The following is a 71,895-nucleotide window of genomic DNA, read 5'->3' as shown; positions in this document are numbered from 1 at the left end:
GGGGCCTGGACACAACACCCACTGAAGAAAATTTACTGCCTATGGAGAACCAGGGCCTGACTTGGGGTCTTGAATGCATCTTTTTCCCCTTTGCCTTTGCTTTATTAGGTTAGTCATTGCTTGAATTGGTTGCCATGGTTTGGGCAAACCCATGGCGACTCTATAATGAAGCCTGAAAGACTTGGACCCCATTTATCATCCTCAGTGTTTGGGAGGCCCAGAGCCTCATTTGCCTGCCCTGGGGTCTGGACACCACTCTTGTGCCTGCTCCCCCAACTCTTGGGCCCCTTTTGAATGAGGAATGAACAGGTGGCGACTCTGAGGAAGAGAGGCAGAGACCCACACAGGTGGAATGAGAAATACACTGTGAAGTTACACACAGATGCATGTATAGAGCACACAAGCACACACGCATGAGCACACACACACACACACACACACACACACACACACACACTAGAAGTTTGAACACAGACAGAACACATAGGTGGCCTGTAGCATGAATAATAAAAACCCAGAGACAGATATTGGGGTTAAAACTGAAGACCAGAGAAGCAAAGTGGCCAGCCACTAGAGCGCTCTCACCTCCACCAATGCTCAGACGGAAGCGGCAATCGTGTCCTCTGATCGAATCTCCAAACTGCACTGCTCCTCAGACTGCCTGAGACTGCAATGTGTCCCTGTCTCTTCCCGCCTTATATTCCTCTCTCTGCCCAGCCATATCACTCCGGTCTCCACCTCACTAGTGCTGGGATTAAAGGTGTGAGTTCTGTTTTTCTTTTAGACTGATTCATTCTCATGTAGCCCAGGGTGGCCTCTGTCTCCTGAGTGCTGGGATGAAAGGTGTGTGCCACCACAACCTGGCCTCTATGGCTAACTGGTGTGGCTGTTGGGATTAAAGGTGTGTGCCACCACTGCCTGGCCTCTATATCTGTGGCTAGCTTTGCACTCTGATCTTCAGGCAAGCTTTATTAGATCACCATAGCAGCCAGACTTTTTCTTCCTAGGGAGTAGGAAACAAAAGTATGCTCTCCAGGTAAAAGGAGTTTGCAAACTCTCTCAGAAGTATGGATACCTGCATCCGGGCAGATCCAGGTGTTGTTACACTTTCTATATACCTCAGGAATGGCCTGGGAAATACTGCAATCCCACAATGATTTGGGGGAGATGGGACATGGACCAGGGTAGAAGTGAAGACTCAGGGAGGTTTGGTAACATATTCACAATCATCCAGTGATGGGCAGCTAGAACAAGGAACGGAGCCCACCAGATTTATCCTGGAAAAAGTGTCCAGGATCCAGGAACCACACAGTTTCAGTGGTGCATCCTTCGTGGCAGTCCTTTTTTTTTTTTTTTCTCAGTGTGAATTGAATAAGACAGTATAGTAGTTGATAGTCTTGACTGTGAAGACAAAAGCCTAGGGTTCTAATTCAAGCTCCTCTTCTCCCCAGTGTGGCATTGGACCCACCCAAGGGTCTGACCAGGTCAATCAGTGATGAAAGGAAACCATGTTGGCCTCTTGCAGCATAATTGTCAGAATTAAATGACAGTAACAGCATCCAACATGCATCCGTACCTGTGTAGGAACACAAGGCTTCTGTGGTTTCCATTCTAGTGACCACTACACACACACACACACACACACACACACACACACACACACACACACACACACCCCAGGAGCTGTTGTCCTGGCAAGGGGTCACCTTTATAGCGATTCCTCTATTAAAAAAAAAGATTGTGTGTGTGAGTGAGTGTGTGTGTGTGTGTGTGTGTGTGTGTGTGTGTGTGTGAGTGAGTGTGTGTGTAAGTGTGTAAGTGTGTGCCGTGTCAGTGCAGGGCAGAGGACAGAATAAGGTCTTGGATCCTTGGAGCTGGAGTTACAGAGAATTGTGAGCTGTCCTATGTGGATGCTGGCACCCAAACTCTTGTATTTTTAGTGAATTTTTAACAGAAGAGTTTGTAATGGCAGAGCCATTTCTCCAGCCCCAGAAGGGCAGCTCTTGGCTTTGTGTCCAGGTGATCTGATGTAGGTCCCTAGAATGGCAGCAAGTATCCTCTTGATACTTCATCTGGCACTAGGTTTTCAGCAGTGAGCTTGGTTCCAAGTGCTGACATGCCCCTGCCTCAGCTCTCACAACTGTGCTTAACTCTGCTTCACAAAGCCCCCAATCATCTAACCAGGTCCCCGTCTCTTCTTTTTGCATCTAGGGTTTTGTAGCCTCTTCTCTCGACCTCATGTGAGAGTACCTTTATGTGTGCATACTCACTCCTCTGTGGGTGCACCACCCCATTCTTGAGCTTGTGCTCAGCATTCAGAGAGATGCCAGGACACCGTGACCTATCCCCCTGTGCCTCCTGATTGACTGACAGAAGCAGGAAGGAAACTGATCCATGAGGAGAATATTGAGGTGCTGAGCTTTCCTGGAGGAGACAGGCAAGCAGTCTCCAACATGAGGAAGACATGCTGGCAGGGGCTTTATGCAGGCTGCAGCTCAGGGAAGGCACGTAGCCCACCTAGGTCTCTTATGTGGGTGAGGCCTCATCTTAGTAGCTGGCCTATTCTACAGGGTTTTTTATTTATTCCAGGATTCTGGAAGTAGAGTTCAGAAGGGAGCCTATGGGCATGGTTTCCCTCCAAAAATGCACATCTAAAAGTTTTTAGTGTCAACTCACTGTTACTGAGGTATACTATGTCTGACTTACTGTTATTGGGTTATACTGTATATGACTCACTGGGGTGTACTGTGTCTGACTCACTGTTACCCGGGTGTACCGTGCCTGACTCACTGTTAGTGGGGTGTACCGTGTCTGACTCACTGTTACTGGGGTGTACTGTGTCTGACTCACTGTTACTGGGGTGTACTGTGCCTGACTCACTGTTACCTGGGTGTACCGTGCCTGACTCACTGTTACTGGGGTGTACCATGTCTGACTCACTGTTACTGGGGTGTATTGTGTCTGACTCACTATTACTGGGGTGTACTGTGCCTGATTCACTGTTACTGGGGTGTACTGTGTCTGACTCACTGTTACTGGGGTGTACTGTGTCTGACTCACTGTTACTGGGGTATGCTATATTTAAGGTACTCCTAGTGCTTTCTGTTTATTAGTCTATGAGTGAGAATTGCCTTTTCTCTTCTGCAAACGAAATGGAGACAGGGAGCACTCAAGCGACATGCCACCCAGTGAGAGATGGCATGAGACTCATCCCCTGACCTTCTGGACCCAGAGACACTGCCCTCTCCACAATAACCCAATTTTCCTCTCCTTTTTGTGAGTTTTGACTTTGGACCCTTTCAAGTGGATACAAGTACACAGAGAATAGACTACTGTGTCTTCATGTATGATCACTAAGTCTCTACTCTCTAAAAGCAGTGAGTGAGGAGAGGCAGGGAAGGGCTGGAGGCCATGGGAGTGTAAAAACGTTTACCCTGTGGACACTAATTTGAAGCCAACCTTGGTTCATCTGTTTGCAGCCACCCTTCAGCCTTTTTGACAGCCCAGTCATCTGTCACCCCACATATACATTAGTGCCTATTTTCAGATTAAAACTTTTTTTGAGATGCTACCTCATGTAGCCCATGCTAGCCTCACAACTCATTAAGTAGTTGAGGATGACCTTGAACTTCTGATTCTCCCACCCCTACCTCCGAGATGCTGGGATTACAGGAGCATACCACCACGCCTGGGGATAGAACCTAGGGCTTCATGCATGCTGGGTAATCACTCTATTACCTGAGCTACAATTCCTAGCCCCATAATGACATAAAAATAAAAACACAAACACCAAGCCATTTTCATACCTAATGACTTGGCAATAAATTCCTTCTTATCCCTACTATATATACCACCTGAGACTGACTAACCATTCTGATTTTTCTGGGATTTCTGACATTGGCACCATAAGTCCCCTGTGCCAGGCAAACATGGATGGTTGGTCACCCCACAAGGAGCCGGAAACCCAGAGCCCACCCCATCCTTCCCTGCCCCTCCTAGCTCCAGTGTGGGGTCCACTGAGAGAAGAGGGAGTCTACCATTGAATTTCAAGGACCCTTGAAATGCCAAATAATTTACCGAAACCTTTGAGGGGCCCTGGTGTGCCCAGCTCAGCAAAGAGAGCCTGGAGCATCCCCCCCACCCCCCACACCTCCGCCAGCCGCCAACACCAGTGGCATATCAGGGCCTTTTCACACCCAGGAGGCCAGATTCAGTGGACTCCTCCCTCTGGCTTTGGCCGTGCCCAGATCTAATGACAATCCAAAGAGTTCCTGATAGGGTTTTAAAAGATGCTCCCCCATTCACCGTCCACCAAGCATGAAAATCCAGCTCATTTGTGTCCATTCTTCATTCCCAAAGGCCTAGCCGGCCCAGGGCCTGCAGCCCCAAGCTTGTCACTCAACTTTCTACTTGCTTTTGTTGGATTCGCCTTTATTTCTTTCTTCTGTCTCCTCAGCACACCCTCTTCTCCCCCCTCCTAATTCCATCCCTGCCCCTCCCAGCCCAGGACTTCTCCAGTCTCTCTTTGCACACACAAAGCAGGAAGGCCAGTCTGGGAATTTCTTTACAGACCTAGTGCCCCCGCCCCCACCTCTTCTCACCCCTCGCTCCTTAGACCGTTGGTAGCAAAAAGTCAGCAGTGGCTAAAAAGGACTCAGGACCTAGTCACAAAACAGACTCATGGCCTGGCTGGAAATGGCCTTGGGGGGGGGTCTTAGAGTCCCCACTGTTGACTTCAGGGCTGTGCAAAATGAAAGCCAGGAAGGGGAAGGGACTGGTCCAAGGTGACAACAGACTTAGTGGCATAGCAGGGTCCATTGCTAATAATGCAATTTCTTAGCCTGGACCCCACCATTGGAAGTTGATGGCTACTCCTTGGTCCCACTGCAGAGGATTCCTCAGTCTGTCCTCTGTGGCCAATGTGGTGGAAGCATAAGCTAGTCATCCTCCTAAACTAGACTGGTGTTGTCTTCACTAGACCTGGTAGACTCTGCCTTGAAGTTCCTGTGGAGCCTGCCTTCACCTCTCCCACAGTCTCCTCCACTGACTCTTGACTGCAAATGGTTCCCATAGGAAGCTCTGCCTAGAGCCCCCTGCTACCTCTCCTTTCAGTATAGCATACACAAGAGAGCCTAACCTGTAAGCTCATGTCTTGACCTCTGTACAGATGGTTCCAAAGCCACTTCCTTTAATAGACTGTGATGGTCAAGGGTAGGGAATTTGGGGTGAGGGGACCGATCTGTCCTCTACCCTCTTGGTGGTCTCAGGCAACTTCTTTTTTAGCAAAATGCTATTGTAAAACATGAGCAGTTCTCTCATACAATGAAGACTGCATGAGGAATGTATAATAAAAATAATGAACAATCATTCTCCAGGATGCTCAGGGGACTGATTCCAGAAACCCCATGGATATCAAAATCCAAAGACACCCAAGTCCCTCATGGAAAGTACACAGTGACGATCTTGAGAAATGGGGCTTAGTCCATAAAGTGTTTGCTGGGCAACCATGGGGACCTGAGTTCAGATCCCTAACACCCATGTGAAGGCATGTGCATGTAACCTTAGGGCTAGGAGTGTGGGGTGGGCAGAGACAGGAGGAGCCCTGAAGCTTGAGAGCAGCTGTCCTGCTAATTGGAGAGCTCAAGGTAGATAAGAAACCCTGCCTCAAAAACCAAGGTGAGGAGTGACAGAGGAAAATATAAGACATCGATCTCTGACCTCAACACACATGTGAACACACACACACACACACACACACACACACACACACCCCACAGACCCCCACCCCCTCCTTAGGGTTGGGGAAATATCTCGGTATATAAAGAGTTTGCTGCAGAAGCATAAGAACCTGAATTTAAATCCCCAGAAACCATAGAAAGGCAGTACTTGGAAGTGTGTACTTGCAAACTCAGCACCTGGGGACCAGAGACAGGCAGATCTTGGGGTTCACCAACCAGCTAGTCTAGCTAGCCCAAGTGATGAGACTCTGTCTCTAAAATTAAATTGAAGAACAACAGAGACAGATACCAAAGCTGACCTGTGGCCTCCACACATGCAGAAACAAGACAGTGTACCACACACACACACACACACACACACACACACACACACACACACACACACACACAAATTTATTAAGTCAGTTTACATTAAAGTAGCAACAGCAGCTGAATCACACCTGAGAGGCTAAGAACCCAGTAATTTCTAAGTCCTTAAGGCTGGGAGCCTCAGCAGTCAGAGTCATCACACAGCTGTCTCTCACTGTGGATGTTGGCAACTTGGTAGTTGTAGGTAAAAAGGGTCCAGCCAAAGAAACACACTTTGGCCCTACAACCAGAACCAAAGAAATGCACCCTGACCCTGAAACCAGAGCCAAATCTGACCCCAAGACTGTGCAGAAAACTAATCAATCCCTGAGCAGGAGATCTAGCCAATCTGAATCCAGGGATTGAAATCTGACCAATCCCCACCCCCTGGAAAAACTCCACCCCCTAAGAATCCCTATATAAACCCTGTGTCTGTTCAGCTTGTGGCTGTTTGGGCTTCCCGGCTGCCCACAGTGGCAGAGGGCAGCCACTCCTCCTTGATTCTTCCCTCCCAATAAACCCCTTGGACGAGGGTGAAGACTTTCTTTTGCAGTGGAGCAGAGATGACCCTGGGCAGAGAAGAGTGAGAAGGGCTGTAACTTTTGCCAGGGAAACCCTTTCCTGCGGGAGCAGAGCTGATACACTGGGGAAGCCTCCCCTGAAACAGGGCTGTAAGCTGCTGTGCTTACTGTGACCTGTGGTATTCCTTGGCTTCCAAGCTCCGGGAATCTTTTCCATCTGAGCTGTGTAAGACTGAGTGTTCTGTGACTCCGAGTGCCAGAATACCTGTTCCATCCGATCCGCTCGAAATGCTTACAGTAGTTAGTCCCCAAGGCTGGTACCTCAGCAATCCTAATTTGGCACTGGAAGCCTGGAAGTTTCCTGGAGAGCTGTTTGTTTTGACACCAGCTGCTTTGGAATCAGCAGCTGGGGCAGCAGCGGCAGCAATAACAGAGCAAACGAATACAGAGGCAAGGGGGAGGCCAAGAGAACAAAAGTCAAAATCAGTGTCCCCCTGAAACACTGGGCTGCTACCAGAAGGTGCCCCAAGGTTAGGATCTTCATGCATCAATCATGACAATCAGAACAGTTCTTCAGGTGAAGCTACCTACTCTAATTCTAATTTGTGGCAGGTTGACATTAATATCGACCATAATTCTATGTCAATGCAAAATGCATCTATTTATTCCATCTCTATGCGTTCCCAAAGTCTTAACAATTCCAATATTATTCAGAAGTCTACTCTGGGACTGGAGTGATGGCTCAGCAGTTAAGAGCAGCATTGTCTTGCTCTCCCAGAGGACCTGAGCTGTATTCCCACTGTCCACCTGATGGCTCACAACTGTCCATAGCTCCAGTTCTGGGGGTTCTGATGCCCTCTTCTGGCCTCTACAAGCATTGTGTACACGTGGCACACAGACATTCATGCAGCCAAAGCATGAAATAAAAAGAAATAAATCTTAAAAAAAAAAAAAAGGAAGAAGCCTCTGTTCCCTGGAGAAGTGGTAGGACATTTGCCTGACTTGTGAGGAAATGGCTTCAATCCTCAGTCCAAAAAAAAAAAAAAAATCATGTTCAACATCTCCCTTGGAATTCAAAGGGAGTCTCTGTCCATCAAAAAGAAACCAACCTACTTCTAAACTGTAATGGCACAGAGCAAACATTTCCAGAGGAAATAGGACATTGCTACACATTTCTTGACCTCTTAGGCTTTTCTTTGCATCTAGCTGGAAGTCTCCATGACCCCACAGCTCTTGCATTCTGCATGCCTGCAAACCAGCATGGCATGGGTGACAGGCATGCTTCCAGATGAAGGGTTCCTAGGCCTTCTTAGAGTGCAGATTTCTGAGTGTCTGGGCAGCTGAAAAAAAAAGGAAGGGATTTCCTTGACAGCTCTGTGCAAGCAGAGCACCTGGAGCTTTTTCTCTTTCCTTAGTACATCTATTTTTCACCCTGTGCTAAAGCTATGTACATAGTGTCTATGTGGTGTAAAGTATCATGTCATCTAGAGATGGTTATGTGTGGAAGGATACATGGACATGTCATATAAACATTATTCCACCTTATGTCAGGAACTCAGATTGGTACCCTGGAGAAGCCATAAGGGAAGCCTGGGGAAGCTAATCCCTGATGGATACTGAGAGATGGCTATATCTGGTCACCTGGGTTGGGGTGAGGTTAAAGACAGGGAGGTTGTAGTACTTACTGTAGATGTATGTTGGGTACCAGGTCGGTGTGCAGTTCATTGATGATGACTCTAAGAAGAACGTGGCTTGCTGAGCATGGTGATGCATGTCTGTTACCTCAGAACTGGAAGGCAGAAGCAGGTGGGTTTCTGTGAGTTTGAGGCCAGCCTGGTCTACAGAGCAAGTTCAAGCCAGCAAGGGCTACATGGTGAGATTCTGTCTCAAAATAAAATAAAACAGATGTGCCTCCTTTTGTCAATTATCCTTTCTAGGGACTGATGCAGGACCTGGGAGGTAGGGAGCTGGTGGCAGGAGAGAGCTGCCTGTCTGTAGTTCCCAATCCATCAGCAACTGACAATCCAGGCCCCCCACGAGGGCTCCAGCCCCAGCTGCTGGGCAACAGCAGGCACTAAACAGGAGTCACTCACCTGGGCCTCAGGCCTCGCACTTCCCTCCTAGGTCAACAGACAGAAGGGACACTGTCAGCCAGGTTAGAACAGAAAAGATTAATGGAGCAGGTGCAGGTTGGGGTAGGACAACCACCTGGCCTGACAAAGTCCCTCCTAGAGATTGAGTGCCTGACCCAGGCCAAGAACCAGGCCAGTTATCACCCAGCTGGTCTTGGTCTTGGCAGAGATGGCCTCCGCTGTCCACTTTTTCCTGCCCTCACCTGGCCACACCTGGTCACATCTGGCTGCACCTGCCTTCCCATAGGGGGCCTCAGAGAAGTCCCTGTCACACTCAACTTTAAAACAAATATCTTTCTTGTTTTTCCAAGGTCCTAAGTAACTCACTACTGAAAAGAGAGATTTTTGTTTTGTTTAGTTTTGTTTTTGTTTGAGCCAGGGTCTATGTAGCTCACACTGTCCCAGAAGCTGCCATCCTCCCATCTCAGTCCTGTGAGTGTTGGGATGATCAGCTTTGCAAAAATAGACACAATCACTGAGAATGAAGTCATCACTCCTTTTCGTTTGTGAGCAGTGGTACAGCAAGAGACACAGACTGGTACTGTCACCAATCTGAGGAGTCCTCGTTTCTTTTAGGCCCTCCCCTCAAGTAAAGCTAGACCCATGACTATGCAGCAGCAAAAAGTTTGGTGGGATTGGAGAGATGGCTCAGTGGTTAAGTACTCAATAGTGTTCTTGTAGAGAACCCAGGTTCAGTTCCTAGCACGCATGTCAGGCAGCTCAAACTTCCTGTAACTCCAGCTACAAGGGGGGCAGGTGCACTGTACCTCTGGCCCCCTCAGGCATCTACACACACACACACACACACACACACACACACAAAATTTAAAAGTCACCGGATGTGGTGGTCCATGCCTTTAATCCTAGCACTTAGTTGGCAGAGGCAGGCAGATATTTGTAAGTCTAAGTCATCATGGTCTACATGGATAATTCCAGGCCAACCTGAGCTACATAGTAAGACCCTATCTCAATAAATAAATAAAATATAAAAATAAGTCTTAAATACAGAATTCCAAGAAAACATGTATGAAGCCAAGTTGGAGTGTATTAAAAAGAAATTTTAGAATTTTTTTTTTTATTTTACATGTACCGGTGTTGTGCTTGTATGTATGTCTGTGTACCACATTCATGCCTGGTGCCTTCAGAGGCCAGAGAAGTCAACAGATCCTCTGGAACTGGAGTTATAGATGGTTATAATCTGCCGTGTGGGTGCCGAATATCGAACCCAGGTCCTCTGGAAGTAGGCAATGCTCTAGCCAGTGAGAAACCTCTCTAGCTCCTAAAAGATTTTTTTTTTTAATGTGAATTCGTGCACAGAGGTTAATAGAAAGATAGGTGCTCAAGGAGAGAATAAGACACATCTGAGAGTGTCGGTGTGGGCTTCCCATAGCTGGCTCCTTTGTTCTTTACAATAGCTGTGTGTGTGTGCGTGCGTGCATGCGTGCATGCATGATTTTGTAGGTTCAGAAGTTACCTTCCAAGGAGCTCAAATGATGTCACAGGTGGATTCTGGGGTGCACTGCACAGGACTGCATCATAAATAACATCCAGGTCACAGGGTTCATCTCTGTGTTGTAACTGAAAGTTAACAGCCTTGCCTGTGAGATACTGAAAACATACTCAGGAGAGAAGTGACACCGTTTTCAAGATCCCAATTGCTCAGCCCTTACATGCAGTTTACTGCTTTTTAGCATTATGTGAAACTATCTCTATATACAAAAGACATGCTGGACTAGGGACAAACCTCAGCAGGTAACAGGCATGAGCACTCAAGAGCTCAGATCCACATAAAAACCAAGAGTGTGTGGCAGCCCATGTGTACCCAGAGCACAGAGGCAAAGATGGGAATCACTGGAAAAAGGTAGCTACCCAAAGTAGCTGAAACGGGCTCTGAGCTCAGCGAGGGACCCTGCTGTAACAATAAATCTTGCTGGGCGTTGGTGGCGCACGCCTTTAATCCCAGCACTCAGGAGGCAGAGGCAGGCAGATCTCTGTGAGTTCGAGGCCAGCCTGGTCTCCAGAGTGAGTGCCAGGATAGGCTCCAAAGCTACACAGAGAAACCCTGTCTCGAAAAACCAAAAAATAATAAATAAATAAATAAATAAATCTTTACTCCATCCACCCAAGCCCTGCCACCATGTGGGCGCTTTCCGCCAGGCTGCCGGAGTTCTGCCTGTCACCACATTAAGGTTCCACATAACACACAGAGACTTACATTAGGTACAGTGCTGCTTGGCCAATTACTAGGATTTCTCATCTACTAGCTCAGTCTTAATTATCATAAATCTATATATATTTTATAAGACTTACCTCATCAGACGCCAGCAGAAGTGTCCTGTCTTCCCGGGTTTACATGGTGATCCTCGAGCAGAGACCAGAAGGAAGAGCAAGAGAAAAGGGACCACTTCCTTCTTGTCCTTGTTTATATAGGAGTCTGCCTGCTATGTCACTTCCTGCCTAGATCGCAAGACTTCTTTACTACATTTCCCAGAATCCTTCTTGACTCCTAGTCCCAACTATCTTGCTTCCTCATTGGCCAAGCAGTACTTTATTTATCAACCAATAAGACAATTATATACACAGAAGGGCCTCCCCCATCACCCTGCCTTGGTATCTAAGATGGGGAGAAATGCCGCCACATGAATACACACACTCAAGCATGTGTACCCCACACTCATGGGAACACACCTACATCTGCAAGAAAAGAACTGTCTTTAAGCCAATAGCCTTCACAGAAAATGTCAACAACTGTGCTGTTATTTATTTATTAAATTTATCTATTATTTATTTATTTATTTATTTATTTATTTATTTATTTATTTTGGAACAGTGTTTCACTAGTAGCCGGAGCTGGCTTGGAACCTGCTATGTAGACCAGGGTGGCCTCTGCCTCCTACAAGAAGGGATTAAAGGCATGTGCCACCCACCTGGCTGTGCAAAAAATCTTGATTCTCCAATTCTCCAGACTCCAGACTGTTTCCTGCCTGTAATTTTTTCCTTCTGTCCTGCCTGGGTGGCCTGGAACTCGTCATCCTCCTGACTCAGCCTTCTGAGTGCTAGAATTAGATGAGTATGCTGTCATGCTCAGTTTGGCAAAGGTGTCTTTTGTTTGTTTCGAGATTTACTTCTTTTTCTTTTGTGGGTAAGTCTGAGGGTCTGTGTGTTCGCTGCAAGATGGACAGTGTCTGAGGAGACCAGAAGAGAACTGGAGTTACAGACAGTGGCACACTGCCCGTGTGGATGCTGGAGATCAAACCCATGTCCTCTTAAAGAACAGCCAGTGCTCTTAACCACCAAGTCCAGCCCCGTGAATATTGTATACACAAAGATGAGCTTTTGGAGGTTTTGGTCTTCGTTCAGGCTTTGGTTTTGGAGCAGGATCTCAGGCAGCACAGGTTGGCCTCAAACTCTACATAGCCTAAGATATCTTGAGCATCTGGTCCTCCTTCCTCCACCTCCCTAGGGCTGGGACTACACGTGTCACTTAGCTGTTCCAGATGACCATTCTCACGCATGCAAGCATCCCTCAGAACCTAAGGTGGGAGAGGTCCATTCCAGGACCCCCAGAGAATACTAAAGTTCATGGGAGGACTCAAATACCTTGTGTAAAATGTACAGAGCTGGTGCACCTCCCCCCATGCACCGTGAACCATCTATGGATGGCACATAAACATGGGTGCTAGGTAAATAGTTGCTAATGCATTATACAGCTCAGGAATAAGCACAAGAATAAAAGCATGTTCCCAATCTACACAGATGCAATGTCATTTTCCTTTTTTGTTTGTTTGCCTGCTTGCTTGCTTGCTTGTTTTTGTTTTGTTTTGTTTTGTTTTGGTTTTTGGTTTTTGAGTCAGGGTCTTTCTATGTAGTCTTGGCTGTCCTGGAACTCACTATGTAGACCTGACTGGCCTCGAACTCACAGAGATCTGACTGCGTCTAAGTGCCATGATTATTAAAGGTATGCACCACCACTCCTGGCTTGCAATATCATTTCCAAATATCCTCAATCCAAGGATGGCTGAATCCTCAACTGAGGAGCTCCAAGATATAGAGGGGTGATCGTGTACCATTTTACTATTTCTTTAAGAAAAGGCCTCAGAGTGGAACTGTTGGGTCAGATGTATGTTCTGAATGGCTTGTGAATGTTTGGCTACAGTCTAGACCGTGCTTCTTGGGGCCTGTGAGCCAGCAGCCCCTCTATACTAGAGTCCAGTGGGCTGTTGGAAGAGGGCAGTGCATGCCTAGAGGTTGGAGTTCTATTCAGGCCAATAGAAAATGAGCCCCACCCTCTTGGTGTGCATCACACAGCTTCCACCCAGAAATGATGGAGGCGCGGCTGCTTGGGAAGTGAGTCCCTGGGGCTGTCTAGAAATCATAGTTCAGAGGGCAAAATTCCTCAGGGGAGAGGAAGTCCTAGAAGGTATCTAGGAGATAGTGGCAGCAGTGAGGGATGTGACTGGCTCTGCATGAGCCTTCCTGGTGCAGGAAGAGGGACGGAGTCTGCCCTTGACCTTGGGCTCTTCCCCTACTCATGTTAGGTAAGTTCTCAACAGGGAAAGCCTTGCCCCATGGCCACCTGAGCTGAGAACAACAAGCATCAGCTTGGTGACCTTGAGTGGGTCCCCGTCCCACTCTGCTCTTTGGGTTTCCCATCAGCACGCTCACTTGTGACTATGGGGACTGAAGGAGTGGCACAGGGACAGCTTTGGGAAATGGTGGTCATTCTAAGGGATGAACCATCAAAAAACAAAAGCTTCTTTCTAATTACTGTCCCAAAGCTGAAGCATATCATATCTCCATGTTCTCATTATAAAAACTCTTTCCTGCTTATAAGACAATGAGGACCAAGCCTGAGGTTACCCTTCAGCATCAAGACAGCGAGCCCCCTGGGGTACAACTAGGGATCCTGCCAGCTTGGGGGAGACAGGTCTGAGGCTGTGGAGATAGAAGGCAAGGACTCCCAAGGTCCCCTTCCTCTGCCCTGCCCCTGGCCTCCTCTGCATGGGGCAGCCAGCTGGTCACTGACCTTGTGCCTCTGACAATGATTTAACCACAAGGTGGGGGTGGGGAGGGATCTGTAGAGCTGTCAGTGGAGGGGATTCAGCCTGGCTCCTCTGCTCAGCCTCTAGTGGGCACAGGTGTATTAGGACACAGGAGGAGGCCAGAGGACCTTCTGAGAGAGTCCGTTGTCTCTCCCTCCCTGCCATTCCCCAGCAAGACACTAGAAATGCACTAAACCTGCAAAATCCTGTGTCAGTGTCCCTTCCCTCTGCATCAGCTTCCCTTGGTGTAAACTCAGGCAACTGAAATACTGTCATCCTTCCTTTGTTCCATGAAGAGGAGGCACTGGTCACGGCATTTAGGAAAAATAGCGCTTCCTGGAAATCCAGGAACCTTGGTTCATACTGCCCTGTGTCTATGTGGAGATGCCAGTGCAAGGACCGTGGCAGAGCAAACACGCATGAAGAAAGCAGCCATGTCAGGGAAAGTGACCATCTGAAGATCACATACTGCTAAGTCACACTTACTATTTCTATGCAACAATGAAAATAGCTCCCCTGCTCCCATCTCGTTTGTTTTAATTTTGGTTTATGAGACAGAGTCGTATGTAGCCTAGACACATTACATAGCCATGGATGACCTGCTTCTACCTTCCCATGCTGGAATGACAAGTGCTCATCACCACGTTAGGCAATACAGAATTTTCCAAGGGAAGTTGGAAATTCAGATTTGCAGGTGATGTCTTCCCAGTGTTAGCACCTAACTGGAACAACAGCAAACTTGGCATAATGGCAGACAGGAGGGTCAGGAGTTCAAACTCAACTCTGCTTATATAGGACATCTGAAGCCAGAGGATGCTACATGAGACTTTGTCTAAAAGGGGGATGGGTAGCTGAGGAGAGATGACTCTGTTGGTCAGGTCAAGCATGTACAGGTGTGAAGACCTGAGTTTGGATTCTTAGCACCTCTTCTAAAAATTAAAAAGCCAGGTGCAGCAGGATATGTCTGTAGTCCCAGGGATGGGGGGTGGCAGTGACAGATCCCTGAAGCTCATTGGTTGGTAGCCTAATCAAATCAGAGAGCTCCAGGCTCAAGGAGAGATAATGTCTCAAGAAAGAAGGCAGAGAAGTGATCAAGAGAGACCTCCAAAATCAACCTCTGGCCTACACACACACACACACACACACACACACACACACACACACACACACACACACACACACTTCAGATGCAAAAAATAAAAACCATAAATAATTTTTTTTTTAAAAAAAGCTGGGCATGGTGGTGCATGCCTTTAATCCCAGCATTCAGGAAGCAGAGGCAGGCTGTCCAATCTAAAGAATTAAAATTCAATTTTAATTTTAATCTACTTTGAGCTCCGGGGAGCGCGTGGTGCCCCCTCCCCCAAACCCAGAGAGGTCCCTTGGGTGTCATGTTCTGGTGGGTGTGGCTTGATCTGAGCTCTGCCCCTAACAAGTCCTGCCCCTTCTTCACGATGCCTGACTGTACCAGTTTGTAGGGGTCAGAGTTGTAACATCCTTGGGGACAAGCACCTTGGAGGCCAGAGGGTTCCCCCAAAGCCTTCACATGATGAATGAAGAGGCAATACGCCAATTTGGAAAGGGCATTGAATTTGGAGAAGGCATTGGCTCAGCAGTTTAAAAATCCTGGCAGACAGCCATCCTCCCACACCTCCTAGATCCCCCCATCCCCGACCAAACCCTCAGTCCTTCAGTTCCTGTGTCCTTTAAGAGTCCCATTTAGTCTCCTCTGGACAGGCAGGAGAGAGGGAGGTGCTGGCGGGGCGACAAAGGGGCTCGCTGTGTGGCCTGGAGGCTCAGAGCTTTTGAAGGCCGATTTGCTCTGGCTAGGCCGGAGGAAGCCGGAGCTAATTTCCTCCCAAGGGGGTCTGCGGCCCTTCCTTCCTAGGGGAAGGAGGGGGGCGGCTGGACTTGCAGATCGGGTCCCCTGCAACCATCAGTCCTCTGGCTCGCTTAGCTCCTGACTCCTCCAGGGAGCCCCGTGGCTCCTCCACGGAGCTCAAGGTAGATTCACCAAATAACACAGTGAACCCTCAATTTGTCCCGGCTTTCTGCAGAGGAGAAGATACACTTAGCTTCAGATAAGCAAAGTTAAGAGCTACATGGAGGCGGAGACACCCGTGGCCCGTGGAAGGAGGAAGGCAGCCTCTAACACAGCCTTGCTTTGCGCAGCTGTTTAAACCTCTAGATAGATGCTCTTTATTCTATCCTCTCCACGAGGAATGAAGTCCAGGAGATGCCCAAGTTTGCTAACCTCTCCAGAGAGCCCCAGATTCCACTCAGGCCCTTGACAACCCCAACACCTGCCGAAGCTTCCAAGTGTTGGTTGGGTAATTCAAATTATCTCTCTTTAGAATTAGTTTCTACTTTTTTCTAATTGCAGCTAGGGTGTAAACTTAAAAAAAATCTTTATCACGTTTAATTCCTTTAGTGTGTGTGTTTGCTCACACACGTAGAGATCAGAGGACAACTTATACTCTCCTTGTGCTATGTGGGTCCCTATCCCAGGATGGAACTCAGGCCACTAGACCTTGATAGCAAGTTTTTTTTTTTACCCACTGAGCCATCTACCTGGCCTTCTTATTTTTATTTTTTATGCCAAGTTTAAATAACAGACTTTCAACAAATGCAAAGAAAGGGCAAAGGCCAGACATGAGGAGCTGAGGGCTGGTCACTTGGTGACAGAGCTGGTGACAGAAAGTGATGAAAAGGAACTGCCCTCAGCAGCCTGGAGTCTTGTCTGCTCCACTCAGGTGACTCTGCAGGGAGGGGCCCTTGAAAACAGGAGCTCTGGCCAATGGTACGTTTCACCTCCCTGCCGGCATACAGGTCCCCAAGTCCCCATAGGGGCTTTGTTCCTCTCCAGTTCCCTGTACACACAAACACACACACATACATACACACACACACACACACACACACACACACACACACACACACGTACACAATTCACTCAAGTACACACTCAATCATGCACACTCACACACATATTCAAACACAGTCACACACTCTCATACACTCACACTCACACATTCACTCATGTACACACTCAGTCACACACACATTTTACACACTTGCACACACTCATATTCACACTTTCTCATACACACATAATTCACTTGTGTACACATGCTCACACAGGCTCGCTCTCTCTCTGTCTCTGTCTCTGTCTCTCTCTCACACACACACACACATACACACACACACACACACACACACACACACACACACACACAGACACACGGCCCCCCAGGTTCCCTTCTCCTTCTCCCTGTTCCCCTCCCTCTTTTCTGCAGGCCCCTTCAGGAGCCCCTTTGTGAGGTAATTGGATTTCTCCCCTTGTTAGCTTGCAATGAAAATGTCATCTATTCCAGGCCACCGCCAGGGAGGGGCCAAGCCCCCATTCAGCAACCAAGCCCAGAGCTGTGAAGCTATTCAGGCCTCCCAGCCTCCCAGTGGGGCAGCTGCAGGCTGTCTTCCCTGACAATGCCCCCTTTCCCCTCTGGCCTACCAGCATGCCAGCCTGAGAGTAGCCCTGACAGGGCTGGGATTGGGGGACTGGATTCTGGAACTTCTGGAACCCCCTTTGGTCAGGAGAGGGATTTGATGTTTTAAGTGCAGCCCCCAATACCACCACCAACTTTGGACACATGGGATGGGGGGGTGATGAGAGTAGTTTAGTGACATTGGGAGTGCTTGAAAAGCTGGAGAGACTACAAAGGACAAACGCTGTTTGGGGAAGATGGGTATCAGAAGAGTTAATCATTGTCAAGTTGACCAGATTTTGAATCACCATGGAGACACACGTCCAGGTGATTGTGGGCATCCGAGGTTTAACTGAGAAGGAAAGCACTACAGTGGATGTAGGCGGCACCATCCAGTGAACAGGGCTCACACTGAATAAAAAATGAGAAAGTGGGGCTTTGGGAGAGCGAGATAGATGGCCAAGTCTTTCCTTTATTCATCAGGCTTTGAAGCCATTTTGCCATTCTCCAAAGAGGACAAATGATGTTTTCTTTCTCTTTTCTCTTCTTTATGTTTTAGCATCACTATTGACTCATGGGTTAAATATTTGATGGATTCCAACCCATGACAGATACTATCCCCCACCAAAGCTCATGCTGTCTTATTTTGACTGATGGGTGCCTCCTTAAGTTGGATCTTAGGTCTTTGAAAACCACCTTGGTAGCCTTGAGAAAGGATGAGAAGGCAGGGGAAATGAAACTGGGGGGGGGCGATATAAGAAGGGAAAGGAGCACTTTTTCTGGAGTCCAGATGAAGCCTCTCATCAGCAGCTGAGCAAGAACCCCAGCCCACAGTGGTGGCCCACACCTTTAATCCCAGCACCTGGGAAGCAGAGGCAGGCAGATCTCTGTGAGTGTGAAATCAGCCTGGTCTACAGAGCAAGATCCAGGACAGCTAGGGATACACAGAGAAACCCTGTCTCGGACAACAAAAAGAGAAAGAAAAAAGAAACCCAGCCCAAATACCAACTTTTCACGGCCCTTGTCCCTCTCCAGCCACAAACTGGAAGTTTCTAGGAATCTCAGCAGAAACCCCACTTTCAGAGAAAGGATACTCACTAAGACCTTGTGTACTGCTGGCGGGCCCTGGTTTTAGCTCTCAGCTTACAGTTCCATCCAGGGCCTGTCAGCACTGCCTCCAGGGTCTCTATTATCAAAAGGAAGTGAGATGGGAAGGAAGGACTTCTTAGGCTTCTGAGATGTAACTTGAGAGCCACTAACACAGTGTCATAGCCAATGCTAGGACAAGTAATTACTCCCTTCCCCTTGAGGAGCCTGTACTTAGACTTGGGCATTTCTTACTCCCCATCCTCTCCCTTGGGGAGCACATGCTCCCACTTGGGTGGATCTTAGTCTCTTTAGAACACCTCTCTTTCTCATAACCCTCTTGATTAAGCCTGTATTAAAATATTGATAACAACATTTCCAATTCTGCCGGGTGGTGGTAACACACACCTTTAATCCCAGCACTGGGAGGCAGAGGCAGGTGGACCTTTGTGAGTTCAAGGTCAGCCTGGTCTACAGAGTGAGTTCCAGAATAGCCAAGGCTACACAGAGAAACCCTGTCTTGAAAACAAAACAAAACAAACAAAATAAAAAACCATTTCCAATTCTGCTTCACTATACTGTAGGATAGTACTGAGATCAAATCAGTTTGGCTCTAGCCAGGACCCTAAAAACTTAGGGGAAACACCTTGGGCTACCAAATGTAGAGCTGTGTCTCTTCACCCCTGACAACTGGCTAAATTCTTCCCATTCTGGTATAGACAAGATGGCCGTCTTACTTGGGGTTACCATTGCTGAGGTGAAACAACATGAGGACAGCAATTTGGAGAGAGGAAGGGGTTTATTCAACCTACACTTTTATCACTGTTCATCTTCAAAGGCAGTCAGGATAAGAACTCAAGCAGGACACATACAGGAGGCAGGAGCTGATGCAGAGGCCTTAGAGGAGTGCTGCTTACTGGCTTGCTTCCCATGACATGCTCAGCCTGCTTTCTTACAGAACCTAAGACCACCTGCCTAGAGATGTCACTGCCCACAGTAAGCTGAGCCCTCCTACATCAATCATCCATCAAGAAAATGTCCTACTGGCTTGCCCAAAGGCCATCTGGTTGGGGACTTCTCAATTAGGGTTCCCTCTTCCCAGATGACTCTAGTTTGGTGAGACATGGTAAAGATGCTCCCACGGGACCTGCACCCACCCACAACATTCACACCATATAATAACAGAGTCTTAGAAACACAACAAAATATTCAACAAGACAAAAAAAGCAAAAGAAACACGCAGCACAAACGCATAGAAAGCAATTAGGAAAATCTCATCTGTTGGTAGTCTGAATGGACAAAAATTCACATTTAAACATCTTGCTTTTCTTTCTTTCTTTTTAATTTTTATTTATTTGTGAGTTTTGGCTTTTTAAATTCTGTTTAAGAGTTTTTTTGACAGAGCAGAGAGCACCTGCCATGGGATGCTCCATCCTCACATCCTCTCTCTTTAGACCCTGGGAATGTTTCTTCAGCCGCCTCTACATCTTGCACTAGATTTCCAAATACTTAGGTCTATTTTTATATCCAAATGGATTCAGTTGTGGGGGTTCACTGTGTGCATACACATGTGTGTGGGTGTAGGTGCTGGAGGAGACTAGAAGAGTGTCAGATCCCCTGGAGCTGGAGTTACAGACTGTTGTGGAATGCCTGACATGGATGCCGGGAACTGAACTCAGGTCCTCTGCAACAGCAGCATATGTCTTAACCACTGAGCCATCTCCCTAGCCCCTATCTAATTTTAATTGGGATATTATACTTTTGTTGACTACTGTCCCCTATCATGAGTTGTCTCTGTGTGTATCCATGCTCATGCACTCATGAGTGCACATAAACATGTTGTGTTTATGCATGCATGTTAGTATATGTATGGGTCCATGAGTTTGTACAGGTGTGTGTGTGAACACATAGAGGTCCCAGGTGTGACTAATCAGTTTATTTTAGGATACCTCATCTCTGGCCCCCATAGTCTGGGGCTACAGACTGAAGGCCACATTCACCCTGCTTTCAATTGTGTTTGGGGGGGACCCAGTTTTCACACCCTCATGGCAAGCTCTTTGTCCGTGGAGCAATCTTCCTGGCTCATGAGCTGTCCTCGTGAAATAAAAACAGTGTTCTCTTGGCCCTTAGAGGGGTTCTGTTTCAGGTGAGGTTTTTTGTCGCTGTAACAAATATATGAGAAAAAGCTTAACCAAGAAAAGACTTATTTTGGTTCACAGTTTCAGAGGGCTCAGGCCACCATTGCTTGGCCCCATGCACTTGGACAGAACACCAGCTTGGTGACAAAATGCCACAAAGAAGGCTGCTTCCTCCACAGCAACCGAGAGTCAGGTGGTATGGGAGAGCACAGGGCCGGGACATTGGGCAGCCTTCAAGGACATTTCTCCAGTTGGCATCATCTCCTGAAGTTTCCAGCACCTTCCAAAATAGTACCACTTACCCAGGAACCAAAACTGTAACACACAAGTCTTTGGGGAATATCATCTATTCAAGTCATGACCCAGTCTGAAGTACAACATATTCTAAGTTGGCCAGTGAAACTGGTTGCTGAGGGATGTCATAGATTCATCTGTCGAGTATTTACTGAGTATCTTGTGCCACTCTAGAGCTGCACTGATGACAAGATGCTGTCTGAAGTGGGGGTTCTGCGGTCTCTGGTCCTCATCCATGGCAGATATTCTCCACCTGCTGTTTCTTCTTCAGCAGGGAGGCCCATCAAGTTTTCCAGGAAATAGGTAGCTCTGATATGCCTTCTGCCCCTGGGACCTTCTCCTTCTCCTCCTCCTCACCCCTCTCTCTTCCAATCAGGGCTGGTTTCTAAGATCCACGCAGGCTGCCAGCAGAGACCAAGTGACCCTGAAAGGCCCTGGATGCCTCAGGAGCATCCATAGCCAAGGTGGAGTCAGCATCCAGAGGGCACCTGAGACCGAAGGGCAAAGCCCCAGCCCTGGTGAATGTGTGTGTGTGTGTGTGTGTGTGTGTGTGTGTGTGTGTGTGTGTGTTGCCATGAGCATCAATGTGGGGAGGACAGGTACTGAGTGCCCTCTCAAGAGACCTTCCATGTCTAGCCTCCTATTATCCTGGCATGGTAAGGGTGGCCACTCTTCCTGTCAGTAGGTAACCCCTCCCCAACAGGGTCATTCTGACATACAAGTCCTGACTCTCCCCTTAGTTTCCTTCCAGGCCCTCATGGATGCTGAAGGCCCAGACTTCATTCTAGTGGCTATATATGATGGGGCAAGGCTGGGCTGGCTGGGAGGAACTCCATTCACCTGGTGCCCTGATAAGGCAGGCTGAGGAGGGAGCACAAATGACAAATAGGTAACCTTAGTCCTTCTGTGTCAATGAGATGCAGGCAGAGGCCTTCAAGTCCGGTTCTTCTGCTTGTTCTCCCTAGTCTATGTCGTCCATTCACTCAACAATTTGTTTGAAACAGGGTCCCATCCAGCCAAGGCTTGCTTCAAACTCAATGTGTAGCTGAGGCTGGCCTTGAATTCCTGATCGTCCCGCCTCCACTTATTTCCCAAGTGCTGGAATTGCAGGCCTGTGCCAACACACCAGGTTTGAACAGTTATTTGTTGAGAAGCCATTACACTCCAGTGACTGGGGTGGTTTTAGCCTACATCACCTGCGGCTGCCCTTTGGGGTGAGGAGGTGGGGGACACACTGATCTCCCCACCTCATCCCTCAATGAAGCTTAGCCTCTGGGGAAGCACAGTTGCAGAGCGCTGGGCATTCGGAGACAGCGCCACCTAATGGCTTTATGCTTCCATTGCTGCTGTTTACGTTTGTTTGTGCCTTCTGCCTTCCTGGGCTCTCCAGACTGCAACTCTGGCTCCCCCTAGGGGCTCACAGGCATGATTGTAGAGTACTGATGCACGCGCTACTTTAAGTATAGGGGAGTTCGCATGAAGGCTGTCTCTAAAATTCCTCCCCAGAGGGACACATAAGTAACTTCTAACCCTTCTCCTAAGGTGGCAAGAACAAACCAAGGCACCATTCCACCAAAGTTCACTCCGGGGAAGCAGTGAGTTTATCGGGCGTTCTTTCAGAGCATAGGTGAGGGGTTCCTTACATGAATATGGGTGCTCCCCACCCCAAGACAGCGCCTGGAAAACCTTCACTCAGCAGGGATGATGAGTTACCCGTAGCTGCACGGATGGGGCTCCAGTCCCCAGCCTAGATACCCAAACCACTTCCAGAGGCCATTTGCAATTAAAACAGAGTTGCATGCAGCAGGTGGTAGGCGGTGGCTGGGTACTCAGGTGAGATTCTCCCGATCCTCTCCCACCGCTCCATTGGGGACATAAGCAGTCAACAAGCCCACCTAGGATGGTTGTTTTGCAAGGAGGCACAGCACTTCTCCAGACCACGGCTGACTGGCTGAGAGGACATTCACTCACAAGGGTACTCTTCTTTGTCTTAAGAGGCAGAGCCTCTATAATACCCTGGCTGGTCCGAAACTCCAGCACTCCTCCTGCCTCAGGCTCACAAGTAGCTGGGACAGCAGGCATGTGCCACGTGGGACGACTTGTTATTTTCATTTATGTGAGTGTGCCTGCTAATCTTTATGTACACCACATATGTTCAGGTAGGTGCCTGCAGAGACCAGAATGCTGGATCCCCTGAAACGAGTTGCAGACAGCTATGAGCCACTATGTGGGTACAGGAAACTGAACTTGATTTCTCTGCAAGAACAGCCAGTGCTCCTAAACACTAAGGTTGGGGAAAAACATTTGCATATTATACATATGCAATAAAGGGCTTATATAGTTCTCCAAATTCAGTAATATAAAAAGGTCCTGTTCAAATACTTATTATTAGCCTGTATGTGTGCATATGTGTGATGCGTATATGTGGACATTTGTGCCATGGAACAGATATAGAAGTCAGAGGACAACTTGCAGGAACTGGCTCTCTTCTGTTATGTGGACTCCAGTGATTGAACTTAGGGTCATCAATCTTTTTTTTTGTTTTGTTTTTTTGTTTTTTTGTTTTTTTGTTTTTCGAGACAGGGTTTCTCTGTGTAGCTTTGGAGCCTATCCTGGCACTCGCTCTGGAGACCAGGCTAGCCTCGAACTCACAGACATCGCCTGCTTCTGCCTCCTGAGTGCTGGGATTAAAGGTGTGTGCCACCAACGCCCGCCCGGCTAGGTCATCAATCTTGACAGCAAGCAAGTGCCCTTAACTACAGAGCTTTCTTGCCAACCCAGACACATGCTTTTGCAAAGATGTGCAAATGTTCAGAGTTTTGCAATAACAAAATAAAGTTGTTGCTGAACACAGCAGCATACACCTCTAATCTCAGGTGCATCTCTGTGAAATTTGAGGCCAGCCTGGTCTACACAGTGAGTTCCAGACCAGCCAGGGCTACATAATGAGACTGTCTCAAAAAAGAAAAAAAGAAAAAAGAAAGTTCATTGATTGGCAAATGCACAAATTAACAATGGCATGTCCATAACAGTGGAACACAACTCATTTAGAGAAATGAGTGACTTTCAAAATAATTGTGTTATATGAAAATAGACAGATTCCAAAAAGACAAACTGACACACAGAGACAGATAGCAGATAGGGGGTGCCTAAGGGGGGTGGGGGAGCAGCATTGCTGGGGAGGGCTAGCATGAAGGTATTAGGAGGAAGTTCTTTAGAGCAATGGTCACGCTTACCATCTTAAATTGCTCTGATACTTTTTGTGGGCTCCATGTGTGCCTCTTTAAACACTGGAGTCCTATCTCAGGTATTTTCTTCATTGCTATGACAACACACCTGGCAGAAGCAATTTAATAAAAGGTTTATTTTGGCCCACAGAAGGAAAGGCAAAAGGGGTGACGGGGATAAGGGACAATACTACATCAGTGTTTTGTTTTGAACACAATCCTTCTGCCTCAGCTTCCTGAGTGCTGGATTGCAGGTGCACATGCCCCAAACCTGACAAATTAGTATTTTTCTCGTGTATACTTCAAAAAGAAGTTTCCAGAGTAGTATTTTTGGAATTTTCACATGAAGCCAGTGACCTGGACTGGAGAAGTTTAGGGTAAGGGGCAGATAAGCAAGACAGGAGGACCATGGAAGAGGGAGGGGCTGAGAGAGCTGGGAGAACCTGGCGGCCAGCGACTGCTTTGATACATTAAGTAGGTACCTCGGCCATTCCATCCCAGGTTTGAAACATAACTGTTAGCATTCACAAATGCATTCTCCTTGTAACAAAAATCTTCAAAACTGCTGGACAGTGGTGGTACACGCCTTTAATCTCAGCACTCGGGAGGTAGAGACAGGTGAATTCCTGTGTCTGAGGTTAACCTGGTCTACAGAGTGAGTTCCAGGATAGCCAGCGCTATACAGAGAAGCCGATTTACATCTCAAAAACAAATAAACTGAAACAAAAAAATCTTCAAAACTGGAGCCAATGTGGGTGGGTTAGGGACCAGTCTTGGGAGACAAGGCAGCAAAACAATGCCCTCGACATTGGGTCACAGAAAAGTGCCATAGCAGGGGGCCCTCTGAGACTGGCTGGCAAAGCTCTCTCTGCATGCATTTTCTTGAGATGGACTAGACAGGTTTGGAAGTCAGAGAGCATGTGGGAACTCAGGCCTGGGTGGGCAGAAAGAGGAAATGACGAAAGAGTCACCAGGCTCAGGGCTGTGAAGTAGCAAGCTTTTAAAAGTAGGCTCCAGAGTAGTCCCAACCCCCCTCTGCATGTCCCGGCCACGTTGCTGGGCCACAGATCTCTGCCCTCTCCTCTGGGCACAGAAGAATTCTGAGAGCAACCAGAGCTAGAAGGCTTACCAGCCAGCCCTGTGTCCATGTCAAAGGGGCTCACTGGGGCCAAGGGTATAGAGCCTTCAGACCCAGCATTCCATAAACGGGGTGTGGTGGTGCAAGGCTGTGACCCCAGCATTCATGAGGGTGAAGCACTAGGGTCTGAAGTTTAAGGTCAGCCTCGGCTACACAGTGAGTTTGAGGCCAGCCTGGACTGCATGAGACCCTATCTCAACAACCACAGGGGGATGGACAGAAGCCTCCATAGTGAGTTTGGAGGAGCAGTCCCGCCATGCATGGTTTTGCACACTGAGGGGAGTCTACGGACAGACCCAATTCAAGCAGAAGTGCTATGTGAGCAGTGCCATGTCTTGGCAATTTACTTAACCACTCTGCCTGTTTCCCTATTAACAAAACTAAGGTAACAGGAAGGAGTACAAACAACTGTGAGCCTTAGAGGTGTTACCACATATTCTAGGTGTTTAGGCCTGGCCTCAGGTGGCCTCTGTGATGTAGTCATAGCACTCTTTTAAAAGTCCCACCCCTGAGCCGGGCGCACGCCTTTAATCCCAGCACTCGGGAGGCAGAGGCAGGCAGATCTCTGTGAGTTCGAGACCAGCCTGGTCTACAAGAGCTAGTTCCAGGGCCACCTCCAAAGCCACAGAGAAACCCTGTCTCGAAAAAACCAAAAAAAAAAAAAAACCCAAAAAGTTCCACCCCTGCCCTTCCTCATACCATTCAGACTCTTGTTTTATTTCTATTGACTTATCTACTAGGAACCTCACAAAAAAAAAACTCCAACCCAGGTGGGGGTTGGGGTGACACACACTTGGGTGGACTCTTCCTGCAAGGCCTGCTGTTTCCAGCAGGGGGCAACCAGCACCAAGCTTTGCTTGGCATGGGTCCCTGAATACAATCTGCAGATTCCTTACCGGCGGTTTTTCTGTAACTGGGGTAGACTTGTGGACACCGCTCTCCTTCCTGAGCCTTAGGTTCAGTTACTTCTCCGTAAGACCATTTCTCTGCCTATGGAGCTTTATGTCTTACCATTCAGCCTCAGTTTCCCCTAGTGTGTGAAATACTAGTGCTGCACATGCTGCTTCCGTGGCCTCGGTGGCCCAAGTTATACCTATCTTCACTCCAGGGCAGCTCTCCTTCAACCCCCGCACCAACAAGAAACTTTCAAATAACTCAAACGAAAGACCGCCCTCCCCAAAAAATCGCATCTTTATTGTTTGATTAATGAACCGCCTGGGAAGGAGGAGTGGACTGGGGTGGTGGTGGCTAGTGTTGAGTAGCCAGAAACTCTTGTTAATTGTGTACAAAACATTAATGTTATATATATATTTAAAAAACCACGTAGAAAATGGGTGGGCAATGCAGGAGCCTTACAGAGGGCTCAAGGCACCTGGAAATTTGAGACATGGTCCAACTGCACATCTGGAGCAGTGGTGCCGGGGGCTGAACCCAGCACTTCCTGCCCTGTGGAACAAACACATTCTCCTCTCTCCTCAAAAATCACTGCAAAACTTCTCTTGAAGGGGCATAATGACCCCTGGCCAAGGCACTTCGAGAAATAAACTGAGCCCGTACTAAGCCCTGAGCTTCCGTCTCTGGGGCCCAGAACTGCAGCTGGGCTATCCCTGTTCCCCGGGGCTCCTCAGGGCTCAGTCTTCCCCTGTGAAGAGTGGCCATCGGATACTATAGCCAGGCACATACACCCTGGGCTTCGGTCAGTGCCACGAGTGGGCAGAGGAGCTGGAGATGGTCCTGTCTGGCTTGTATAGACTGGGATGTGCTGGGCAGTAGAGTCCTGCTGAGGCTGCTGGGCTGGACCAGGTCCTAACTGGGATAACACAGACAGCACCCAGTGCTCGCTGTGTCCTCGCTGGACTTGGCACCAGGTCCCAGCAATCCATCAGTGACAGAGTGCTCCAAGATAATGTCTTCCACTCGGGTGATGTACAGTAGTGTCAGCAACACACCGAGGAACTGAGGACAGAGAGAGGGCAGGTGAGAGCCTGCTGACACATGGACATCCCAGCACCCACTGCCCAGTCAGCCCTAGGCAGGGCCTCTTCTATGGCTTCTAGGAACATGGAGACTTCCATGTGCCTCGCTAGCAAAGGTCCCTTTCGTGGGCCTTCTGCCTCCACCCCAACTCTGCCACACTTTATCCAGGGGACCTTGGGAATGCCACCTCACCTTCTGAAGCTTCAGTTTCCACCCCCACCCCCGCTAAGTGGACATGGTAACTAATCCCATCTCACCGATGGCCTGAAGCCAGAGCCAGTTCAGAGTGAGTAATTGAGGCTTCTCCATTTGCCTCTCCTTTCAGGCCCCAGCCCTCTCAGGGGCTCTAAACTTCCACCTTCATCACCCACCCAGCCTGGCTTTGTCTGTCCCCACAGACTACCCACCTGGGGAAGCAGGATGCCCAGTAAGAGACCTGCCATGATGGTATAGTTGTCCATGAACCATATCAGCACTGCGTTGGTGCAGCCTCGGACATGAATGACATTCTGGGCACTCAGGCGCTGTGCGGGAGGAGGGTGTCAGCGCGGGAAAGTGGCCCTGGGTTTCCTAGTACTGCTCCTGAGACAGCACTGGGGACATTGTGGCAGCACTTTGGTGGTCAGAACTGCTGGGAACTGGGGGATGGCAAAGCATGCCCACATGCCTGCCAGATGCCACCCAGCAATGCACACTATTACCAGAGCCAAAAGCCAACTCCAGGTATACGTGGAAAAACAAACAAACAAACAAAAACCCAACAACTACATGGTTCTAATGTGCAATGAAGCTTCTAGAATTACTACGTTAGATTTTTCCACAAATGAAAAAATCCCTCATCATGAAACTTTGCTTCATGCCCAAAATTATTAAAAAATGACATCATTTAGGAGTATGGCTTCTGGCAGGCTACCCATGTCCCAGTGGATGGCCCCACCCTCGTACATATATGGGCAGAACTAATTGGACCCAGTGGGTCATTTAAAAAAGAAAAAAGAAAAAAACCCACGACTGGGCATGGTGGTACAATGCCTTTAATTCTAGCATTCACTCGGAAGGCAGAAGCAGGAGAATCTCCGTGAGTTCAACACTATGAAATTTCATATCAGCTGGGGCTATGTAGAGAGACCCCCCACCTCAGCATCACCCCAGCTTCCTGAGAAGTTGCCCGGAAAACAGATGCAGGGCGATACCCAGGAAGGACTTGTTCTTCCCCTGGGACTCCTGGGTCCCATGCAGGCAGCACAAGTGTGAGCTGTCAACGAACTGCAGGGCTGGGCAGGCAGCATGTGAAGGGCCCTGGGAGGGAATGGTGCCTGGAGTTTACACTCAGCAGACCCAGTCAGGTGGCCTCCCCCGGCTCCCTGGGCCCCTCTGTGACTGAAGGCCTGGGAGAGTTGGGAAACCTGAGCAGCCAGGAGCCCTCCGCTAGAAAGCCTCCATCGGCTGGGGAATGGGACAATGGAAACACCATTATCTGTGGACAAGAGGTTTCCAAGCCATTACCTCCTTGTCGATCATTTTGTAGCCACACATGGTGTTGACGACATCTGTCTGAAACAGAAACATCACAAGCCACAACTCTACCGGCTGTCATCTGAAGGACGCACCTTTTACAGATGAAAGAGCCGAGGGGTGGTTGTACAGACTGGTGTGGCTGGAGCTGAGATTTCCTGCCTCCAGCAGCAGACTCCAGCCTGTCTCTTAGCTACCTCCTCCAAGAAATGCCCAGTGGAGAACCAAGGGCAGACCCCACTGGGGGGGTTCTTGTGGGAGATCATCCCTCCACCAGCTGCAGTCTAAGTTCTTATCTGGAAGCACCCCTGAGGCACACCCTTGCTGTCCCATCTGTACTTCTCAGTCTGGAGCCAAGCTGTTCCCACTTTACTGGCTCTCAGAAAGGAACTGCTCAAACCACAACAGGCCCCTGCCAGCTGTGGTTTGTTTACCTGAGGGCAAGGCTGGGCCACTGGCCACACTTCCCTGCCCTTTCAACTTGGGCTTCACCACCAAGGAGCCACAGAGGTTCCTCTCTGAAAATAGGGCCACTTTCCAGGGCTTCTTGTTGACCGATATACACATGGGAACTCTATGGACGGGCTCTAGCCTCATCAAATTCCTTCCTGAGTAGGCCCCATGACACTTCCCATCATTGCCTGTGCCCTGTTCGGTCACACCTCCAGCCATAAAGAGAGAGGCAGAGTCCCGGGTCCAACCTGGATCCAGCTTGGGTCCGTTCCTGCCTATGTGAGGCCCCTGCCGGGCCAGAGAGCCAGGGGCAGCAGTGACAAGGTGGGCCAGCAGCAGAGTCGCCAGCCTGGTCTCTGGGACCGCTTCTGGGACCCAGCCTCAAGAGGATGAAGAGGAGGCAGCACTTGAGCACTGAATGGATGCAGGGGTGGGGTGGGGAGCAGATGAGCAGTTCCCCCAGCCAGTTCTGCAAAGTCAGGGAATGTGACCTGCCCCATGTGCCCTGTGTCACATATGAGATACACACGAGGTAAAGTGCTGTCCCAGGGACACATACATGGAAGGGCTCTGGCCAGTGTGACACTGCTTATGCCCCCAGTTCCAGATGTCATCAGGTCATTCTAAGCAGCAGGGCTTGGTGTGTGCATAAAATAACCTTTCTCAGTTAAGACCCTCGGATCCACAGTGCCCAGCGCTCACATGGCACTGACTCCGATGGGAAGGGTCAGCCATTCACTCACTGAACAAATGTTAATTGGCATTTGCTGCATGCCAGTCACCACTTTAGGGACTTGAGGCAGAGTGGACAAAGCGAAGGCCCGCCTCAGCACTGGTAGCCTAGAGATAAGGAGATGGACATGACTAGGAAATGATGTAGCTAAGACGGGGGCGGCAAGAGAGACCTCACTGGGCAGCCAGAGGCAGACTGCGTGATGCCTAGTGGACATACTAGTGTGAGGGCCTGGCTCCTTTGCCACAGCAGCATGAATCAACTTGGAAGGATGGTATATATAGATTTAACCGAGACTTCCACCCAACCTGCACCAAACCTCCACCACTGCTCACAGCGCCCACCCTCCCCTCCTGCATGGGCTCGTTTATGTGTGTGCAGCAGCCTGCCCTCCAGCAGCGGTTCATCTCTCAGAACCCCTTGCTCCACCTCCTGTTTGCTGCCAGCACGTCAGGCCTGACTTTTGTCACTCATGAGGACATCAGTCCCAGCCTGTGGTCTTCAGGGTACCTTCTCAAACCTCCCCTACTCCCTGCTGATCTCAGTCTGCTCTGGTCACACAGGCCTTCCAGCTGTTTCGCAAACACAAACCCCTCTCCCAGAAATCCCTCTCTCCCAAAACGCTTGTGTAGCCCTCGCTGCATCTAAAGCTGTGGCATCCCTGATTGTTACTTAGTGTCTCCTTCTAACACTCACTTATTTTGTCAGGTCCCCTCACTATGTCATTCCCATTCAGGCAGAGACTTCTCTGTGTGCCTGCAGTTCCTCCGAAGCCTAGCAATACATCTGGCACACAGTAGGTCTTCAACCAAGGATTGTTGAATGAATGAGCAAATGAAGGAAGACACACTGGGTCTCCACAACTCATCCTGGACACCCAGAGTGCACCCATGGGTGATGAAGTCCAGGGTCACCTTTTGCAGTTCTCTGCAAACCCTGGGATTCTTCCACAGCACTCACTTGGCTCAGAGGTCTCCCCTAAAACAGCAGCTGGGGTTTCCAAAGTCCCCCAGCCCCGCCTTTCACAGGGCAAGTTCATTTGGCACTGTTCCAGACTTTGGGTGCAGCCCTGCCCACAGCCACTCCATTTCCATGGTTACAGCCTGGGCTGGTAGGCACAGCTGTTGAAACCATCAACGGGAGACTTTCATGAGGGTATGTGTGGGTGGGGGGGGGGCGGGGAGAAACTGTCAGGCTGATTTGGTGTTTTTTTGTTTTTTTGTTTTTTCTGCTCCAGTCCAGAAACTGGGCAGTTCCTGACATACTTGTCACACATCAGGACCAATGGAGCAGTGACCTCACAACTCAGCATCCCAGATGACTGGGGAAGTGACTGAGAGACTCCTGCTGGGGAAAGGTGGAGGCTGGCATTTACATCACCATGTCCCTTCTGGCCACAGTTCTGCTGCTGGTACTCACCACGCCTGCACTGTCCTCTGCCTACAGCCAACAGGGTGGAACTGGCTGCCCCTGCTCAGTGCCTGGCCCGCTGTTAGCCTGACACAGGTGCATTACAGGCTAGCCCTGCCAAGCTTGGGCAAGTCTTCTAAAGTGGGTAAAGTAACAGTACCCCTGGCCTCCCCAAGGCTGCTGTAAGAGCCTGGGCCCGGGCATGCACACACTTGAGCAATGCTTACTGACACACTCTCAGAGGAAGCTGCCCACCCTGCTCCCCTTTGCCAGAGCCCCTGGGCTAAGGAAAGCAGGAGCACTGACCACTACCTCCTGCCCATTCCCACTGCCTGCTCCACATGGGCAGAATGAGAGCAGTGTGACCAGACAGGTGATCCCGCACCCAGCACCCATGCGGTTACCGTGTTCCTGATGCAGCAGGTGTAGGGCACCCCGCAGGCCAGGGGTCCAGGGGCGCTACAGTCGTGGTACTGGTTTTTGCTCCAGTCTCTGTAGTCCTCCCCGCCACAGCACTTGAACTGAGGAGGAAAGCACAACGATCTGCAGTCATTACCAAGGCCAGGGTCGGATGGCAGGAAGCACTGCTGAGAGAGGATGCTGATAAGGTGTGTGTCAGGGGAGGGGAGGGTGGGGGTGGGAGTGACAGGGCCTCATGAGGCTGGGGCGGGGTGGAAGTTCCAAGGCCTCATGAAGCCATAGTGTGTTAGGCATGGCCATCCAAAAGGGGATGAGCTCTCCACCCTGGAGAGGCATGCAAGGTAAGGCTGGACTACTTCAATTGGACACCAGGTGGTGACTAGACACTGGAAAGGGAATCTGTCCCTGGAATTGGTCTGCATCTTCTCCTCCATCTTCAAGTCCCTGAGGTAGGGGTCTAGCTGGAGAAGATAGCCTCAGAGACCATGTCCTGTGGAAGCCCTGCTCCATCCTGACCTTGGAAACCTAAATAAACTATCATAGGCTCTCTCCTTAGTCCCCCTCATCCCTCCTCTCTTTTCTGTACCAGGACCATGCTTGGTGGCAGGGGAGGGGTTTGTAGGGCACAGCAGAGAACAGTTAAGCAGAGACTAGCCAGATGGCTTCCTCCTGGGCTCTGCACAGACAAAGTAAAATCACTTGGGATACAGACCTGCTGGCTAAATGATGAGAGCCACAGCCAAGCATGCAGGCATGCCTGGAATCCCAGCAGGAGGAATGGTACAAGTTTGAAGCCAACCTGTACTACATAGTGAGTTCTAGGACAGCTTAGGCTACAGTGTAAGACTCTCTCAAAAACCAAAAACGACAAACAAACAAAACCACCTGGAGGAGGGGGTGACCAGGAAGGGGTGCTATGTACCTGGGCACAGAGAAGTGGGGGGAGGGGTGGCTTTATGTTGGGAGGACAGGAAAGGCTGCTCGAAGGAGAGGACATGACATCTGAAACATGAACAAGGAAAAGGCGGTCAACATGTATGTGCAAAGGCGCTGTGCAGAAGCAAGACTGTAGGCCAGCCGCCGGTGGAAACGCCAGTGAGCAGAGGAAATGAAGTTCAGGGAAAAGAAACCAAATGTGAAAAGACCCATTAGCTGAGCAAACAGGGGTCTGGGCCTGTGTTCCTGGAGTAGAAGCTGAAGGATCATGTGGTAGGAGCCCAGGTAGACATCACCGGGCCCCCTTGTCAAGGCTCCACAGTGCCCTGTCAGCCACCGGGCCTTCCTCGGGATCCACAGCTGCTTATCTGCAGTGCTGTACAAGGGACATTTGTTCTGCTGCTGGACAGATACACATTCAAATCCTCACATCACTGCTCCAGGCGTGTAACCACGGGCAAGGTGATCAGCCTCTCTGGGCCTCGGATGCTTGTCTGCTAGAAAGAGCGAGGCTAGCTCTGTGTGGCTCTGCAGGCAGGCAGCATTCTGCACAAGGCCCAGTGAGCATTAGTCACCTCCCACCCCCACCCAGGGAGAAATTAAATCCCCGAGCCAGCTAAGCATCCACAGGAGAATGACTCGGCTCTCCCAGCCTGGGCTGGCAGGCCTGGCAGGCCTGGCAGGCGTTGATGGCAGGAAACAATCTCCCAGAAGCTGCACCTGTTTCTCCTACAGAGAAGCACAGAGCCAAAAGGCCACACAGGGAACCAGGAACACCCAACTGCCCGGTTCAGGGGAGCCAGTGGTCCTCCAATATCACTGTCCCCATCCAGTGAATGAGGGTGACCCCATTACACTGGCTCTGCTCTACACATGTCAGAAAAGCTGAAGGAGTCTCAGCCACAGCTTGGGGAGAGAACAGAATTGGCCCCATAGTGCAGACAAGAAACTCAGGCCTCAAGCCAAAGAGGGAAGCAGGCAAGCCCCAGGAAAGGGTGGCCCTGCTTCAGGTGTGACTATTGCACCCACATACTGGGCTGGGCCTCTGGGAGAGGGACAGTGTCCCAAGAGGACACACAATCATCATCACATTCAAAGATGTGTAAGAGTGATGGAAGAGTCTTGTCCTGTGTCCATCGGGGAAGCTGGGATTAGAAGAGAATTTTTTTTTCCACCTTTGCTAAAGTAAGCTCTCCACACTAGAGGGACCGAGTCCAGTAGGATGGACACTGAGGGAAGGCCAGCCAGTTGTGAGAAAAGGAGATCTCTGTTACCCCAGGGTGGGCCCTGGATCCCTGCAAAGTGGACAGAGTGACATCTGGCCTTGTGAGTTGTTTCCCCATGGAAACCCCATGGGCCATCCATAGCCCAGCCACCTGCACTGGGAATGAACAGGTCACCTGGCCCTTCACCCCACTCTCTGGAACAGAGGCTCTGATCTGGGGCAAAGGTCCTGGAGGTACCACTCTGACCCCATGCTCCCCATGTCACCTTCTTCTGAACAAAGTCCATGATGTTCTTGAAGTCCAGGTCATCATAGTAGTTCTCAATTCCTCTCCGGATGTTGTCATTCAGAAAGTCAATGGTCTATGCAGAAGGAAAAATCGCCAAGGAAAAGAAGCACACATCAGAGGCTAGGTTCAGATTATTCTAGAAGTCCAGAGGCATGCCCAACAGTTCCCACCTACCTGAGGAGAAGGTCCCCTCCACTCCCCACCCTGAATATCCGAGACTGCCTAGCCCACAGATATTTCCTAGGCTTCCAAGGTCCAGGCCCTGAGAGGCCCACCTGCCAGACTCCAGCTCTGAAGCAGTATCCTGGAGCTGGGCCTCAACGCTTCTGATTCCTGGCATGTATTCTCTCCCCTGCCCAGCAACAGGCCTGAGCTAGAATCTTCCTTTGGTCCTCCAGTCCCTTCGCCACACTCTCATCACCCAAACTCTTGCCTATGACAAAGGAAACTGAGATCCCAGGGGAAGAGGACTATGGGGCTGGGAGAAAGGGGAGACAGAGGTCAGACTGCCATGGGTTATAGAGCAGGCTGGTCAGGACTGGAATCCAGGTCCCCTGGCCCCCTACATGGGCCTCTTTTCATCACTTAGTGCTCTGACCCTCAGGCCACACAGTCTCCTCCCTGTTTGGGCACAGTCACTCTCTACCCGGAAAAGACTGGAATGCCAACCTCTCCCAGTCACTCTGGACTCTCGGGATCAACAGCAGGTTGTTGTGCTGAGGTCCCTGGAATACAAAGGCTCCACAGCAGGCATGGCTGGGGTGGGAGAGTGGGCAGCACAGCCACAGGCTTGTTGTGACAATTGGAGCTTTCAGAGCAGAGGCAGGGTACCAACAGAGACTGAGGACAAAGGGCATTCTTGGCTCTGGTACAGGACAGAGGAGCCAGACAATTCCTGGGGGAGGCGTCATGAGGTACACTGGGATGGCAGGGGCCAGCTTCCAGGCCCTGTTAGGGCTTAGTTTCCCATTGGTGAAACAACCCAGGGGACCTTCCAGATCTAAGCATTAGAGATAAAGCTAAGAGGGGCCATTAAATCTCATGGGTAAGGACTTAGTCCTTGCTGCCACCAGGCCTGAAACGCTTCTTTTATGTCCAAGGCTCCTTCCCTCATCCACAAATACTTCTGGGGCGCCAGGAGTTTGAACCCCTGAAAGTGTTCATGGATGCTAGGCACATGGTAGGTCCCGGTAACAGAGACATCTCCGCGCATGCAGGAAAAGGATCCCTCGGGCTGCCATTTCACACATTCACAGAGGAAGCTCAGTCCCCAGGGGCCTAAGGCCCACTGCTTGCCCAAAGACCTCCTGCCAGAGCAGGAGCCCCTAGTACCAGCATTCTGGAGATTTTATGAGACACTCACAGCCCTGGGATCAATATGTCTTATCCAAGGTTCCCCAGCTGACCAAGATGCCAGCTCAACCCACTCCAGGTTACACGATAAGAAGCCCAAGGCTCACGTGTGGCTGCCTCTTCTTGAGATTCGCACTACTGAGGTGAGGGCCGAGCCTGACTTGAGAGCCTGGAGGACCTCCCCTCCCCCACACTTCTGATCATGACCAGAAGCAGCATGGACCCCAAGAGGAAGAAGAAGCCACAGGCTTCTACAAGAGGCTCTGAAGTCACAGCACACAGCCCTTGGAAGGTCTGGACCCCGGGGTAGGGGGTGAGCCACACGGCATAGGCAGAACAAGGACCAACCAAATCTTACCCTCACTTCCCACCTAACCCTTGCCTGCCTGTTCCTCTGGGAGATGTGGTGACAGGCCAGCTGGCTAGGGTGGGGTGGGGATGAATAAGAAACAGGACACCAGGGCGAGGTCTGTCTGGCACCCAAGGGGGGCAAGGGAATGAGCTCATGGCCCTGAACGATGCACTGCAGGGCTTCATTGGTGGAGCCAGGCATGTGAGTGACACCAGGGTTAGGGACCTGCCTAGGCCATGAGGGTGGACATGTGATGTGAACAGCTTCTTTCCTCTCTCCCAGCACTGGGGATACTGAGCTGCCTCACCCTGACCCCTCCCTTCCTACCTCAGCCATTCTAGATATCCATGGAGTCCCTTCCCTCAGGGCAAGCCATGGGGTAGATGACGGCGGGAGCACAGTGGTCAGGGTAGGCTGGTAGCCTGTGGGGTTTTCTATCTATCTATCTGTCTGTCTATCTATCTATCTATCTATCTATCTATCTATCTATCTATCTATCTATCCTTCTCTCTCTAATGTGTTCTCCCTCCCCTGCTAAGTCTTGCTAGTATCTGAAGTATGTGCTGGCCCCACCAAGATAGACCAATAGACTAGGAAACTCCATACACCCCTATGAGAACCATCTTTCCATCTGTGAAGCTACAGTACCCCTGTTAGGGGGAAGGCCCTAAGGGAACCTCCCTGACCAGACATGGGAGCTGTCAGACAGTCTTGGCTAGTTCAATGAGATGACTCTTGGAGTTGTTTTGGCTGCTGCAAACCTGCGCTGCTCCTGGAACCGTGTGTGTGCTGTGTCATTCCAGAGGATTCTATGGCAAACCCACAAGAGAATGCTGAAGAACCTCCAGACAGGCTTCCACCACCTGCTTATGAGCAGTCATGCCTACACAGTGGTCTCCATAATGACCCAAAGGGACAGTTCGGAGAACTGAACATCCCATGTCGATGAGATCCGAAGGATTACACAATGGATTAGCCGGGTGGTCCTGTAGGGATGGGCACTGGGAGAAGTGCTAAAAGCTAGGGCTGCCTTCTCCCAAACATCTCTTCGGCATCCTTTACAATCACTTTGGCATTGTTCGTTGTTGTTGTTTGTTGTTTTCTGTTTTGTTTTTGAGACAGAGTCTTTCTTTGTAGCTGACTGTTTTCCTGGCTGTTCTGGAACTCATTATGTAAACTAAGCTGGCCTTGAACTCACAGAGATCTACCTGCCTCTACCTCCTGAGTGCTAGGATTAGTTATACACTACCAGTTATATACTGGCCTTTGGCATGTTTTGTTTAGTTTTGGGACAGGATTTCAAATAGTTGAGGTTAGCCTCAAATTTACCAAGTAGTTTAAGGATAGTCCAGATCTTTTTTCCATACTATGAAGCACACATTTCATGGGCCATGAAGCCCACAGGGTGTGTGGATGACCCAGGGCTTGGCTTCCTGAGCTGTGAGGACTGAAGGTCCCAAGAGGCTCCAGAGGCAGCAGCCTTCACTCAGCTCAAGTCCATCATTTAGAAGAAGGAAGTGATGTCATGGCCACAGTTGACCTACAAAACACTGGGAAATGACAAATCTGACAGCCTTGGAGAGGCATGTTGGAACCAGGACTAGCTTGCTCGGAAGAGACAGGTTTAATTAAAGCCATGAATGGTACTGACCATGAGCTGGCCCTGGGGCTCAGCCAGGAAATGCTAACCTAGACCCCTGCAAGGCCACCGGTCAACTGAGAGCCATGCTGACCACACAGAAAAACATACCTATATACAACTGGAATAAATACCTCTCTCTACTCAAGACTGCTGGGGGAATGAACCAGTACCAGTTCAAAATAGATGGTCTGAAAAAGCAGAAAGGAAAAACAAAAAAACGACTACAGGAGCCTGGGGGGTGGGGCGGGTGACACACATCTGTAGCCCTGGCACTTGGGAGATGCAGGCAGTAGGCTATATAGCTAGTTTGAGGCCTTCAGACTATAGAGACCCTGTCTCAGAAAACAACGCACACACACACACATACACACACACACACACACACACACACACACACACACACACACACTTTTCTGTTCTTTGAAGGGCTTTTTAACTCCTCTGGGCATTGATGACTCCCATAAATACAGTGGGAACCAGCTCTCTCCCCGTAAACCCTTGGAACTCACCCATTAGGAAGCAGACCTTGAGGTGTCCTGGGTGGGTTACACTTGCTTAGGGTTGGGTCCCCACTGTTCATGTTCAGAACACCACCAAGCCAATGCGGAATGGAGTAGGAATCAGACATGGTGCTCTTTGAGGGTTTGGGACAGTAACTGGTGACTTGAAGTCCACTTCTGACAAGTTGCATGATTCAGCAACAGTCTCACTGTTCTGAGACAGGGTCTTTCTACATAGCCCCGGCTGTCCTGGAACTGGCTAGACCATGTAGACCAGGCTGGCCTTGAACTCATAGAGATCTATCTACCCACCTCTGCCTCCTGCTGAGACATAGTCTTAACAGTACCTGGAAGGTCAGGGACCAAGCCCTACCTATAACACCCAATGAGGAAGAAGGCAGAGGAAGAAAATAGCAGGAGAAAAGCCAAAGTGTAGTGTGCAGCTCAGTGGCAGAACACTTGCCTAGCATGTGCAGGGCTCTGGATCCCACCCCAGCATCCCAAGGAAAAAGACAGTACCCTGAGTCAGAAGACAGCTACACACCATCACTAATGGGATCTCGGACAAGAGAGCTGAGGAGGGTCTAGTGCATGCCTGAACCATGCCCTGTTCATCACATTCGCCCTTCCACCCCCATCTTCACCCTAAGCTCGGAGAGTGAGTACTCAGAGTCAGAGAAGTCATGTGACACGGCCAAGGCTTCACAGCTAGTGAGAGGTACTGAGTGTAGACTGCAGTGAAGGCACTGGGGACCTGGAGCTGGGAGGCTTGTGTGGGTCTATAGAAACTGCCGGGCCTTGGGTTTCAGGTATCACTCACTCAACTTGTCCCTTCCCTGAATCCTATATGTAGTACAATGGCCCAAAACACACATCAAATCCCACTATGTCAGACCTGAAGACGTTTGTCTCCACTTACATCTGAGCCACCATCCCTTTTCCTCCAGATGACTGTCACAGCCTACCAACCAGCCTCCCATGTCACCCTTACTTCCCTACTGCCTGTTCCCCACTTGGCAACTGGAGCAAGATGGGAGTCAGGTCATGTCCTTCCCTGCACACAGCTCTCTAGCAGCTCACTGCCTTTCAAAGTTACCTAGGACACCTAACCCATAGCCTCTGAGGATCTATCTACTCCCCAAGCCAGCCTTCCAACCTCACCTTCTGTCTGTCTCCCTACACCTTACCTACCAGGAGGACAGACTCCAATCCACACTGTGCCAGCCAGCCCAGTGGTTCCGCCCACCCCTGCTCACCCAGCCCCTTTCCACGATACGGCACTGCATGGACTGGGCAGTCCCCGGTCACCCATCGTCATTTTCTTAGTTACTTCAAAGAAACCATCTATCTACCTTGCCCACAGAAGCACCCTGGGTAAAGCCCAAGACACACACAGTGGGTGCTCAAGACACACACGGCTGATGATGAACTCACAGGCCTACCTGGTTCCGGAAGATCAAAGCCACGATGCCACCGATAAGCTCCATTATGAGGCAGATCCCCAGGATATACATGAACTGGAAGGCAAGATTCAGTGATTCATCAGGGGAATCAGGGAAAGGCTTGCCTGTGCTAAGATCAAGCACAATAAGGTGGTAGTCCTCCCTGACTAGGCCTTGCTGCAGGTGGTAGTCCTCCCTGACTGGGCCTTGTTGCCCCTCCTAGAGAACACAGGACTGTGCTTGAGAAGGCTTGAATCTAGAGAGTGCTCAGGCAGAAACTCTTCATGTTTGTCCTGGGGTCCTCAGTGGGGTCTAGATTAACAGTAGGCTTCTCCCCGCAATCAGAGTGATTTTTCTCCCTCTAACACAGCCAAAGGGAGCAAGACCTGGCAAGCACTTCCAGTCCCCGAGTCTCCACTGTCCCCCAAATAGCTCAGAAGTAGCTTCCTACTCAACCAAGTATAGAGGGGGTACCTTAAGTTTAAAGGACACACACTCCATTCCCTTATCCAAGAAAAGCTATTGACCAAATGGATTCTAGCAACTTCCAGCCTTGGGCAGTACCCTGCTGTGTGTGACTGTAAAGCAACCCCCATTAGAGGGATGGTGGGGGTAGTGAGGTGAAGACATACACGTCAGAAGATATGGGCCTTCGCACCCAGTGTCCCCAGGATTGGGGTGTCATCTCTCAGCTATAGACAGGGGTTGTGTTGACCACAACACTCCACCTGATGGACATGTGATGTGAGCCAGGCACTCCAGTGTGCTGGGACTCTGGCCAGAGTGTCCAAGAAAGATGCCCTGGGCTCAAAAGCAATAAAGATTCTGTGCCTGAAGATGGGAGGCAGGAGCAGTCTGTTTGCTGGACGAGGGAAAACAGACCGCCCAGCCTTGCCTAGTGGTACCCTGATCCTTGGCCCCCAGAGGTTTGCTGGCTGCATGAGCCGATGAGTCATCACCTCATCCCCTGGCTTTGCTTGCTCTCAGCTGACCGTCATTTCAACAGCTGGGAGTGGAGACAGACCACAGCATTCCAGTGACAGAAGTATCCAAGCCCGACATGCATACATGCTGATGTGAGGCAGCTGGGGTGGACCCCGACCACTGTGCTACAGTGTCTGATTCAGGAAATGTTCTTGGGCAGCTGGATCATGTGAAAGATAGAAGGAACAGAGCTGGCCAGAGCAGAGGAACAGGCTCTTCAGACACCAAGAACCGCTCCCTTCATCCTGGGGCTGGGAGGAACCACTTACCGACTGGAGAAGGCACAGGTTGTCCCGGAGGGAAGCCAGCACCCCGATGAAGGAGACAATGAACATGACTACACCCAGGAGGATAAGAATGATGGCTGGGGCCAGGAAGGCGCTCTCCAGGGTTTTGTATTTCTGCCGCTCCACCTCTGCGTAGATCCCCACTGACAGGACCAGGCCCCCAATCAACTACGCAAATAAATAAATAAATAAATAAATAAATAAATAAATAAATAAAAATAAAATGGAAGGTGAGGGCCTGCAGAGGTGTAATAATAGTTCAGCTGGAGCATCCTTGCCTAGCATGAAGGGCGCCTTCCCTAGGTTTGACCCACTACTCAGCATAAACCGGGGACGGTGGTGCACACGTATCATCCCAGCATCTAGAAAGTGCGGTCAGGAAGTACAGAAGTTCCAAGTCATCCACACAGGAAGTTTGGGGACAGCTTTGCTGCTGTCTCCAAAGGAGGGTGGGGCAGGGAGCAGGAAGATGTCAGCTAGCTACTTGACTTTCCTCAAAGGATCTCTCTGGAACTGTGGTACCAGTCGCAAGAATCGGGTTCCCAGGGAACTGCACACAAGGGCCACTGCTGTGGGCTCAACTATGTTTCCCTACAAATCTGTGCCTTAGAATGTGACTATATTTGGAGTTGGGACCTTGGAAATAGTAATTAAGTTAAAATGAGATCATTAAGGTGGCTCTAGTCCAATATGAGTGCTGTCCTTGTAAGAATAAGTTGATTACAGGCTTGGAGGTAGTTCAGTTGGTGGAGTGCTTGCCTAGCACGCAGAGGCCCTGGGTTCAATTCCCAGCACCAGATAAACCGGCTGGCAGTTTAGAACTTGAAAGGTGAAGGGAGGAGAATTGGGGTTTAAGGACATTTCTGGTTTGAGGGTAGCCTGGGATACATAAGGCTAGGCCTGAAGAGGAAGGAGAAGGAGAAAGACATTATGACACAGAAGTTCACAGAAGGAAGGCCTTTTGAAAGAAGATGGCCACCATCTGCAAGCCAAGGAGAGGGCTTGGAAGATAAGAACTCTGTCAACAACTTGATCTTCGGCTTCGGCCCACAAAACTATGAGGAAAGAAAAATCTGTGGTAGTGTACAACAGCCCCTGAAAACGGACACCAACTATAGCGGACAGTGCTGGTGGACCAGGGAAATGCCATTTCCTGCAGCGTCAGAGAACGTGGATTGTCTCAGCTCTAGGATGGACATTGGCCAGGAGTCTACATTCTCATCTGAATAACGTGTATAAACGTGCTCCTGTCCTGCTCACCCCACAGCCTTTTGGAAGGTTTTAGTGAGATAATAAAGACAATCATTCTAGATGTATGGGGGCACAGGGTCACCGTCACGTGTACTCAATTGGCAAGCCACTCCAGGGACACTTCCCAGTGGCTCGGGGAGCAGACGCTTCAGTCAGTCTCCTAAAGAAGGAATTTCCCCTCAGAATGACCATGGAGAAGGCCGAGTGTCAGAACAGCAGAGATTTCTAGGGGATTTAAATGCACTCTCCCCTTATCAGCATTTTACCACAGACAGATAGACAGACACACACTCTAACCCCCTACAAGAAAATAGCATCCACAGGAATAAACTATACCCTTAATAGAGAAAGAGTAACTACAGGCTATCTATTGACTCTAAAACCCAGGGCATGGCCTAAGGAAGACTGGCCTCAGCTCCCAGAGTTCTGAGACATACGGTGGGCAGATATTAAAAAACCAATTCTTACGTTGGGTATAGTCGAGCACCCTTAATTCCAGCACTCTAGAGGCAGTGGCAGATGGGTCTTTGTGAGTTTGAGGGCAGCCTTGTCTACAGAGCTAGTTCCAGGGCAGCCAGGGCTACACAGAGAAACCCTGTCTCAAAAATCCAAAAAATAAAATAAAGAAAGAAAAAAAAAAGAGTTCAAAGTGGTTGATGATGTAACACAGTGGTTAAGCACCTGCATAAAAATCCAGGTCCCCTTCTGAATGACTCCACACCCAGGGGCTGCTCACTGCATCCTAGCCCTAGATGGGTCAGCCCTGAGAGTTCTGCACCTTGGCTCTTTGGATGCTGTCTTAGTCCCTGCTCTATTGCTGTGAGGACACGCAGAAACTGTAAAAGAGAGCATTTAACTGGGAGCTTGCTTACAGTTTCAGAGGATGAGTCCATGGCCATCACAGTGGGGAGCATGGCAGCAGGCAGGCAGGCAGGCAGGCATGGCACTGGACCATGTAAGCTGAGAACTTACATCTTATCCTCAAGCACTGACAGAGAGAGACTGCGCCTGGCATGGGCTTCTGAAACCTCAAAGCCCAACCCCAAGTGACACACCTTCTCTGACAAGGCCACACTTCCTAATCCTTCCTAAACAGTCCACCAACTGGGGAGCAAACATTCAAACCACCACAGATGAAGACATTCCTCAGAACACAGGAGTTGTCAGAGTCCAGGCATGGAGGAAATCAAATATGCAGGACCCAGAGTTCTTCAGGGCAGGAGGGGTGGGGCCTTATCACATCCCTTGGTGAATGGTGAAAAGTTTAATTCTCACCCTGTCCCTGAACCACATAGCTCATCCATCCACTTTACTGTTTTCAGAATTGATTCCATGTGCTCTTGAGAGTTGTAGGCACCCTGTCATTAAAAGTTCCTCTTCCCGACAAGATGAGCTCTGGGCTCTGGTATCTCCCCTCTGCTCACTGGCCTCCTAGCAGATCCCAGCCCCTAGGCTTGTCCCCACCCCTCCTTCCTGCCTGAGCCTTTAAATCCATCCCTTAAATTGCAGAGCTGTGGGACAACTTCAGACAGAGCCAACCTCAGCCCTATGCAGGACAATGGGTGGATTCTTCTATTTTTATAAGCTCTCCAGAGCCCTGGGACCACTCCAGGACAGTCCTGCTGGCAGTAAACCAAACTTCCCTTGGTCTGATCTCAGTCCCCCATCAAATGCCATTACCATTTCCTTGTTGGCTAGCTGGTGGTGGCAGCTCCAGCCCACCAAAGCCTAGGCAATGCTCCCACAGCAGATGCCAAAGCCCAGGCCTCCAGACTCCCTCACCACCATGCACCAAGCCATCAAGCACAAAGTCGCCTGGTCATTCAAAGATGATGTCACCCTTCACACTGTCCCCACCCTGGCAAGGCTGACCCAGGCTCCTCCAGCAGGTGTTCAGAGCAGTGCTGTTCATGGCGAGAAGCAGGCATGAACCTTCCCAGAAACTTAAAATTTTTCCAAATGATATTTACATCTCTGATGACATCAAGTTTATCCATCTGGGCATAAAGTTATCAGTCAATGCCAGCATGCAATCCAGTCTGCTCCTTCGCTAATTATAGCCCTGCCCCAGGCAGCCAGCCACCTCAGCCCCGGTGCAGGAAGCAAATGGCCATTTGTCAAACTGGACAGCTTCAGCTAAACAGGCATAAGGGTAGGGGCACAGGCCATGCCCATTTGGTGTCATGGTGGGGAAAGAACATAGGGCAGGCAGTCTGTGGACCAGGCCTCTGACTGTGGGACCAGGCTGCCTCTTTGCCCTTCTGTGGAGGAGCCCTGTTGTCCAACGTGAACTGGGTGCCTTCAGAATGGGCCTGGAGCTCAGCTTTCTCGTGGGCAGAGACAGGCCCAGCCGTGCTAAGCTGCTGAGAAACAAGCCATCCTGTGTGATGCCCCAGCACCTGTGTGTCCTCAGTATGCAGCTTGTTGGTGCCCAGCTGGCTCACTCCCGGCTGGCACAGCTTTTCCACTTAGATGAGTTGATGGGGTCCATATCCAATCCTCAGGCACATAACTGGCTCCTGCTGTGTTCCAGACACTGTCAGGCTCCACAAGGCCACCAGGAATCAAAATCAGTTAAAGAGCAAGACTAGGGGAGGAGAGGGAGAGAAAATGCCTGTCCTGTGGATGGAGTCAGGGAGTCTTTGAACTTGGACTGCCGGGAGAAGTTAAGTCTTGTTTTTTCCAATCAAGTATCCCTTAGAGGCCCAAGGCTTACTCCTCAGGGCAGGGGGGCTGCTGGGAGCTGGTGGAGCTTGGAGGAGGTGGGCCAAAGAAGAAGTCCTCATTCAGCCTGATGGGGGCATGCCGTTGAAGGGAACAATTGACCCCCTAGCCCCTTCCTCTTCCTCTTTGCCTCTCCTCTGGTCACAAGGTGCGTGTTTTTTCTCCACCATGTGCTTGCTCCATGGTGAACTACCTCATCATAGAGCAACTGAGCCAATAGATCATGGCCTGGGACACCTGAAACAGCAAGCCCGAATGGACCTTTCTTCTTCATAAGTTGATTAGCTCAGGTAACTTGTTAGAGTACCACAGCACCGACTAATCCTGCCTCTCAGTGGAGTATTCTCTCCAGGCTTACAAATGGAGGTGGTTTGCAGTATTGGTGATGGTCACTCATGGAATACAGCATGTCTCCCCATGCTTCTATCCCAGGCTCTCTTCCATATAGAGCAGGAAGAAGCCATTAGAGACAGGAAACAGGAGTTGGCATTCTGGGGCCCTGGTCATGGCATAGCCTCACTTTGGGCCTTGCTATTTACCTGTCAAATAGAAAAAAGCCTGCAGCTATAAACAGCAATCTTTTTATTTTATGCATTTATGTGTTTTGTTTACATGTGTGTCTGTGTACCACTTATGTGCCTGATGCCCAGCGAGGCCAGAAGACGGAGTCAGATCCTCTAGAATTGGAGTTAAAGATGGCTGTGAAGGCTCAATATCATGTCCTGGTTTGTGCGTAGTTTGAACCAGCCTCAAACTTCTAAATATTTAATTTGCAAAGCTGTCACTGGGCTGTTTGAAAGACTAAAAATTTCATTCATTTTTATGTATAACAGTATTACAATAAAAGAATTGAAATGAGAAAAAAAATAAAGATGACTGTGAGCTGCCATGTGGGAGCGGGCAACCGAACCTGGGTCCTCTGGAAGAGCAGCCCGTGCTCTTAACTGCTGGTCCATCTCCCCAGCCTCTTATTTTATTTTATTTTGAGGAAGGGTGTCATGTGGCCCAGGCTGGTCTAGTACTAACTGCATAGCTGAGGATAACCTTGAACTTCTGTTACCAGTGGTTAGTGTCTAGATCATGTGTTTCTGGGTTCTTATCGTCTTAATCAAATAATTGAAATAAAGGCAAAAACAGACTGCAAAGTAGTAAGGAAATGCCACTCAAAAGCAAAGTGATAGGACAGATGAGGTATGTGGCCGAGCTTCACAGTGGGCCACCCAAGTAAAACAGTACTTCAAGACCCTGGCTTTCTTTTGAAGTTTCCTTTGATGGGGTCCAAGAGAAGAAGTTTAGTTGCTAAGAGGAGCATCCCGAGGAGTTTTCTGTTTTGACTGACAGGCTTGGGTTTTATATGCCTTTGCTCACTGTGTATGTCCCTTTACACGGCATGTATGATTTTAATCATACATACACCCAAATATGCATAAGCATGAGATGGTCAATACGGAATTCTCCTAAAAGTTCACTAGGAGAACATAGTTTGACTCACTGTGAATGCACCCAAAACTCGTTCAGGCCAGATCCACAGGCCACCCCCCAACCCACCTGCACACTCCCTTATCTAGAGAGTAGAAACTCTTCTCTAAAGGAAAGTTACGGAAGACTATGAGGGATGGTTCCTTACTTCACTGTGTGCCCTTCCATGCAGGCGAGGGGCCTGGTAGCTAAGCTAGTCCCCATGCTAGACCCCCTCACTTGCTTCACTTTTGATCACCCTGTCTCCACCTTGTAAGTGGTAGAATCACGGGCATTTACAACCTTCTGGCTGGGGCACTCTCTTCATACATGCCTTATTTAAGAGCAGGGCCCCTTTTTTTCTACCTCAGGATTTTCTGCCCTAGAGAAAGACTTGAGGGGGCATTTTGTAGCCTTCCTGAGTTGGCCCGTGGGCTGGAGCCGAGGCCTTCACAAAACAAGCAGGGTGCACATCATTTTCTACCCTCCTGTTGGCAGGAAGTTTGATTTTTCAAAGACTCCCCACGCAAAGGGTGCATTCCAGGCAGTGAGGGAGCTATGCTGGGAGGTTTGTAAAACCAGTTATTCAGTCCAGACAGGGCAGAGTGGAATTTCTAATAAAGAACCGCCACTGACAGACAGCTAAGTGCAGCCACCATGAGCAGGTGGGAATCAGTCATAGACCCACCAGGATACTGAGACAGGACACAGCAATTCGTTCTTCCTTGGGGAATCCCAGGGGGGTAGGTCCACTGGAGTAAGCCTGGAAGGAGGCACTGAGTGACAACATGCACCTGGGAGGGATAAGTCTGAGAGATGGCACAGCATGAGATACTCCTTGGCCTGAGAAAGACACTCTGTAGTCTCTGAAGTGGGCTAACGCTCTTGTACACTATAAAGATTTGTCTGTCACTTGTATTGGTTTAATAAAACTGCTGACTGTCTAGTAGCCAGGCAGGACGTGTAGGCGGGGCTAGCAGACTAGGATTGTGGGAAGAGAAAGGCAGAGACGGGGTCACCAGCCAGACGCAGAGGAAGCAAGATGAGAATGCCATACCAAACCATGTGGCTAAACACAGATAAGAATTATGGGTTAATTTAAGTTGTAAGAGCTTGTTAGTAATAAGCCTGAGCAATGGGCCAAATAGTTTATAAATTAATATAAGCCTCTGTGTGTTTCTTTGGAACTGTATGGCTTCAGAACCAGGTGGGACAGAAACTTCCGTCTACAAGTTCCCATGCTGGACCAGCGCCTTGGAGGCTTGTGGATGAGACTGACTCACGTTGAACGTGAAAACCGTGGAAATGGTTATGGTTAGGACAGGGGAGGGGACAAGAGTAAATCACCTCTCCCTATGCCCCCTTCCCCCATGCCTGTTTCTGCCCTCTCCAGCCCTCTGTCTGACTCCCTGGAAGGGTCCCCATGGTCTTTGAATAATGGTGGCTGCCAAGAAGCTACCTCCTCTCAGCCTTGGTAGCTCATTGTCAAGAGGCCAACAGAGCGGAAAGAAAGTCATACTCCCTCAGGTGTGCCCTGGACATCAGGCCCTGGGGACTGAAAGTCCCCCACTCAGGCCGCTGCAGGAGCATGCAGGTGCAGGACCAGAGCTGTACTGATGGTAGGATGAGGAATGGAGAATTCTGGGATAGGAGCTTGGAGACTCTAGGGATGAGAGCCTTATAGGATGGGAAACAGAAATACAGACACGCCCCTGGGCCAAACCACTGCTGCTCAACACTCTTCCTTCCCCTACAGCCCAGGGCGCCCAGGCAGCCTGAGACAGAAATAGCATTAGTTAGGGATGTAGCCCAGTTAACAGAATGCTTGCCTGAGCATGCATGAAGCCCTGGGTTCCATCCCCAGCCCTGCCAAGTGAGGATCAGAAGTTCAAGGCTAGCCTGGCCTTTTCTGAAAAAAAAAAAAAAAAACCAAAAACTAACACTTTTTTTGGCCCGGCTCTTAGTCTCCTCCCCTGGGAATGCTTCTTAGTTCACTGGGTAAAAGGATCTTCTCAAAGTCTATGAAAGCAACAACAGGAAGCCCTCACTGGTGGCAATATGAACTGTATTCACTCTGCCCTCTGATCAGTCCACAAATATGTGCATGGCATGGTAGCAGAGCCAGCAATACCTACCGCGGTGACCTCAACACAGCCTGTACATAGCTCATAAATGTACTAGCATGCCCCAAAAGTCTATGTACAGGAAGCTGGGTGGCTTCTCCACACACCACACTCCTCCCAAAAAAACTACATGGAAGGTGGTCTACCATGTCAGCTCACAATGACCAAGTAACCACGATGCCCCAGAAGCAAACTGCCACTCCAAAGGTCTGGTTACTATCAAGGAGAGAGAAGACTACTCCTGTGGGTTTGAATAAGACATCCCAATAGTCTCAGGCATCTGAATACTTGATCCCCCTACTTGGTGGCTATTGGGGAGGGTTAGGAGGTGTGGTCCTGCTAGAGGAAGTATATCACAGTATATCACAGGAAGAGGCAAGCTTTGGGGGTTCTCAGGAGACTTTGTGATGTGAGGTCTCAGCTGCAGCTCCTACCTGCAGCCTGCTGTCTCCACTCCGCCATCATGAACTCTAATCCCCTGGGACCATAAGCCCAACATAAATTCTTCCTCCTATGAGTTGCTTTGGTCATGGTGTTTCATCACAGCAGTAGAAAAGTAACAAGAGACAAATCCTATCAACCACCATCATCCAATATGCTCAACCACCAGGTACTGGGAGTGAATAAGAAGGATATCACCAGGGTGACTCAATGGGTTCCCAAGTGGTCTCATTCTGCAGCCCACTCACTCTACCTTTCTCAATGTGACAAGCTAAGGAGATGGATTAAAAGTCACAGTGGAGTAGTTAATTAACTATTGTACCCTGGGAAGGGGGCATTTGGGTAAAGAGAGGGCCCGAGCTACCCTGATTGAGCATCCAAGCAGGCCTTAAAACTTTTAGCTAATCAAGGATGGTGACTCAGAGTCATGGCAAAGACTGCCTGGTGATTGGAGCAGAGGGTGGAGGCCCTGGGTATGCATAGATATGATCTGAGAGACTGTTTCCGGATGCTCTGTGACCCTTTGGTCAAAGGGACACCAGCAGCAGGACAGGGACTGTGATGCTGGCTTCTGGGTTTTTTTTTTTTTTTAATGTTTGAGAAATATTTTAGACACAATTGGAGCAGTTTTAAGATGAAGCTGAAAATGGTATGCTTAGACCCAAGAACATTTCTAAATATATCCTGGCCATCAGGTGCAGTGGTGGCTCACACCTTTAATCCCAGCACTCAGAAAGCAGAGGCAGGAGGATCTCTGTGAGTTTGAAGCAGCCTGGTCTACATAGCAATTTCCAGGATAATTGGGACTACATAGAGAGACCCTGTCTCAAAAAATAAACAACAAAAATACATCCTGGCATACTTGGAGTGACTGGTCACGGTATATACAGCTTCCTCTGTAATGGTCAAATGTCAAAATTCCTGACTCTGGGTGGCAGTTCAAGCTACGTACTACACAGCATTCTTTCACCTTACTCATAAGTTTGACTATTTTACAATAAAACATTAAGAAGGAAAGCAAGGCCCATGACCCACGCTCTCCAGGACGTCCATTGCAGGCCTCATGCCCCAGAACATACTAGCCCTGGCAGGGAAGTGTTAGGGGTGTCAACCAGGGATGGGAGGTGGGTGGCCTCTTTTGGTCTGAATTAATGACCAAACTGAAGACTTCCCAAACTGCTAATTGGAGCTAAGTACAGGCTATAAGGGGAACCTCCCTATTACGCACCCGGCTGGAAAACAAGACACAGAGGGCTTTAGGAAAGTGAGGAAAGGAGGTCCATCCGCAGTAAAGCCAAGGGTCAGGGATGGGGAATGGAGAGGGGATGGCCTGGCACCTTAAATCCTTCCTCTTCCGCTTTGAGAAAATTAGAACCAAAGAGGCAAACACATGGCGGGATTCTGAGCAAAGGTGGCACGATAGCAAAGTCCCCAGGAATAGCCAGAAGCTGTCACTTCCATGTATCACAAGCCCAGCTGGTACGCTACATGTCCGCAATGGCCAGCTGCTTGTACATACCGATTACCGATTGGCTATATTTGTGTGTGTGTGTGTGTGTGTGTGTGTGTGTGTGTGTGTGTATGTGTATTATTGCTTTGTTTATGTTTGTTTTGAGACAGGGTCTTTCTCTCTGCAGCCCCAGATAATGAATGGGTAATCCTGCCTCCCCAGCTTCCAGAGTGCTAGGGATCACAGGCATACCACTTTGCTGTATGTCATTTTTCTTTAAAATGGCGACCTTTCTTCTGAACGGCCCCTTACCTAACCCAACCAACACCTTTGAAACCAAAGACTCCAGGTACTTAATTATTTTCTTTAAAAAGAGAGAGAGAGAGATTTGTTTGATGTGTATGTGCCCAAATGTATGTATGCACACAACGTGCATGGTGTACCCAGAAGAAAGTAACAGATCCAAGTGGAGCTGGTTTACAGGCCTCGGTGAGCCACCCAATGTAGATGCTGGGAACCAGACCTGGGCCCTCTGGAAGAGCAGCAAATGCCCTTACCCTCTGAGCCATCTCTCCAATCCCTTATTATTTTTGTTTTATTTATTTATTTATATATTTATTTATTTTGGTTTTCCAAGACATGGTTTCTCTGTGTAGCCCTGGCTATCCTGGAACTCACTGTGTAGACCAGGCTGGCCTTGAACTGACAGAGATCCACCTGTCTGCTTCCTGAGTCTGCTGGGATTAAAGGCACACACTACCACCTCTCAGCTTTAATTATTTTCTTTAATGCACACCATACTTCATACGTACATGGACCACCTCAGGGAACACCGTGGTGCAGCCACTAGCAGAAGCAAAGACCTAACCAGCCCAACCCCCTCCTCGTTTGCAGATGGCAATCCGAGGCACAGTGATCACTCCCACAAGGTCACACAGTGAATTAGCTACTGGTCAGCAGCTGTGACCCAGTTCTCCTAGCTCCCAGGCCCAACTGTCTCCACTGAAGGCTAGCCTTCCTCCCCAGGAACATGAGTTCTCACGCCCTGGCATATCCTCTCAAAAAAACAAAACAAAACAAAAAAGCAAAAGAAAAAAATCGTTTTCAGGACAGTGAAACTGGCTGCACTTCTGCTTCCTGCAACTCCGAGGAGCCTGACGGGAGTGCTCCTTCTTCCTTCCCCACACTGAACTATTGTCAGTGTGTCTCCCTGGTGGAGCTGTAGCCCCTGCCCCAGGCCACTCCTATTCTAGCACCCAGATTCTTCCAGTCGAGCCTTCCAGAGGACTCCTAAACTCTCAGATGCCACAGAAATGTTTGATGAGTGACTGAGCAACCAACCACCCACCAGGGCCTCAAAGAAAGAAGGGTCCCCTGAAGAACAAAAGCCTCTAGTTCCAGCAGGCACTGAGTAGTCAGCCAGCCAACTGGCCTCTCAGAGCCTTCTCTTCCTGGGAACAGGGGAGGGACAAACATCTGCTCCCAGGGGGCTGCAAATGCAAGCATGTCTAGAAAGCAGCTGAGCTGGGAGTGGCAGGCGGAAGAGCTTTTCATTGTTAGCCGCACAATGACAAAGGGGGAGGATGTGGACCTGAGCAGAACAGGGCAGCACAGGGGATTTCCTGGCTGCAAATTGTCAAGTTTACGAGGCAGAGGACAGAGCGCCATTGGTAGAGTGCTTGCCTAGCATGCAAGATGCCCTGGGTTCCATCCCCAGCACCAGACAAATGGGCATAGTGATGTACACTTTGACCCCAATACTTAGGAAATACAAGCATGAGGGTCAGGAGTTCAAAGTCATCCTCAGCTACATGGAAAATTCCAGGGTAGCCTGGGCTACCTGAGACCCTGTTATCAGAATCACCTGGAAGCAAAGACGTGCATACCTGTAATCCCAATACCAGGGAGGTGGATTCTCACAATTTTAAAGCTAGTGTGGGCTACAGAGAGAACTGCTGTCTCAAAAATACCAAAAAAAAAAGGGGAGGGGGAATCACCTGGAGAAGTTGACCCCATGCCCTGGAATCTGTAAGTGCAAATATGGCCTTAACTGGAAGTGTCAGGTCCCAACCTGTATACACCCCAGATCCACTGAGTCAGCAGCTCTGACAATGGGTGTGACTGTATGGGTCTGTGAAACCTCTAGAGGCAAGAGGTTTCTAGCAAGGAGAAGGCCTTGACTTCTGACCTTGGTAAGTGCCCCAGTCTGAGAAGCCAACAGCCCACTCCACTGCACCCAGCAGACTGTCTGGATACCCACCTGCCACACTGTTCCCATCCTCGCAAAGGGTCCTGGCACAGCACCAGGGCACACAGTGAGTCAGATGTGACTTTGACCAGCCACGGCTGAGGCCTTTCCGCTGCACCTGGCATAGCTGGAGCGCCTAGAGCACTGACCCTCTGCTAAGGCTGGGAAGCAGCATCCTGGAAGAAGCATGGAACACCCATTCTGGAGCGCACACGCAGCTGTCCTGGGCAGGAAGTGGACCAGCACTAACATGGAAAAACAGACTCCCTCTGCCAAGGCTGTTTTCCTTCTACTCACAAAGCAAATATTGATTTCTCTTGCTGGTCAAAACACACGTATGTCTCTTGGTGAGAAAGTCCCTTTTGGAAAAAATGAAACACACAATAGGCACTGTTTTCCTGATAAAAAGCTCTCATCTCAGAGACAGACATAAAAGATGCCTGCAAACAAGTCTTCCTCCTTTAAAAAAAAAAAAAAAAAGATCTCATGTAGCCCAGGCTACCCTCTTGACCCACATCAGGCTTCTTCTAGGCTCCTACTGCACCAGCGTGGCCTTGACTTGCCTGCCTGCCTCGGACCTTTGTACTTCTCACCCTGTCTGCCTGGGATGCTCTCCACTGGCTGTTCTTGTCACTTGCAGTCTTGGCTGAAAAGGCAGCTCCTGGTTAAAGCCTTCCTTGACCACACACCATCTAAAGTAGGAACTCCTAACCCTTACCACTGACTCCCTGGTTCCCCCCTTAGCAAGTATGTTCACTTACTTAGGGTCTGCCCAAAACCTTTCTTGTTCAGTTATTTCCTGTACTATCAGTGTCTGGCACTCAAGAGGTGTCAAATAGCTGTTGCCACTTATACCTACCCTAGAAAGAACAGCTGGTCTAGCCTAGAGCCTCCTGCCCCCAACCAAGGTGTCAACCCAAACCCAATGGAGACCAAAGTCCCCTCTGGGAAAGCCTTTTCCCAATGCCCTGTGACCTAGCTCACGGGAAGATATCTTTGCCTCAGGTGGAGCAAGCTGGCACAGGAATGTCAAGATCAGTCCCTTATCTGGTTTCCTCTGAGCTCCACCCCTGGGTGTCCCTGTGAGTCACCTAGAGACAAGAGGGGGAGAAGGAAGGCAGGTAGCCCTGCCTGCTTCTTCAGAGAACCAAAAGCCACAGGCACCAGGTATGGTCCTGCAGGTTGAGGTAGCTACTCCTCTGCAGGACAGAAAGGGGTCTTGTGCAGGTTCAGGAGCCTTTGTTGCTCTTTTGTACAATGGGGGCACTGGAGGGTGAAATCCTGCTTCACGATGACTCCGGCTGAGGGAGGCCCAGGCCCAGGCTGTGGGTCATCCCTCACTGCCCACTGAGCACAGCAGGCTTCTCCAACGTGAAGGCCAGTGGCTTCCAACTAGGGTTTCTCTATGTTCTCTTTGAAGCACCTTCCTGGAACATGAAACTAACTGATCCTGCCCAAAGAACCAAGGAGGAAAAAAAAATTAAGGAAGTAAAAAATCTACATATGTACAAGATGTCCAGACAGATGTTAATTGATAACGTGACAGAGGTCCCCTGGGGTAGGATCAAAAAGTAAACTCTTGTCTTCATCATGTTTTTCTAACTTACTTGATTTGAAATCAGATACTTGTATGACTGTCTCAAAAACAGAGCTCTTTTTCAAAACTAAAAATCTGTGAGAGCCTGGAGGCACACACGGGTACACTCTGCCGGCAAGCATACCACTGGGGAGTTCCAGGCCACTCTGGGCTACATAGTGACTTCCAGGCCAGCCCAGGCCAGAGACCCTGTGTCAAACAGCAATGAGAACCTTTCAGAAACCACTTTGCTTTCAGTCTGATATCACCTACTATCACATAGTGGGAGGAGGGTGGCTCCTCCCAGAGAGGCCACCTCCCACTTTTACCCTGGAGATGTGAGCCACAGGAGTGGGGAGGACTGGAAGGTGGTGGGCAGACACCTATTTCTTGGTCTGGGGGAGTGTTCTGAAGCAGCTCCCCTGCCCTTCACTACGGGCTCTGATTTCTTCTAGATCCCAGGGTATCATTAGGGACCCTTCTTGTTCTCTCAGGGTGGCTGTCAAGCACCTGGCAGGGACAGGAAAGAGGAGTGTGCTAGGCAGTGCCCTGTGTATATAAGGAGTGGAGTGTTTTTAGTGCCAGGCCCAGCTCCCAGCCTGTTTACATATAGTCCACTTGCTTTCGACAACCCTGGGCGTGCTCTGCTCTAGTATCCACTTTGCAGATAAAGCATTAAGAGCCCAGGGAAGTCCGCAGAGGCATAGCAGAGTGCAGAGTTCACACTCACTGACAGCGAAACGAAAGGCTCCAAAGGCTGAAGACTGGGGAATCTAGTTCCAGTGGTAGAATGCTCACTGGGAATGCACAAGGCCTCCCCTGGATTCGATCCCTAGCACCACAGAGAAAACTGGACATGGTAGTGTATGCTTGTAATTGGGAGTGGAAGCAGGAGAGGATCAGAAGTTCACAGCCACCCTCAGCAATATTAGAACTTTGAAACCTGAACTACATGAGAGCTTGTCCAAAAAAAAAAAAAAAGTTAAATGGAAAGGAAAAGGGAAAGGGGGCTGGAAAGATGGCTCAGTGGCTAAAAGTATTTGCTGTTCCCAAGTTCAATTCCCAGCACTCACATAGGGCAGTTCACAACTGCCTGGAACTCCAATTCCAATGGTTCTGACACCCTCTCTGGCCTCCTCTGACACACACACACAGACCGTGTGCATAAACTCATATACTCATTCACATAATAAATAAACACATAAATCTTTAAACCAAAAAAGAATCAGAGGAATGCCTTGGAAAACTGGTCCATCCTCAGAGAAGGTGATTTGTTTCTATTTCCTCCTGCACTCAGCCACCTACACTCCCCATTTACCACCGCCACAGCTGGTTCTTCTCCTGATTCCTCAATGACACTACACACACCCTGACCCAAGCAGAAACCCAACAGGCTTGGCTTTCTAGACGGTCAGTGACTGACTGCGAGTTCAGCTTAGCTGGCTTCAAGTTCAAAGCCTTGAAAGCCGACCAGCAACAGGGATTCACACACAGCTGCCAGGCTCAGCCTTGTCTGGTGTCCGTTCCTGGCCTTCTGGGTACAGGTGAAACTCCCTCACCTTCACCCTCATGAACTAGGCTCTCCTCCTCTGGCATGCTCAGCCCTAACCTGGTAATCAGAGTGAGCCACACCCCTAATCTTTTCTGAGCCCAAAGCCCAGCAAGAAAAAGCAGTGTGTAAACAGATCTTCGGGACATTCTGGGCAATGCTAAAATTAGAGGTGTGGCCCCTGTGGTCTCGGGGCACATGTGTTACAATAATTCACCCTGCATACAGGAAGAGGAGGCTCTGGGTGCCTCTGGATAAGACTCACAGTGACAACTTAGGGACATGGCAAGAACAAGCAGGGAGCATGGGCCGAGGAGAAACCTGGGGGCTCAGGCCAGCCCTGCAGGGGTGATCCTGAACATATTCAAGAAGCCCCCTCAGTGTGGCAAGGGACATCAGTATAGGAGGTTGGGGTCCTCCATGTAACACATGTCCCTCAGGCTGTGGGCCCTTTTGACCCTGCCTTCAATCATAGAGTGAGCAATGGAGGCCATGACCCTCCACAGCCAACTACATCAAGCCAGGATGCTATAAACTTGTCCCCCTTTGCCCTAAACTGTGTTCCTTTATTGTTGCCTGCTTTCTGTGATGGGGTGCTGGTTTCATATAACAGGTCTTCTTTTAAAACAAATTGAAGGCTGGTGAGGTGGGGCGTGCCTGGAGACAGAGGCAAGAGGATCTGGAGTTTAAGATTCAGAGCAACTTCAGGGGCAGTTGGGACCACATCAAGACCAGACTGGACTATATGATCCTATCTCAAGAAATAAATAAAATTGGACCGCGTGCCTTCGCACAGGTCTTTGATCCTGGCACTTGGGAGGAGGCAGAGGCAGGAGGATCTGTGAGTTTGAGGCCAGCCTAGTCTTAGCCAGGCCATCAAGGGCTGCACAGTGAGACCCTATCTCAAAATTGATTGATTGATTAACATTTGGAAAATAAGTCAGTTTAAAGGCATATGTGAAGCTAGGCATGGCGATACATGTCTATAATACCAGCACTCAGGATGCTGAGAGACCCAAAGATTGCCATTGGTTTAAGGGTAGTCTGGGCTACAGAGTATAGCCCTATCTCAAGAAAATAAAACTAGAAAATAAATGTATTAACTAAATAATATTACAATTAACATTATTTCTATATAGGACAACTTAATAACATCAGAACTTAAGGGCTGCAGGTCTAGTTAACAGCAGAGTGCATGAAGGGAGGGAGGAGCAAAGAGGGAGAGGAAATCTGCCAATGCCAAGTTAGCACTGCCACTCTACAAGGCTTGAAGTTCCAGAAACGACTGCAGCAGTTTAAAGTCATGATGACTGACGAGGGCAGGAAGGGACTTCTGGCTTTCTGTCCTTTCTTTACCGGCTAAGCTGAGAACTGACTACAGGCGCACAGCCAGCTTTTCTAAAACACGGGGAACCACGCATGTATATATTTCTGTATTGAGCCCCACATCCGAATGCCCTTCACCCCAGGAATTCTTCTGAAGATTACCCCATACACACACACATATGCAAACTTAAATACAGATATTAAAATGACCGTATACACACATGTGCAAACTTAAATAGAGTGACCCCCATATTACCCAGAGCAGGAACAGATTGGAAACAACCACAGAATTCCCCAGCTGTGGTCAGATTAAATAAACTTTGGCTCAGCCTAGAGTGAAGTCTATAAGACCACCAAATGGAAAGAGGCATCCCCTTGGGGCTCATGAGATAGTTCAGTGGGTAAAAGCTCTTGCCTCGAAACCTCAACAAACTGAGTTTGAGCCCCAGAAAAGATAGGAGAGAACCAACTATAAAAAGTTGTCCTCTGACCTAAAATGCAAGTTGTGGTACATACAACACATACGTACATACACACCATAAACACACATAATAAAAATAATTAAATGACAGAGGCAGACCCTGGCAGTTATCTAAAATTTACAAAGATTTGACTTTGAGCAAAGTCCTGGTGATTTGTTTCGGTTGGTAGTGTTTGCCTAACATGCACAAAGCCCTACGTTCAATTGTTAACATCATATAAACTGGGTGTGGTGGTGCACACCTATAATTCTAGTATCCAAGAGGATCAGAAGTTCACAGTCATCCTCAGATACTTCATGAATTTCATGCCAGCCTGGGATAGCTGAGCTCTTGCCACCACCACCCCCAAACAAAAGCATTAAAGCATCAAATGAAAAGGTGAGGGGTTCCTCCACAGTTCCCTATGCAGTGTGTGTGTGTGTGTGTGTGTATACTTATATAAATAAATATTATGCACTGCATATGCATATTTGTGCCCAGGCCATTCTTGGCCTCAGATAACCTCAGGGGAAAAAAAATTACAATAAACTAGTAGCAGAGGTCCCCTGTGTTTAAGACAAGCCGGAAGGGGGAGAGCAGATTGCCACTGGCCATCTGCTTCATTTCTTATTTTTGAGACAAAGACACCACTCCTTTTCTACCTGGGGTATGTGGGTCCCAAGGCATATGTGAGGCTAGAGAACAACTCTGTGCAGATGGTTTTCTCCTTCTACCTCTGAGTCCATAGACCAAACCCAGGACATCAGGCTGAGCCATCTCCCCGACTCTCTGGGGTAGTTTGAATGTAATTGGCCTCCATAACCTCATAGGGAGTGGTACTATTAGGAGGTGTGGTTTTGTTGGAGTGGGTGTGGCCTTGATGGACAAAGTGTGTCACTGTGGTGGCCGGCTTTAAGGTTTCTTATGCTCAGGATGCCACCCAGTGTCTCAGCCCATTTCCTGTTACCTGCAAGAGGTTACTAGGTACTAGGATCTCCAGCACCATGTCTGCCTGCATGGTGCCAGGCTCCCCTTCATGATGATAATGGACTGAACCTCTGAAACTGTAAGGGAGCCACCCCAATGAAATGTTTTCCTTTGTAAGAGTTTCTGTGGTCATGGTGTCTCCTCATATCAATGAAAACCCTAAGACACCCTCCCTTTCTACTTTTATAATTTTTAAGGAAAAACATTTACAAGCTGGGCATGGTGATGCGTGCCTGCAATGGCAGGATTTCTGAGGAAAATGCAGGAAGATTAAGAATTCATGGTTATGAGCTGGAGAGATGGCTCAGTGGTTAAGAGCACTGGCTGCTCTCCCAGAGGATCTGGATTCGATTCCCACCACCCACCTGGCAGCTCATAACCATCTGTAACTTCAATTATGGAGATCTGGCATACTATTCTGGCTTCTGAGGGCACCAGGCACACATTTAGTGCACAGACATCCATGTAAACAAAACACTTACAAAATAAAAACAAATACATTCTATTTTAAAAAGAACTTAGGGGCTGGGCAGTGGTGGTGCATACCTTTAATCCCAGCACTTAGGAGGCAGAGGCAAGTGGATATCTGTGAGTTCAAGGCCAGTCTGGTCTACAGAGCAAATTCCAGGACAGTCAGGACTATTACACAGAGAAACCCTGTCTCAAACAAACAAACAAACAAAACCCAAAACAAAAACCAAAAACCTCAGGATGAAAGAGAGAGCAAGCCTGACAGAAGGTTCTTGCTGATTATCTTTATCTTTTTGTTTGTTTTTCCCTGGCTGTCCTGGAATTAGCTCTATAGACCAGGCTGGCCTCAAAACCACAGAGATTCACCTGCTTCTGCCTCCTGAGTACTAGAATTAAAGGCATGCACCACTGCCCCAATCTTTATAGACAGAAACACAAGCACTTCTGATTTTTAAAGTGAGTAACCCTTGCCCCCACCCATCCTCTTGCCAGAGGTGAGGCAGGAGATGACATGAAGACAATAGGTTTTTCCATAAATGGTTTCCAATTAGCAGTAAACTCAATCCAGACAAATTACTTAACCTGCAGCAGCTGCCACCCTACAGTCAAACTCTGGCACCTGGAGCCACCCCAGAAGCCTTGTCCACAGCTGAGTTCTTGGCCTGAGTAGGGAGATATTTTTAAGCAGAAATACTACCGGGGATGGGAGTACAGCAAGCTCAGTAGGCTAAAGAAGAAAAATTCCAAGTTCTGGGTCCTACTCAGCCTCAAGAAAGGAAAAGCAAAAGCCTGCATGGGTGTCTACAAGGGCTGCAAGGGACAATGACTCTGACTTTGCAAGTTCATTTGGTTTCATATAACTGTGTCTACCTTTAGTTTTGGTAACTGGGAGTTTTCTATAGTGCTGGGATTTGAACACATGCTAGACAGATACTCTACCACTAAGCTACATCCCCAGTCCTTTTCTCACTTTTTATTTTGAGACAGTCTCACTAAGTTCTCCAGGCTGCCCTTAAACTCACTGTGTAGCTTCAGTAGGCTTTGAACTTAAGCCTTCCTGAGTGCTGTGAGGCCCACCATAGTTTATCTTCACATAGCCCTTTCCTCATTCCCTCTCTCATCAGCTAGTCCTAAAAAGGGAAGTTGTAGGGTGCAAGGCAAGACTATAACAAATTTCCATTTTACAGGTGAAGAAAGGAAGGCGTGAAGAGACTGGGCCAGTAGTTACACACTGAATGGAGGAGGAAGAGGAACTGGGACCCCCAACTTTCCACCCTTTCCCTTAGCCTTTCCTTTTATCTGACATATAGGCAAAACACGATTGAGAAGGAGCACTGTGTTCTCCTGTGCTGGCTGTTTTCAGCCCTGACTGCAAACCGCAGCGGTGTGAGGAGCCGAGGTACAAGTTTAAGAGATGCTTGTGCCAAGGCCCAGGGATCTGTAGTGTTGGAAGCCACCCAGTTAATTCTGATGCGACTTTGGCTGAGAATCTCTGAATTTAGCTCAAATCATCTACCCCCACCTTCAGCCTCTCTGCAACTTATACCCAACATCTCTACTCTCTCTCCCTCCACCCTCGGGGCCCTGGCAATGCTGTTTATCTTTCTTTCAAGGTACCTGGAGCCAGAGAACTGGGCTGGAAGGTGGCCAAAGACTAGAATGAACAGTCTGAGACCCAAAACAGAGATATCATTTGCCTAGGAAATGCCAGTGAGTCCGGGGCATAGCAGGACTAGAATCAACATCTGCTGGCTGCAGCAAGGTTGCCTCACAAAGGGGTCCCAGTCAAAGTCAGCCTTGATGGGTAACCCAGCCGCAGCTCCCTCTAACAGAGGAGATGTAAAGAGGAGCTGAGGAAGAGGAGAGAGAGAAAGAAGAGGAAGGGAGGGAGGAACTTATTTGCAGGGGACCCTTTGGGATCTCTGGACAAGCCTATCACAGTACACACTGGAGGCAGGGGCCTATTCCATAGAGGTAAGGGTAGAACCAGCCTGTGGAAAGATATCCTCATCTCTACACTGAGGTCCAGTGATTCTAAAATGCCCTGGTAAGCCAGGGATGGTGGCACATCCCAGTACCCAGTGTGTGGAAGGTAGAAACAGGATGACCAGGACTTCAAGGTCATTGTCAACTACACAGTGAGTTTAGAACCAGCAGAGACAGTGTCTAAAAGAAAAAGAAAAAGAAAAAGGAAGTGCCTTGGGGTAGCTTAGATCATTCATGACTAGATTCCTAGCCCATAATAGCATTGATGTCACCAGACATGGTGTTTTACAATTGTAATTCCAGTACTTGGGAGACTAAGGCAGGAGGATTACTATGAGTTCAAGATTAACCTGGACTATAATGTGAGCTCTAGGCCAGCCAGAAATGTGTAAGAAAGACTCTGTCTCAAAAAAAAGAGCAATAATAATAATAAGTTAGGTGTAGCTGCCCTTGAATGACAGAGGCAGGTACACAGAGAGACCCTAATTCAAAACAACAATAATGTTATTATTATCCCATTTTTGAGCTCTCTGTGGTCTACTTGGACTACTTCCACTTTATTTCCACAACCATCCAAAGGTTTAACAACCACTGTCTCCAGTTACAGATGAGAAAACAGAGAAATGATGGAACTTCCCCCAGATCACTCAGCTAGAAAGTGGTGGGCAGTATTCAAAGCCTGGTTGTCTGCAACCACTTCCATCCTAATGTTCCGCGGGAAAAGCCAGAACTCGTGGAAACGGTGACCTAGGAGTCTCACAGTCGTCTGATGGAACGCCCCGCTCCAAGAAGGCAAGTGCATCCTTCTCCCATCAAGGAGGAAAGCAAGACGCCCAAGAGAAGTATCTTGACCGAAGGGAAGGCTCAGGCAAGTAACAGCAGGGACCAGACTTGGAATCCAGGTGGCCACAAGCACAAAAGCAGACCACCACCTCTCGCTGCTATGTTGATGGGGAGTCACACCCTGCAGGCGTGGTGGGCGCGGCCAACATCGTACCAACCGCCTACGGAGCAGCCGGAGGATGCACAGGGGGCACGGGTAACCAACCAGACCCCATCAGCTAGATGCGCATAGGTGAGCAGCAGTACAGGTGGACAAAGTGGCGTCCTGGGGGCAACCTCTCTAAAGCTGAGGACTGGGGCGACTGAAATCGAGCAGAGCTGGGGCCGCCACAACATCCCGGTTCCCAGGGAAGTGGGGGAGAAGAGCCGTTTCAAACTCCCGGCGGCCTCCCTGGAGGGACTGAAGCCGGACCCAACCCCGGATCGGGGGTGGGAGTCATCCAAGGAGTGTGGACCACCCCATACTCTCCATCCCCCCAATTCCAGATCCACCAGCTCCATCCCGATCACTCACCCAGAACACGGTGGAATAGACGATGAGAGAGAATTTGAGCCAAAGGTAGGAGAAGCGCGCGCAGTAGCGCACCTGCTCCGAGTCCCCGCGGGGCATCGTGGCTCCCGCGCGGGGCTGCGGGGCTGCCCTGGTCCGGCCACCGCTCCAGGCCCCACCTGCGGCTGTCCCGCGGCCTGCCCCGCCACCCGCGCTCTCTCCGGGGACTGACACAGGCGAGCCGCAATCACCGCTCGGGCGGGGGAGCGGACAATGCCGGCGGCCAATGGAAGCGAGGGGGCGTGTCGGGGGCGTGTCTTCAGCTCCAGACAAGAGCGCAGACCCCGCGAGGGGAGGGGGCGAGACTCGTCGGAGCGAACGCTCGGAGCCCGGCGTGGGAGCGTGGGGCCTGGAGAGACGCGGGAAGAAGGGTGAGCGTTCCCAGTTCCGTATTTAAAAAGCAGGCTTTAGGGCGCTGGCGCTGTGGTTCAGTGATAGGGCGCTTGCCTAAGAGCCTGAGTTTCTAAGCACCCTCAAAAATAAAGCGTGCTTTCCACTGATGTGAATAAACACTGTGAGAAAGAGGTAGGGACTGAGAGGGTGTTAAAAGTGCAAGCGAAGCACTTGGGAGGCAGAGGCAGGAGGATATTTGTGAGTTCCAGGATAGCCAGAGCTACACAGAGAAACCCTATCTCGGAAAACAAAAAACAAACAAGCAAAACAAAACAAAAAAGCGTGCAAGTGAGTTGCAGTACAGTTGCATCCTAAGGCGGTCCTTTAATCCCTGCACTCAGGAGGCAGAGGCAAGCTGATCTCTTGGGATTGAGGCCAACCAGGGCTACATGTGAGACCCTGTCTGAATAAAACAAAACAAAAACATACAAGTGAGTGTGTAAAAACCGTGGTCTGCATCCTGCCCAGGGTAGTCTCCATCCTGCTCAGGGTGGAACTCAGGAATTCCCTTGGAGTAACAGTCTTCCAGGCACAGATCTGCTCCAGCCTTTCCCCCAACTGATCATATAAACAAACCCCTTTTGGCCCCCAGCCCTGCCCCTAGAGCTTCTTCTCCCAGGGAATCCTCTTCTAGACCCATCTTCCAACCCAGTCACCATACAGTCAGTGGGGGTCTGACCACAGGTGGCTATGAGCCCATTTTCTTCGATAAGTGGTCCCAGCCATACTTCGTTGTTTTCCTAACCCCGGCCTAGACTATCTCAGCCCAGAGCCTGCGAACCAGGCAGCCTGTGTTTGTGACATTCAGTAATTAAATGCATGGCCACAAGTCAAAAGCTCTGGAAGTGCAGAGTGGGGTCTCTGGTGGTGACTCTGGGAATGGCACCTTTAGGCAAGTTCCCTGGGCTGGGCTGAAGAACAGGAGAGAAATGGCCAGGTGCTGATCCTGGTATTTCTCTCTTCTTAAAGATTTACGATTGCTATTTTATTTATGTGTGCATGTGATCGCCACGAGTGTATAGGTACCACCGGATCCAGACGAGGATGTTGGACTCCTGGGAGCTGGAGTCACAGGCAGTTGTGAGCCGGCAGATGTGGGTGCTGGGAACCAAACTCAAATCCCCAGCAAGAACAGGAAGCACTCCTGAGTGCTGAGCCATCGATCCAGGCCTCTACTTTTTGTTTTGTTTTTTGGAAAACATGTCACTATGAAGCATACACACATGTAAATAAATTAGGCATTGATAGAGGAAAGCATCTCAGACATGGCCCTTCCTTGTCCAAAGAGAGTAAAGACTATGGAGGAGCCCTTTTCACATAGAGACAGGCACACTGGTCTAAATCTGTTCCGTGCTTACAGCTGTCAGTTACCTGAATCCTGTCTGTAGAATGCCCTGTTTTTCCTTGAGCAGATTTTCCTGCAAGGACGGACAGTTGAGTCTCAGGTGACTTTACTGAAGTTACAGGACCGGTTTTGTGGCTACCTGCTTGTAAAGGTTTGCGTTGTGGATATCTGTATGGGCCTCAGAATATGTGTGGAGATTTCTCTTGGTGATCACTTGGCAGGGACATTTAGAGGGAAGCTACCCTTTGTCACTAATGGCTGATGGATGATGGAAGGAGTAGAACCTCAGAATTACATAGCTAATGTCCTTGGGTGAAATCTGCAGCAATGACACTGAACCCATGACCCTGCCTGTGTTTCCTCATCTGTGAAACAATGAGACTGGACTGTTTCTATCCAGCTCCAGCAACCTTAGGCTTCTTAGTCAATAGTCAGTCAGTGAATGTGCATAGTGCTTTGAGCCCTGCAGGGATCTAAGGAAATGATCAGAAATGTAGACCAAAGAATGTGTGTCCTATTGAGGACTGGGGAATGTAGTTTCATGCAACACAGGAACAGGAACACACACACACACACACACACACACACACACACACACACACACACCAGCTCACCCATGTACAAAAGCACAGAAGAGGTTAACTTCAGACACAGGTGTGTACTAATGATATAATGAGCTTCCCAGTGGAAGAATGATGGGTGCAAGGGCCAGTACACAAGCTTCCCGGAGATCCGAAGGGGGCGGGACCAGAGGCTAGGAAGAAATTCTTGTATCTTTCTTAACTTTGCAACTTCTGCCTAGCGGTTGAAGTCAAACCAACCCAAAGGGATTCTGTTTTCTTCCCCTTATAGTGCAGGCCTCTGGTAAGGTTCATTGGGGCAAGTGACTGTAACACGAGAAATAAAAGACCCAGACACTGATTCTGGGGTTCAAGCTTCAAACTGAAGATCAGAAAAGCAAAGTAGCTGGCCACTAGCTTCTTACCTCTGCCTCAGGCTGAATGGACTGATCCTATCTCCAGGAGCTGTCACCAAGCCTCAGACTGTAAGCTCTCCTCATCATGGCTGGAGAATGAATTCCTCTACTGAAACCTTGTTTCTGTCTTGCATACTTCCCTAATGTTGGGATTAAAGGCATGAGCTATAATTCTCTTTTAGGCTGATTCACTCTTGTATAGACCTGGGTGACTTTGAACTCACAGAGATCCATCTATCTCTTAATCCTGACTCCTAGGATTGAAGGTGTGTACCACCACCTCCTAGCTTCTGCTGCTGGGATTAAAGATGTGTGCCTGGCTTTTATGGCTTGTGGCTGACTTTGCTTTCTGAATCCTCAGGCAAGCTTTAATAAATAATAAACAATATATGACCGCAAGTGACACTGAATCTAACCTGCAGTTTAGAAGACAGCTGTGAAGATTGTGGGGGTGGGGTTCTGAGGAGGAGGCTGCAGTGGAAATGGGGGCAAATGGTTGGATTGGGCTATTTCTAGCTGGGGGGCCCCACACACCCCAAGGTAGCTATGAATTCAGCCCAATACAAAATCATAAAATTACTGAGAGCATTGTGGGAAACGTTTAGCTTTTTTTTTTTTTTTTTTTTTTTTTTTGGTAACTTGGTTACATAGTTCTCAGGCTTGAATTTCATAAATGAAGGTGTCCTGTTGTGATATCAAAACATTGAGCTTGTCTGGCAGAAAGGCAGGGCTTACTAATGGGTGAGTGTGGCTTCTGAGGAAACACATACTTGAGATGATCCTATGGTTTAGTTTGGGTTCTTTGCACTGAACAACTAGGCAGATGTTCCTGTTATTTACAAAGGGTGAAGAGGAAAGGCAGGAATAGGTGCAGGTATTTGAGGAGGAAGATGGTGATGCTGAGGGTGATGATAATTTAGAATCTCTGATTTAGAATCTCGTAACGTGTCAGTTAGCATTTGCTGTACAACAAGAACCTCTGGACCACACTGCTCTGAAAGGAGGAGCTGTTTGGAGAAGTTCAGGAGGGGTTTCCCCAGACCAGACAACCAGTCTTTTCCTCGGTTTCCCAGCCTGGGCCCCAATTACATTACATAATCTTTGGGACATCTTCCTTCATCAGAAAGTCTTTTTCAGTCAAGTGACAGGGTCTTGAGGCCACACATTGCTGAAGATAGCATGGGACTTGGGTCTCACAGCATCCTGACTCTCCATGAGTGTGAGGCCCAGCTCCAGAGAGATGCCAGCCAGACAACTTCCAGAGCAATGTGGGATAAACTCTTCCTCATGATCGTCTCACCCTGGGGCAGGATTTTCCCATCATCCTCCTGCCTCCCTTCCTCATCTGGACACCCACCCAAGAACCACCTCCATTTGTAATCCTTCTGTCCAGGGTGGCTACCATCTTCTTTTGCCCAGAACTGAAAGTGGATCCACGGATTTAGGAATTATTGTCTCTAAACTAAAACTGCCCCCATCACACCGTATGAATTGTCCAGGGCTGAGGGGTTTCTGCATCGGAGGACTGGGAGTGTAAGCAGGAGGAAACCCTGGGGAAACCAAGACAAGCTTGCCATCCTGACTTCCCGTCCTCCCACCAGCTCAGGGTGGTTGGAGAAAGTGGCCTGGGTGAGACAGGGTCTCTGTCACTCAGCCTGGCCTCAAACTTGTTGACCCATGACTGTGATGCTTTCAATGAGAAATGTCCCGAATACCTGGTCCCCACTTGATGTGCTGTTTTTGGAGGTGGGGGGAAGAATGGAGATGCAGTCTTACTGCGTGGGTTTTGAGAATCCACAGCCTCACGGCACTTCCAGTTCACTCTCTTTGCCTCCTGCGCATGGTTGGAGGTATGCTCTCTCGGCTTTCTACCATGCTTCTGTTGCTGCCTTGCTGCTGCACCTTTCTGCCATGATGGACTCTTACCATCTGCAACTGGAGCCCAAACAAACGCATTCCTCCTGAGTTCCTTCTGCTCAAGGTATTTTGTCACAGCCACAGAAAAGTAACTGATAAAATGACCTTGAACTTCTGATCCTCCTACCCATATTTTCCGAGGGCTGGAATTACAAGTGTGTGTGCTTGGTGTTTGGCTGCTGTTTTGTGGTGAAGGCCGTGTGCCGAGAAGGGGGTGTTCATTATGTAGCTCAGGCTGTCCTGAAGCTCCCAATGCTTCTCCTGAGTGGTGGGATTACACCAGGCACATTTAGTTTACTTTTTGTTGCTATAATAAAACACTGATTGTCTTAGTCACTCTTCTATACTGTGAAGAGACACCATGAACACAGCAACTCTTAGAAAAGAAAGCATTTAATTAGACTGCCTTAAAATTTCAAAGGTTTAGTCCCATTGTCATCATGGAGGTAGCATGGCCACACGCAGGTAGACATGGAGCTGGAGAAGTTGCTGAGAATTTTACATCCAAATCTACAGGCAGCCGGGTGTTGGTGGCACACACCTTTAACCCCGGCACTCGGGAGGCAGAGGTAGGTGTGAGTTGAGACCAGCCTGGTCTACAAGAGCTAGTTCCAGGACAGCCTCCAAAGCCACAGAGAAACCCTGTCTCGAAAAAAAAACCAAACCAAACCAAAACAAAGCCAAATCCACAGGCAGCAGGGGGAGAGAGAGGGGGAGAGAGAGGGGGAGGGGGAGGAGAGGGGGAGAGGGAGAGAGGGAGAGAGGAGAGAGAGGAGAGAGGGAGAGAGAGGGAGAGAGGAGGGAGGGAGGGAGGGAGAGAGAGAGGGAGGGAGAGAGAAACTGGGCTTGGCTTGGACTTTTGAAATCTCAAAGCCCTCCTCCAGTGACTCACTTCCTCCAACAAGGCCACACCTACTCCAACAAGGCCACACCTCCTAATCCTTCTCAAGTAGTGCCACTCCCTGATAACTAAGCACTCAAATATATGAGTTTGGGGGGGTCATTCTTATTCAGGCTAGCACATGGGCCAAAAGCAATTAGGTAGTGTCTTAGGGGTTCTATTGCTGTGAAGAGACACGATGACCACAGCAACTCTTATAAAGAAAGCATTTCACTGGGACTGGCTTATAGTTGAGAGGTTTAGTCCATTATCGTCAGGGTGGGAAGCATGGTGGCATTCAGGCAGACATGGCGCTGGAGATATAGCTGAGAGTTCTACATCTGGATCCTCAGGGAGCAGGAAGTGATGGAGCTACTAGGTCTAGCTTGAGTGTCTAAGACCTTAAAGCCCACCCTCAGTAATCCACTTCCTTTAACAAAGCCACACCTACTCCAGCAAGGCCATGCCTAATAGTGTCACTCCCTATAAGCCTATGGGAGGAGTAAAGGAGGCCATGAAAGAATTGCAGCTTACTGACTTGCTCTACAAGCTCACATTCTGTTAGTTCCTCTAAACTCCCTGGACCAACTGCCCAGGAGTATGCCAACCATATCAATCATTAATCAAGAAAAAGCCCCACAGACTTGCTCATAAGTCAATGTTTTTTGTTTTTGTTTTTGTTTTTAGGACAAGGTCTCTCTACATAGCTCTGATTGTCCTGGAACTATGTAAACCAGGCTGGCCTTGAACTCACAGAAATCCCCCTAACTCTGCCTCCTGCGTGTTGGGATTAAAGGAGTGCTCTGTCATGCCCAGTTTCCATAGCCAATCTTGTGGAGGCATTTTCTCAATTGAACTTCCCTCTTCCCAGATGACTAGTTGTGTCAAGTTGACCAAAAACCCAGTGAGGACAATATAGATCTTAAAGGATTTCTTGTGTTCGTTTTTTACAGTCCTGGGAATTGAACCCAGGACCTCACACTTACTGGGCAATCACTCTCATCACTGAGCCACACCCCCAGCTCGTTTTACTAAGTTTCCTGAGCCTTGATCTCCCTGTCTCAGCCTCACAAGTAACTGGCATTGAAATGTCTTGTTGCTGTTGTTTTTAATTATTTATTTTTTAAAGATATATTGTTAATTATGTGTGTATGTGTGTGCAGGTACCCATGGAGTCCAGAAGAAGGCGTGGGGTCCCCTGGAGCTGGAGCTACAAGAAGTTGTGAGATACCTTGAGTGGGTGCTGGGAACCGAACCCAGGTCTTCTACAAGAGCAGTATGCAGTCTTAACAGCTGAGCCATTTTCCCAACCCCCTAAAATGTTTCTTAAAAGAAAATATTCCTGTTTTTATTTTCATTTCCCTATGACTGGTGAGGCTGAATATATTTGACAGGTTGATTAGCCTTTTGTGGTTCTGCAAATGTCCTGTTTTGGCCATTGTATATTTTCGAGTTAGGTCATAGATTCTTCCTGGAAGAGGCCAGTGCCAAGGGCTGACAGACTGAGAAAATGCCACAGAGGCTGGTCCTATGGCTTTGATGGCAGATGGTCTCAGAAGCAGCCACCAGACAGGGTTGTCCTTGCTGGAGCCCAGGTTGGAATTCTGGGAAAGCAGCCTGGGTGCATTGACTGACAGAATATTGGACCCGGCCTGTGTGGCTCATACAGGGAATGGCTGGTATCCTAGGAGCTCCACCTGTTGCTTGCAGTGGGGGGAGGGCAGCTGCTTCCGGGAAAAGCTGGGTGCTGCTGGGAAGGAGGAGGCTCAGGGGATCTGGCCTGGCTCCGCTGGCAGTCTAAGGATCTAGTTTCAGTTTGCTTTCTGTCGCTGTAAGAAAAGAATGGAGGCAAGCTAATTCATAAAGTACTGGTGGTTACTCAGTGCATAGCTCTAAGGAGTGGGAAGGCCAAGACCATAGTGCCCCTTCTGCTTGGCATCTGGTGAGCACCCCTGAATCATAACGCAGTAGGGCATCACATGGCAAAGTTCTTCCCCCTCCCACCCCACATCTGCTCCACCACTATAAAGCCCCTAATGTGGGCTAGAGTGTAACTCGGCTAGCAGAGTGCTTGCCTTATGCACGTGCAAGGCCTGGGTTCAACCCTCAGCACTACATACAGCAGGCACATGGTGACAAGAGCCTGCAATTCTAACACTCGGGAGGTGGGAGCAGGCAGATCAGAATATCAAGGTCATGCTTGGCTGTGTAGTGAGCCACGAGCTAGCTGTAAGATCCTGCCCCTAAAATACAAATACACAAAGCCACTAATGCCATCATGGGAGCCTCAGCTTCATGACCTCACTGTCCCTGATGACCTCCCAAAGGACTTACTTCCGATTAGCACTAGCATAGGAATTTGGGGGTGAAGCTTCCAACATGTGAATTCTGGGGGACAAACCTTCAAACAATAGCTGCTGGGGTTGGCAGGATGGCTCGGTGGGTAAAGGCACTTGCCACCAAGCCTGATGATCTGAGAGACATCCCTGGGCCCACATGGTAGGAGGAGAGAATTGACTCTCAAAAGTTGTCTTCTAGCCTACACACACATACACACACACATACACCACACACACACACACACACACACACACGCACACACACACACCACACGTACACACACGCAAACACACACCACACACACACACACACACACACACACACACAGGCAAACATACACACACACACACACACACACACACCACACGTACACACACAAACACACACACACACACACACACACACACACACACACACACAGGCAAACATACACACACACACCACACATACACACCACACACACACACATACACCACACATACACATACACCACACATACACATACACACCACACACACACACATACACCACACATACACATACACACACACACACCCATACACACGCCACACACACCACATATATACATATACACCACACACAACACACACAACACACATACACACACCACACACACACACACATCACACATACACATACACACATACACATACACACACCACACACCACACATATACATATACACCACACACACATACTATTCACCTACACACACACACCACACACACAACATACACACACCACATGCACCACACACATCACACATACACACCACACATTCACATACACACCACACACACACACACAACTTACATACACACACACACCACACACACACACATCACACATACACACCACACAGACACACACATCCACCACACATACACATACACACACCACACACACTACATACACCACACACACACACCACATATATACATATACACCACAAACACACACACACACAAACACACACACACACACACACACAAATGCACAAACACACACGTAATTTTTAATGTAAAATAAAACCAAATGATAGCTTCTTCCAGGTGACAGCAGACTCTGAATCTGTTCCTGGAGACCTAAGCAGAAGAGACAGAACATTTTACACCATAAACACATATGGATGTACCAGTCTGGGCCAGGGAAAGTGACCAGCCAGTGTTCTATGTGCTGGGTTCTAAGGGCCCTGGTAGCTGCTGAAGATCGGCTGTACTACCCTGTTCCCAGGGTAGTGGGAGGTCATCAGGTGTATGTGTAGCACCTGGCCAACCCTAGATTAATTGTGCCAGGTCTTCATGCCTACTGGATGGTTAGAAGGAACAATAAAGACTTTTTATTTATTTATTTTGAGACAGGGTTTCTCTGTATAGCCCTGGCTGTCCTGGAACTCACTCTGTAGACCAGGCTGGCCCTGAACTCACAGAAATCACCTGCCTCTGCCTCCTGAGTTTGGGATTAAAGGTGTGTTCTCTAGAAAGACTATCTTAAAGCTGCATACCACCAAGCATGGTCAGTGCTTGATGACTGGACCATGTAGTACTGGACCCTTGAAGATCTTATTAAATATGACCCCTCCCCAAGCTTCCAGCAGAGATCCAACCCCTCAGACATTTGATGAAAACCTTGCTGGGTCCTGGAGGGGTCAAACCTGTGTTTGAAGCCTCCCTGGCTCCTTTCTCTGCTTCCTGTATTTTAACTCAAGGCATTTCAACTTCCTCTTCCCTGTTTCCCAGCATCTACTTCCTGTCTCATGTACCTCGGCCCTGCTCTAGGCCCTGCTCAGAAAACCAAAGGCCCTTTCCTTAACAAAATTCGATTTTCTGTTATAAACAGGAGGGACTACATTGTCATTTTTTTTTCTCCCTATGAGATAGCACCAAACCTTTGTGAGGTAAACAAGACAAAC

The 71,895-nt window shown here is 49.2% G+C and overlaps 1 protein-coding gene across 2 annotated transcripts; it reads right to left on the bottom strand.

The window, feature by feature from the left end:
• Window positions 1–26,955: 26,955 nt before the first annotated feature.
• On the bottom strand, window positions 26,956–62,171 carry Tspan15 (tetraspanin 15). 2 transcript variants are annotated; one of them, XM_027388258.2, is made up of 8 exons: window positions 62,076–62,171; window positions 40,650–40,835; window positions 39,397–39,471; window positions 34,085–34,180; window positions 31,642–31,758; window positions 28,633–28,680; window positions 27,534–27,650; window positions 26,956–27,105 (listed from the first exon to the last, which is right to left on the bottom strand). In XM_027388258.2, the coding sequence occupies exons 1-8, from the start codon at window positions 62,169–62,171 to the stop codon at window positions 26,956–26,958; spliced, it is 885 nt and encodes a 294-aa protein (XP_027244059.1). The 2 variants fall into 2 exon arrangements, with proteins under 2 accessions (XP_027244059.1, XP_035306342.1); XM_035450451.1 differs by lacking the exons at window positions 39,397–39,471; window positions 40,650–40,835.
• Between the last annotated feature and the right edge of the window lie 9,724 nt (window positions 62,172–71,895).

The sequence above is a fragment of the Cricetulus griseus genome (assembly GCF_003668045.3).
Source record: "Cricetulus griseus strain 17A/GY chromosome 1 unlocalized genomic scaffold, alternate assembly CriGri-PICRH-1.0 chr1_0, whole genome shotgun sequence".
Classification (NCBI taxonomy): Eukaryota; Metazoa; Chordata; class Mammalia; order Rodentia; family Cricetidae; genus Cricetulus; species Cricetulus griseus.
The sequence above is the reverse complement of the archived record's forward strand: the minus strand, read 5'-3'. Positions and strand labels throughout refer to the sequence as shown.

What these genes read in the sequence shown, in the direction of transcription:
- Tspan15 (XM_027388258.2), bottom strand. Translation starts at nt 62,171, where the DNA reads ATGCCCCGCGGGGACTCGGAGCAGGTGCGCTACTGCGCGCGCTTCTCC. An exon ending in CCTGCTGCATCAGGAACACG is followed by an intron (nt 28,681 to 31,641) that starts GTAACCGCATGG and finishes TTTCTGTTTCAG; the next exon opens with ACAGATGTCGTCAACACCAT. An exon ending in TGGGCATCCTGCTTCCCCAG is followed by an intron (nt 27,106 to 27,533) that starts GTGGGTAGTCTG and finishes CTCTGTCCTCAG; the next exon opens with TTCCTCGGTGTGTTGCTGAC.